Source organism: Felis catus, chromosome E3 (genome assembly GCF_018350175.1).
Source record: "Felis catus isolate Fca126 chromosome E3, F.catus_Fca126_mat1.0, whole genome shotgun sequence".
In the NCBI taxonomy this organism is placed as follows: Eukaryota; Metazoa; Chordata; class Mammalia; order Carnivora; family Felidae; genus Felis; species Felis catus.
Genome location: NC_058383.1, coordinates 29,591,177 through 29,662,735, shown reverse-complemented (window position 1 = coordinate 29,662,735; position 71,559 = coordinate 29,591,177). Strand labels below are relative to the sequence as shown.

The window sequence follows — 71,559 nt, the reverse complement described above, 5'->3', positions numbered from 1 at the left end:
TTTCTGTCTCTATGGATTTGCCTGTTCTAGATACTTAAGAGAAATGGAATCATACACCATGTGTCCTTTTGTGCCTGCCGTACTTCCCTTATCATAATGCTTTCAGGGATCACCCATGTTGTAGCAAGTACCAGAACTTTCTTCTCTGACCCCCCACTTTATTGAGATATAATCGGTATACAGTATCATGTAAGTTTAAGGTGAACAATGTGTTGATTTGCTATGCTTGTACATCACAAAATGGCTATCACCAGACTGTTAACCTAACAAGCCATCATATCACATAATTACTGTCTCTTTTGTCTTTTCAATGTTTGTTTATTTTTGAGAGAGAGAGAGAGACAGACAAATAGAGAACAAGTAGGGGAGAGGCAGAGGGAGAGAGAGAGAGACAGGGGAAGAGATGATCTGAAGTAGACTCTGTTGACAGTAGAGAGCCTGATGTGGGGCTCAAATTCAGATTCAAATTAAGATCTACTCTTTTAGCAACATTCAACTATATAATACAGTATTTATTTTTTTAATGTTTATTTATTTTTGAGTGACAGAGAGAGACAGAGCATGAACGAGGGAGGGGAAGAGAGAGAGGGAGACACAGAATCCAAAGCAGGCTCCAGGCTCTGAGCTGCCAGTCCAGAGCCCGACACAGGGTCCAAACCCACAAACTATGTGATCATGACCAGAGCTGAAGTCGGATACTTAACCCACTGAGCCACCCAGGCTCCCCTATAATACAGTATGTATTAACTGTAATCACCATGTTAGATGTCAGATGCCCAGAACTTATTCATTTTATAACTGGAAGTTTGTGCTCTGTGGCCAGCCTCTCCCCATTTTCCCTTCCTCCTAGCCCCTGATAACCAGAAATCTATTCTTGATTTCTAGGACCTTGGCCTTTTAAGATTCCACATGTAAGTGAGATAGAAAAGTATTTGTCTCTCTAGGTCTGACTTGTCTTACTTAGCATGATGCCCTCAAGGTTCATCCATGTTGTCACCAATGGCAGGAATGCCTTCCTTTATAAGGAATATATAACGATATGTAGAATATATAAATAACATCTTAAATATACATCATAATATATATAAACAAATGTATCCAAATTTATATCTATCTATCTATCTATCTATCTATATATATATATATTCTGAGATATATATATACATATGTGTATATATATGTATATATGAGTGTGTGTGTGTGTGTATATATATATATATATATATATATATATATATATATCTGTATATACCTCTTTCCCATTTTCTTTACCCACTATTCACCAGTGGACATTTAGATTGTTTCCATGTCTTGGCGGTTGTGAATAATGCTCTAGTATACATGGGGGTGGGGGGCAGATATCGCCTTGAGACCCTGTTCTCATTTTCTTTAGGTGTATATCCACAAGAGGGATCATTGGATCATATAGTAGTTCTATTTTTAATTTTTTGAGGAACCTCCATACTGTTTCTTATAGTGGCGATACCAGTCTGCATTCCCACCAACAGTGCAAGAGGGTTCCCTTTTCTCCACACCGTCACCAACACCAGTTCTTTCCATTTCTTTAATTTATTTTTTTATTTACATCCAAGTTAGTTAGCATATAGTGCAACAATGATTTCAGGAGTAGATTCCTTAATGTCCCTTACACATTGAGCCCATCCCCCCCCCCCACCACCCCTCCAGTAACCCTCTGTTTGTTCTCCACATTTAAGAGTCTCTTATGTTTTGTCCCCTTCAAGTTTTTATATTATTTTTGCTTCCCTTCCCTTGTGTTCATCTGTTCTGTGTCTTTAAGTCTTCATATGAGTAAAGTCATATGATATTTGTCTTTCTCTGACTGACTAATTTCACTTAGCAAAATACCCTCTAGTTCCATCCACGTAGTTGCAAATGGCAAGATTTCATTCTTTTTGATTGCCAAGTAACACTCCATTGTATAGATATACCACATCTTCTTTATCCATTCATCCATCGATGGACATTTGGGCTCCTCCCATACTTTGGCTATTGTTGAAAGTGCTGCTATAAACATTGGGGTGCATGTGTCCCTTCCAAACAGCACACCTATAGCCCGTGGATAAATGCCTAGTAGTGAAATGGCTGGGTAGTAAGGTAGTTCTGTTTTTAATTTTTTGAAGAAACTCCACACTGTTTTCCAGAGTGGCTGCACCAGTTTGCATTCCCACCAGCATTACAAGAGATCCTCATTTCTCCGCACCCTCACCAACATCTATTGTTGCCTGAGTTATTAATGTTAGCCATTCTGCCAGGTGTGAGGTGGAATCTCATGGTGGTTTTGATTTGTATTTCCTGGATGATGAGTGATGTGCAGCATTTTTTCATGTGTCAGTTGGCCATCTGGATGTCTTCTTTGGAGAAGTGTCTACGCATGTCTTTTGCCCATTTCTTCACTGGATTCTTTGTTTTTTGGGTGTTGACTTTGAAAAGTTCTTTATAGATTTTGGATACTAACCCTTTATCTGATATGTCACTTGCAAATATCTTCTCACATTCTGTCAGTTGCCTTTTAGTTTTGTTGATTGTTTCCTTCACTTTGCAGAAGATTTTTATTTTTATGAGGTCCCAATAGTTCATTTTTGCTTTTGTTTCCCTTGTCTCCAGAGACATGTTGAGTAAGAAATTGCTGTGGCCAAGGTCAAAGAGATTTTTCCTGCTTTCTCCTTGAGGATTTTGATGGTTTAGGTCTTTCATCCCTTGTGAGTTTATTTTTGTGTATGGTGTAAGAAAGTGGTTCAGGTTTATTTGCTTCATGTGGCTGTCCAATTTTCCTAGCACCACTTGCTGAAATGACTGTCTTTATTCCATTTGGGTATTCTTTCCTGCTTTGTCAAAGATTAGTTGACCATACGTTTGTGGGTCCATTTCTGGGTTCTCTATTCTGTTCCATTGATCTGAGTGTCTGTTTTTGTGCCAGTACCATACCATCTTGATGATGACAGCTTTGTAATACAGCTTGAAGTCTGAGATTGTGATGCCTCCAGCTTTGGTTTTCTTTTTCAAGATTGCTTTGGCTATTCGGGGTATTTTGTGGTTCCATACGAATTTAGGGTTGCTTGTTCTAGGTCTGTGAAGAATGCTGGTGTTATTCTGATAGGGATTGCCTTGAATATGTAGATTGCTTTGGTAGTATTGACAATTTAATAATATTTGTTTTTCTTATCCAGGAGCATGGAATATTTTTTTTTCTTTTTTGTGTGTCTTCTTCAATTTCTTTCATAACCTTTCTATAGTTTTCAGTGTATAGATTTTTCACCTCTTTGGTTAGATTTATTCCTAGGTATTTTATGGGTTTTGGTGCAATCGTAAATGGGATCGATTCCTTGATTTCTCTTTCTGTTGCTTCATTATTGGTGTATAGGAATGCAATCAATTTCTCTGTATTGATTTTATATCCTGCCACTTTGCTGAATTCATGCATCGGTTCTAGCAGTTTTTTTGGTGGAATCTTTTGGGTTTTCCGTGTAGAGTATCATGTCATTTGCGAAGAGTGAGATGACCTCCTCCTGGTCAATTTGGATGCCTTTTATGTCTTTGTGTTGTTCGATTGCTGAGGCTAAGACGTACAATAATATGTTGAAAAACAGTGGCAAGAGTGGACATCCCTGTCTTGTTCCTGACCGTAGGGGGAAAGCTCTGTTTTTCTCCATTGAGGATGATATTAGCATTGGGTCTTTCATACATGGCTTTTATGATCTCGAGGTATGATCCTTCTATCCCTACTTTCTTGAGGGTTTTTATCAAGAAAGGATGTTGTATGTTGTCTAATGCTTTCTCTGCATCTATTGAGAGGATCATGTTGTTCCTGTCCTTTCTTTCATGGATGTGATGAAACACATTGATTGTTTTGAAGATATTGAACCAGGTCTGCATCCCAGGTATAAATCCCATTTGGTCGTGGTGAATAACTTTTTTCATGCATTGTTGGATCTGATTGGCTGATATCTTGTTGAGGATTTTTGCATTCATGTTCATCAGGGAAATTGGTCTATAGTTCTCCTTTTTAGTGGGCTCTTTGTCTGATTTTGGAATAAAGGTAATGATGGCTTCATACAATGAGTTTGGAACAGCTATTTTTTGGAACAGCTTCAAGAGTATAGGTGTTAACTCCTCCTTAAATGTTTGGTAGAATTCCCCTGGAAAGCCATCTGGCCCTGGACTCTTGTTTTTTGGAAGATTTTTGGTTACTAATTCGATTTCTTTACTGGTTATGGATCTGTTCAAATTTTCTATTTCTTCCTGTTTCAGTTTTGGTAGTGTGTATGTTTCTAGGAATCTGTCCATTTCTTCCAAATTGCCCATTTTATTGGTGTATAATTGCTCATAATATTCTCTTACTATTGTTTTCATTTCTGCTGTGTTTGTTGTGATCTCTCCTCTTTCATTCTTGATTTTATTTATTTGGGTCCTTTCCTTTTTCTTCTTGATCAAACTGGCTAAGGGGTTATCAATTTTGTTAATTCTTACAAAGAACCAGCTTCTGGTTTCATTGATCTGTTCTACTGGGTTGTTGTTTTTTTTTTTTCTTTTCTTTTTTTTTTTTTTTTTTTTTTTGGTTTCGATAGCATTAATTTCTGCTCTAATCTTTATTGTTTCTGTCTTCTGCTGGTTTTATGTTTTATGTGCTGTTCTTTTTCAGCTCTTTAACGTGTAGTATTAGGTTGTGTATCTGAGATGTTTCTTCCTTCTTTAGGAAGTCCTGGATTGTTATATACTTTCCTCTTATGACCACCTTTGCTGCATCCCAGAGGTCTTGGACTGTGGTGTTATCATTTTCATTGGCTTCCATATACTTTTTAATTTCCTTTTTAACTTCTTGGTTAAGCCATTCACTTTTTAGTAGGATGTTCTTTAGTCTCCACATGTTTATTACCTTTCCAAATTTTTTCATGTGGTTGATTTTGAGTTTCATAGTATTGTGGTCCAAAAATATGCATGGTATGATCTCTATCTTTTTGTATTTACTTAGGACTGATTTGTGTCCCAGTATGTAATCTATTCTGGAGAACGTTCCATGTGCATTGGAGAAGAATGCGTATTCTGCTGCTTTAGGATGAAATGTCCTGAATATATCTGTTAAGTCTATCTGGTCCAGTGTGTCATTCAAAGCCATTGTTTCCTTGTTGATTTTGTGATTAAATGATCTGTCCATTGTTGTAAGTGGAGTGTTCAAGTCCCCTACTATTATGGTATTATTATCAATGAGTTTCTTTATGTTTGTGATTCATTGATTTATGTATTTGGGTTCTTTCACATTTGGAGTATAAATGTTTATGATTGTTAGGTCCTCTTGGTGGACAGACCCCTTAATTATGAGATAATTCCCTTCTCCATCTCTTGTTACAGTCTTTATTTTGAAGTCTAGATTGGCTACTTGGGCTTTCTTTTTGGCTACTTGGCTACTTGGGCTTTCTTTTGTCGAACATTAGCACGATAGATTGTTCTCCATCCCCTTCCTTTCAATCTGAAGGTGTCTTTAGGTCTAAAGTGGGTCTCTTGTAAACAGCATAGAGATGGATCTTGTTTTCTTATCCATTCTGTTTTCCTATGTCTTTTGATTGAAGCCTTTAGTCCATTGATGTTTAGACTGGTACTGAAAGATATGAGCTTATTGTTATTATGTTGCTTGTAGAGGTCGAGTTTCTGGTGGTTCTCTGGTCCTTTCTAGTCTTTGTTACTTGGGATTTTTTTGTTTGTTTGTTTTCTCCCCCTCAGAGAGTCTCCATTAAAATTTCTTGCAGGGCTGGTTTAGTGGTCACAGACTCCTTTAATTTTTGTTTTTCTGGGAAACTTTTGCTCTCTCCTTCTATTTTGAATGACAGCCTTGCTGTATAAAGAATTCTTGGCTGCATAATTTTCCAATTCAGCACATTGGATATATCCTGCCTCTCCTTTCTGGCTTGCCAAGTTTCTGTGGATAGGTCTGCTGCAAACCTGATCTGTCTTCCCTTGTAGGTTAAGGACTTTTTTTCCCTTGCTGGATTCATGATTCTTTCCTTGCCTGAGTATTTTGTAAATTTGACTATGATATGCCTTGTTGATGGTCAGTTTTTGTTGAATCCAATGGGACTCCTCTGTGCTTCCTGGATTTTGATGTCTGTGTCTTTCTCCAGGTTAGGAACGTTTTCCACTGATATGCTCACATAACCCTTCTACCCCTTTTCTCTCTCTTCATCTTCTGGGACCCCTATGATTCTGATGTTGTTCCTCCTTAATGAGTACTGATTTCTCTAATTCTTAAATCGTGCTCTTTCACCTTAGTCTCCCTCTTTTTTCTGCTTCATTATTCTCCATAAGTTTGTCTTCTATATCACTGATTTGCTTCTCTGCCTCATCCATCCTTGCCACTGTGGCAACCATTCGAGATGGCAGCTCAGTTATAGTATTTTTTATTTTGTCCTGACTAGTTTTTACTTCTTTTATCTCTGTAGAAAGTGATTCTAATCTATTTTCAACCCCAGCTAGTATTCTTTTCATTGTGATTCTAAATTCTGGTTCAGACATCTTGTTTGTATCTGTGTTGGTTAAGAACTGGGATGTCATTTCTTCCTCCTCTTTCTTTTGGTGTGAATTCCTTCATTTCATCATTTTGAAGTAAGAAAAGGAATTGATAAGTAAAAAAAATTAACATTAAAAAATTAAAAACAACACACACACACACACACACATACAAATCAAATACATGATGCTAGATCCTAGGTGTGTTTTGGTCTGGTTGTTGAAAGGAGCTTAATAGTTGAGAGAAAAAATGGGGGGGGGGGGGAGGAAAATGTTTGAAAATTTGAAAAAATGAATACAATGAATTAGAATAAAATGAAATGATGGAAGTAAAATAGAATTCAAAAATTTTACAAAGAAGTAAAAAATATAGTAGAAAAAATTAAAGAAGAAGATTTTTAATAAAAATTGAAAATAAAAATAATTTTTCTCTTTCTGTATTCAAGAAAAGGAAACTAAAAAGAAAGAAAATAAATTGAATAGATGGACCCGCAAACAGACTGAAATACGATTGAAATTACATCGGTTTCCCCTTGAAGTCAAACTATGAAGTGCTTTATAATCCATCAACTAGGCAGGCGGAGAGACTTGTATTTCTGAAGAGCAAGGTTGGCCCAGTTGGGCGGGGCTTGGTGTAATGACTTTGTTCCCACTAGATGGCGCTGCTCAGCTTACTGGAGGGGATTGTTGTGGCGCTTGCAGGTGTGTATGCGCAAGCGTGGGAGCCAGGAAAATGGCGTCACCCAACTGCCCCAGTCTCTAATATTGAAACTCTGTGCTCTCCCCAACCAGCAATTGTGCACCCATCCTTTGTCTCTGGCTTCAACTGCTCCCGCTTCTACACTGTCCATGCAAGCAGTCAGGTTGCCAGGTGGCACCTCCCTCCTGAGTTTTATCTCTGATGCGGCTGTGTTTCCTGACCCCTCACTTCGGGGGAACTGCGGCTTGGACCTGCTCTGATCCTCTGCAGGAGGGTCTCCCTGAGCAATGGCCGGTGGCAGCCACAGCCAGGAACCTTTACAGGACCGCTGCTGCTGCCAACGCCCAGAGACCGCGGCCGGGTGCCAGCCTGCCCCAGAGAAAGTTCACACGATTGTGTAGCAGCAACGTTTCAGGGATCATGGAAAATCACAACACGTATCTGGCCCCAGGCTTCGCCCTTAACAACCTTGTTCCAGCACCAGCGAATGTGGTTGTTCTCTGGGGTCTGCTGTGGACCATCTGGCCACAGCCTCGACCAGATGTCCTCCTAGCAGGGAAACTGCCTCTCCCCATGTGACTGGAGGATAACCGGCCTTCACTCTGCACCTGGGATCCGCCCTTCCCACCAGAGCACCACCAGGTATGGAGGCGAGGAGATTCAGACTCTGCCCTCCCCTGTTTCTAGAGTCTTAATGGGAATTCAACCCTCTCCTTTCTCCTTTCTCCCTTTTTAGTTTAGTCCCTGTGGCTGTTTCCACTTTTCCACTTTCTCTCCAGCTGCTTTTGGTGGTGGGTGGGTGCTTTTTCTGAACTCTCTCCTGTCTCCATCCTCTGTCTGCAAGCAGAAACAGCTCCCTGCCCTTCGGGGCTTCTCTCTCCCCCATTTCACCTCTCCCTGCTGCATACTGCTGAGTTCTGTGATTCAGGTTGTGCAGATTGTTGTGTTAATACTCAGATCAGTGTTCTAGGTGTGCAGGATGGTTTAGTGTTGATCTGGCTGTATTTCATGGATGCAAGACACAAAAAAACTTCCATCCCGTTCCACCATCTTGGCTCCTCCCTGTATGATCTGTTTTTATTATTATTAATTATTAGTAGTAGTAGTAGTACCTTGCAGATGTGAAGTTGTAAATTTAATTGTGGTCTTGATTTGCATTTCCCTATTGACTAATGATATTAAACATGTTTTCATGTGCTTTTTTGCCATTTGGTTATCTTCTCAAGAGAAATGTCTATTCAAATTTTTTCCCTATTTTTTTAATTAGGTTCTTTGGAGAGACACATTCTTGATGACGTCTTTGAGCCCTAGATCCAACTATGAGACTTTGGGGTCTTACTCTTTTCAGTTACGGGAATCAATAGATTCAGTTTTCTGTGCAAGTCCTTTTTCATGTGTCTCTTGTCACTCACAACTAAAAACTACTCCTGAGAAATAGGCTAAGTCCACGGAACAAACCTGGATTCAGATCCGCTACTTGCATCCCCGAATAGCAACTCCTGAAATAAATTGCTCTTAGAGTTATGTTTATTTCTGCCAGAACTTTTTTTGTAATCAATGACCCAATTTTAAAAAGTAGAGAGTGCCTTTTAGGAAGATGAAAATCATCTGTATGATACTATAATAATACATATATGCCATTATACTTTTGTCCAAACTCATGAAATATACAACAGGAAGTGTGAACCCTGAGGTAAAGTGTGGACATTGGATGATTATGATGTGTCCATGTAGGTTCATTTACTGAAAAATGTACCACTCTGGTGAATGATGTTGATAATGAGGGAGGCTATGCATGTGTGGGGGCAGGGGAGAATCTCTGTGCCTTCCTCTTAATTTTGTTGTAAAGTTAAAACTGCCCTAAAAAAAAAAAGTCTCTCTCTCTCTCTCTCTCTCTCTCTCTCTCTCTTTGATTAGAGTTTTAATGAAAAGCCAATCAGCTAGGATGGACCAGGAAGTTTCCTGTAGGTATATCAAGACTTCTCTGGTATAGCAGAGCCCTACCTCTCCCATTTCATTCATGGACTTTTCCTGCATGGCCCCTGCAGGATTTTAAGTTTGCAATTCCTGACTTAACAGATGTGTGGATTTAGCTGGATCTCTTACCCTCACTTTTCTTAATGGGTAAAGTAAGACTGATTAATAATATATACTTTGAAAGTTCATGTGCGACTTAGGTACCAAATAATAAAAGTTATTATTGCTGCTTTTAAATTATCATCGTCACTGATGATAGTCATTGTGGCAGATTCTTAGGGTGACCCCATCTTCCCCACCTCCTCGTGTTCTTGCCCTTGTGTGCTCTCTTCCCTTTCAGTATAGGCATGACCTGTGACTTGTTCCTAATCAATAGAATATAGCAAAGGTAACAGGCTACACATGATTATATTACATAAGCTTGTAGCACCTGTCTTGCAAGAGTCTCTCCCACCTTTGTTGGCCTCCAGGAAGCCAACGTATGCTGGGAAGCTCCAGGTTGAAAGGAGCTACCAGTGGCCTCTAGAAACTGAAAACACGAAACTAAAACTTTTAGTCCCATACCATGGAACTGAGTTCTTCCAACAACGTGCATGCTTGGAAAGAGATCCTTCCCCAGTCTAACCTCAGATGAAACCACAGCCCCAGCTGATACTTTGAATGCAGCCCCACAGAAGACCCAGTTGTGCTGTGTCCAGACACCTGGGCACAGAGAAACTGTGAGATAATAAATGTCAGTTGTTTTAAGTTCCTAAGCTTAAGGAGTATGGTTCACCCATACTCCTTAAGGTAGTATGGCTATGCAGCCAAAGATAAGTCATACACTGAGTATTAATTTCCTACTTATTAATACATAAATATTAAGCAATAATACATTAAGTATTAATGCACATTAGATAGCAGGAAGATTATGGAAGAGATGGTCTAGATAAGAAGGAAGAGAAAAGTAGGAGAGCCTGGGTGGCTCAGTTGGTTAAGAAGGAAGAGAAAAGTGACTTGCATCCGGTTCCCAATGATCCCACAGCAACAACCAGCCACACAGACAAAAACCACAAAATGTTTTGTGTCCCCATTTTCCAAGGATGATTTGCCCCCTTTCTGCTTTCCCTGAACAAACACTGCTTTTGACTTGCTTTTGACTGTCAAAGAGAAGTTTCATGCAAATGAGACAGCCCCCTGGAAAGAATGAATGATCCCAGGGTAGGATCCCAAAGAAGAAATCTTATTCAGTGGATCCTAACCAAGGTGCTTATGAAACCAATATTTCAAGGACTAATTTTTAATAAAACGCCCAGGTGAGACTTGATAAAAGCATCTCTAGAGAAAAGAGAGGGAGAGTCCCAATCTTGCAGCCACTGTCCAACTGTATGTGAAGCCATAAGTGGAGAGATTAATGGCTCCTCACAGCCATAAATACATTTTTTTCTCTTTGATGAGTCCTGGGGGACAGGAATCTGGTTATAATTGGATGTGTTGCAATATTGCTTTTTCATTTACAATTACAGTACTGAGAAAATGAAAAGGAATAGCGTGAGACTTGAGTGTGCTGGTGATTAAAAATCGTGCTCACAATATGCCATCAAGGCAGCCCTTCCTACAGTGCTGGCTCTCTCCTTCATTGGCACCTGCTCTGCAGGGGAGATGGGTGCCCTGTGACGAGGCAGGCACTGGGAAATTGGGGCTACCATACTTCCTTCTGCTGCCCTCACAAAGACAGGCAGCTTTCTTCAGCTTCTACCCTTGTATTCTGCCCATCTCAAACACATTATGACATCATCACCCAAGTTCAGGATTCCAGAGAAAAATGAGGGTCTCATTTCTCCCTCCTCATCTCTGTCACGTCCCCTCTCAGTTTCCCACAATGACGGTCATGGCTGTGCTTTCCGGAGCTTTGTTTTCCATAACATCCTCTCTGAATGCATTTACAAATCAGAGAGAGGATGTTTCAGGAAACTATAGAGGGAAAACTCCTCGCACTGGGTGCCCAGTGCATCGCAGGTGCTTCATAAGTGCATTGCAGGTGCCAAATAATGAATAACTTAGTAAGTTAATTAATAACTTCATAAGTTCCTTCATTCCTTCATTTTGCTTTCGCACCACTCCCCTCCTGCCAACCGTGGCCTCACTCACGTTCTCACTGAAATGCTTAGAAACTGGTCCCCTGCCCTCATCCAGCTCTTGTCAGTGCGAAGTGTGGTCCCTAGACCAGCAGCATCAGCATCACCTGAAGACCTGTTGTAAATGCAAGCTGTCAGGCTCCAGGCCAGAGCTACGGAATCTGACACGTCAAAGGTGACAATTTGCATTCTGCATTTTGTTGTTTTAATGTTTATTTATTTTTGAGAGAATGAGAGAGAGTGCAAGTGGGGAAGGGGCAGGGAAGAGAAGCAGACAGAGGATCTGAAGCGGGCTCTGCGATGACAGCACAGAGCCCGATGCGGGGCTTGAACCCGCCAACCGTGAGCTCATGACCTGAGCGGAAGTCCAACACTCAACCAACTGAGCCACCCAGGCGCCCCTAGCAATCTGAGTTTTAACAAGCCCCCCGGGGGATCTGGAGGCAGGCTCAAACACCTTAAGTACCAATCTAATCCCTTTTAATGCATGATGGATCATCCACATCGATATCCTTTACCACAAACTCCAGATTCACTGGAATTATTTTTGGAAAAACAAAACAAAACAAAACAGAAGACCATTTGCCAGAGCTTAGAAATCCATTCGAGAAATTTCTCTTGCTCTGCACAGGTTGTAAGAGGACTTCACTTGAAAATCACATATGGCTTGCTGATGAATTACTCTTTAGCTCCACTCTGTGGATCTTTTGTGTTTTGTACGTACCTGCTTGCAGAGAGGTGCTGGTCAATGTTTAACAACTGGCTTTCTGGGTGCAAGATGCCTTTGCCAATCTCCGGGGTGAAAACACTCCCACCATGGCCCACGTCAGGCTCCCAACATGATATCACCAAGCACAGAGTCGAGAAAAGACACATACAAGGGTTCCCACAAGCATGCACCTGCTATGCCCGCTGCCTGCTTGCCAACAAAAGACTGCATTTCTCGGGGTACAGAATCCGTCTTCCGCTTCTTTGGCATTGCCCCCAAGGGTTCTGCTTGGCCAAAGGGGAATGTGTCCGCCTCCACCCTTAGGATGGTGGGACGCTTGACTCTCTCGCCAACGATTCTGTGTCCCTTCTGTTCACACTAGCTGTGTGGGAGGAAGACTTGCTAACTGGAGGTGGCAGCTTGAGACAGTTGGTGGGGCACATTTTACTAGTTGGCCGGCTATTGGGATAAAGGTAGGAACCAGCTAGATCTTTCCTCTTTTCCTTCTGTGCCTGTGCATGGTGGCCCCTTGCCCACTTCCTATTTTGTGTCCCATGTCGTGATGCCAGAAGACAAAGCAGCCCCTGGTTCCTCCTCCAGGGGCTGCGGGGGTCTGTGGCCCCAGAGTGGCTCACACACCCAGCCATTACCAACCCTGGGGGTAGGGTCCAGGAAGCCCTCTTGGACTTTCACCCCCAGACACATGCACAAAGAAGTCCAGTTCTCTGGGGGCGGGGGAAGGAAGGCACCAAGCCATGTGCCCACCGATAATGCAGCCGCACTTCATTTTCCCTTTTTACCACCGTCCTTGTGGAGGAGGGGAGCAACCTTGGCCATGAACCCTGAAGCCCTAACCCCTAGCTCACTGCTCTGAAAACAGCAGGTACTTAGTTCTTTCTGGAGTAGGAAGGGCCTGGGTTTAGTAGACAATAGGTGCTCCATAAATGAGACATTTTGTAAGTCTTGTTTCATGGCATCTTCGGCCAAAGACTTGGCCCCTAGAGACCCCTGCCAACGGTTTCCCCAGGAGGCAAGGCCCTACAGGAGAAGCTGGACCCCACGGTGGTCAGCTCAGTACCATGCGGTAGTTGTGACAAGGCTCCCTCCACACCAAGCCAGGCCCACTCACGCCAAGCTGTCATCTACCCAGTCTTCTGCAGGCAGGAGGCCATTCCCTCTCCCATGTGGCAGACCTTCAGGACTGACGGCCAAGTGTATGTTCTCTCCCTCCCTGTTTAATGGCTCCACCAATCAAGGGATGTGGCTTAGCATTTGTTTCAGAGAACCTGACATTCAAAGATGGGGGTTGGGGGGACCAGGAGCATAGCAGGTACCTTAATGGTGATGTGGCTGCTGTCCCAGCCTTAGTCCTGGCAACCAAAATAGATTCTGGTGTTTCCACTTAATGTGAACACAAGTCCTCTAGGGATCACGTTAAAATGCAGATTCTGGAGCTCCTGGGTGGCCCAGTCTGTTGAGCGTCTGACTTTGGCTCAGGTCATGATTTCATGGTTCGTGGGTTTGAGCCCTGCATGGGGCTCTGTACTGACGGCTTGGAGCCTGGAGCCTGCTTCGGATTCTGCATCTCCCTCCCTCTCTGCCCTCCCCCACTTGCGCTCTCTGTGTGTGTCTCTCTCTCAAAAATAAATGAACATTAAAAAAAAACTTTTAATGTGCTATGCAAATGCCATCCTTCTCAGACTCCACTCTCATGACCATAACACAATCCAGTCATAAATCATGGTTATGGTGATTTTTGAATTTAATTTCGAATTTTCTTTTATGTTATAATCAGGCTTAGAAGGAAAGGCAAAAACAATATATCACGCTCTTGTGTTTTATTGGTTAGGGTTTAAATACATTTGTTCATTTGACTACTCACTGATTGCATTTTTAAACATAACGTATTTTAATGCGATTTTTCTCTACTGCACACAAAATGCTTCAAGGCCATAAAATTCTGTGATGAATAGTAACTCCTCTTAGAAACCAAGGCATCAGCGATTCCTTTGAAGAATTTCTTCAAATTGACTCTTCAAAAATGCTGTAATGTGGTTGTGTCTACGTGACATCAAAAACATCTGAAGCAAACTGTTTTGTCTACACAGAGCCAAGTCTTGAGATATTTACATACATTTGAAGACACAGAGGAAAAAGAATCCTGGCAAAGAGCTGATTTTCGCTTCACGTCTTGCTCACAGCAAGTAAAGAAGGAGCCCGTAACAAATGATGCTTAATTAATTACAGTAAAAACTCACGTCTGACTTAAGCATTACTGGCAACCCCATTAACCCAAATCCTGTGGATTCCCATACCAGCCGGAAAGCCTTCCAATCGCAGAGAGGATGGAATGAAAACACAACTAAATCACGTCTTCAGAGGAATGCCAGCAAAAAGCAGGAGTTAAAACATCCAAAGATAAATAGGAAACCGGCGAAAGCCACGAAGCATCCAAACATCCTGGTGAAATTACAGTCCATTTCAATCTCATTAGCGGCAGCCACCAGTGGAACGCAGAGCAGAGCTAGAAATAACTGGGAGGCATGTGCTACATCAGAGACGATGATTCTGTCCCGTTTAAGGTACAACTTGGCTAATTCACGGGCGCCTGCCGTGGCTCAGTTGGTTCAACATCCACGTCTTGGTTTCAGCTCGGGTCATGATCCCAGGGTTGTGGGATGGAGCCCCGCCTCCCCTGGGCTCCACGCTGAGTGATTCTCTCCCTCTCTGTCTCCGACCCTCCTTGCTCGTGTGCTCTCCCTCTCAAAAGTAGTAAACAAATAGAGGCGCCCGGGTGGCTCAGTCAGTTAAGGGTCCAACTTCAGCTCAGATCATGACCTCGGGGTTCATGGGTTCCAGCCCGACATCAGCTCTGTGCTGACAGCTCAGAGCCTGGAGCCTGCGTCGGATTCTGTGTCCCCCTCACTCTCTCTGCCCCTCCCCTGCTCGTGCTCTGTCTCTGTCTCCAAAATAAACGTTAAAAATAATAATACATACATAAACATTTTTTTAAAAACTTGGCTAATGCTTTCTCATTTTGCCCCAGATTTAAAAAGTGAAACTCATTATTTGAGAGGTCAGGGATCCTCTCTAAGCGAACCTTGGGTGTGTCAGGCAAACCATTGCCACAATAACGCTGCAGAGCAAACCCCTCCCCTCCCCTCCCCTCCCCTTCCGTCCCCCAATCTCAGTGGCTTACTCTCATGGCCCTGCAGTTGGGATGTGCTCTGACTGATCCCAGCCGCAATTGACTGCATGTCTCTGCTTCAGACTGTAGGTTCAGTTCAGCTTGGCTCTCAGGGGTCAAAACTGAAGGGCCAGTGGTTTCATGGCCACTAGGACGCAAGAGGACAGGTCCCACAACCCAGCCACATTGCAAGCCTCTGCTCACACCCCATGCCCCAACAACCCATTGGCCAGAGCGAATGATACGGCTGAACCCCAAGCCAAAAACGGGCCAGAGTGAAGAATTGGGGCCGATAACGTAAGCTACGACACCAGATACACCAGTGTTTCTCAATCTTGTACTCATTGTCACCCGTCAACACCCCCCCCCCCCACCAGACAGCCTATAGACTTAGGCACTCTGTAGAGAATGCATGAGAAGCACTTGACAGGAAGTGCTAGAAGCTAAGTCCACTTATCCCTCTCCGCCGAACGTAATTTGAGCTCGCGTCCCCTGCTCTGCGGAAGAAGGAACCCGGCCACAGGTTGGATACCTACAATGGGTTCTTCATTACACTTTAGCCCCAGTTTGCTGTACAGGTGTCTCTACCCAAGTGCCTCGGTGGCCTGCTTCTCCCACTGACGCGCACAACTTCTCCTTAAGGAAATCATCTCATTTTATGCCTGAAAGCCTCTCCAATGCAGCCTGAATGTTATTACCAGTTCACCCGCATTTGCACGGCCTCTCAAACAACTAGCAAATCACAGAGCCCTGATCCTGCAGCTGCCACCAGGATCCTGGCCACAACGCCAAGTGTCACCTCCTATCAGGGTAACGACACCCTGCGGCTATCTTCAGAGCGCACTACGAACGCCTACTGCTGATCTGACTAGCATAATGTTAGAGTTTAATTCCCGCCTAATAAAAAAAAACCTGTAGTTTTTTCATATTAATTACAACCATGGTTAATGTGCCTACAGGCACATCACACTCCTGAATAGCAAAAGATGTCTCTTACCAGTTAAGAACCACACTCAGCGGCTCGTGCAAATCCCTAAATGATACAAGAGGCTTAAACAAATTCAAGGTTTATTTATTTTTTCCATACACAAAAGAAGTCCACAGATAGACTGAGGCTAGAAGTAGAGGTACATCACGAAATCGAGCTTTTGCTTTCTTTCTCCCCTGGTATCCTTAGTAGATGGCTTCCTTCCTCGCTGTCACCTCATGGTCAAAAATGGCTGCTAGAGCTCCAGCTGTCACACCCATACACCAGGCAGAGAAAAAGAGGAAAGATAGAAGAGCAAAGACTGTGCTTGTCAGTGGATCCAACTGAGTTCATTTCTCTAAGTGCTATTGATGTTATTTCTAGAAGTCATCTGAAATTATCTCATGTACCATGAGAAATATGTGTGGCACACTTTGGCCCCAAGTACATGGGGTACGTTATGGTCACTCCGAAGTCTGTCTGCTCTGAAACCCTTCTCTTCCCCTTATTGCAAAGCCCTTCATTCTCCCCAAGGCCACCACCATGAAGCGTGCAGGTGTTGTACCGTGACCTTCTTTCCTGAAGAGCCGGGTCACTTGCAGAAGAAAACCTCAATATGAGAAGGTAATGTTTAAAGTCCTCACTGCTAGGGTTTTCCTTGGAGTTGCAAAAGGAAGCCATCTAAACACATGGACCCTTTGCAGGTGGCAAAATCCTTTAACTGACATCCTGAAGGAGTGCTCTTGATCTGGTTCGCCCCACCTCAGGTCTGTAATTCTCCCCTAAAATTTCTTCTGCAAATCTCTCCATTCAAATCTTTATTAACCCTCTGGGCAAGTCGAGAGGTGAGCCACTCTCCTCTTAAAGGGAAAGAACACCTTCCCTGGACACACCTCCCCCTTCCCAGATTATAAAGCCCTGAGGCTGTCCGTTTGCAGCTATAGAAGAGACTACTGGCTGCCTTCCCATTTGTACTTCTCTTCTACTCAAAGAACCTCAAATTTATTTCATGTGGCAATGTGACCAGCAGAAGGAGTGTTTCCTGACCTCTCTCACCGCTAGAGTTAGTCAGTATTATATAAGAATAAGTTGGTGGATGGAGTTTCCAGGGAAACTTAAAGAAGGGTTAATTGGGGTGCCTTCTCACCCAGGCTCAGTCAGTTAAGCATCTGATGTTGGCTCAGGTCATGATCTCATAGTTCATGAGTTCCAGCCCCACATCGAGGTCTGTCCTGACAGCTTGAGCCTGGAGCCTGCTTCAGATTCTGTCTCCCTCTCTCTCTCTGCCCCTCCTCAGCTTGTGTGCTCCCTCTCTCCCTCTCCCTCCCTCTTTCTTTCTCTCTCTATCAGAAATAAATAAATAAACTTAAAAAAAAAAAAAAAAGAAGGCTGATTCATCCAGGAGATTCCTGTTTCTTTTTCCCCCTTGCTTCCTACTTCTTGCTTGGAAAAGCTTATACGTTTGCAGGGTTCCAGCAGCCATTTTGAACCATGAGACACTTTGAGTATGAAGGCCTACATTTTACTGAAGCCAAATATATATATATGGAAGATAGGTCCTCACTGGCCATGAAGCCACACTATCAGTCCTAAACTCTTACTTCTGGACTTCCATGCACAAGAAAAATAAACATCTATCATATTTAAGCCACTGTTATTTAGGTTATCTTTTCTTTGCAGCTGCTGAACCTTCCCTTAACTGATACAGGGATCCCGGGCTTAAAGACTTCATTCTGACTGTGACTGAATTCTCTAGCTCAGTGACTCTCACACTTTGCATGCTTCAGTCTCACTGGAGGATTTATTAAAACAGATCGCTGGGCCCCACCCCCAGAGTTCCAGATTTGGCCATTCTGAGGACCTGCATTTCTAACAAGTCCCAGGTAATGCTGATCCCGATGTTCTGAGGACCACACTTGTAGGATATCTACGCTGGCTCGTTCCTAACTATTTGGATGATTTTCTTCCTAGAGACTGTGAAGAAAACAAGCGGCTGGGAACTGAGTCATTCTTGTTTCTCCCTTTTTGGCTTTTTGGCTCACGAATTCCTTTCCCAGACATAGCGAACTGTACCTTTTGCCTGATTTTTTTTTTCTTTTTTGGCAGTATGCCCCTCTATGTCTACCATTATGAGAACTGCTGCTAACTTGCTCACACGAACTTTGAGTCCTGGCAGAGATCCACGTAATTCATATAAATCTGCAACTTGTGAGCACTTCATCTTGTACACTTCCCATTTTCTCTTCATCTTTAAAAAAAAATTTTTTTTTAAGGTTTATTTGTTTTTGAGAGAGAGAGAGAGAGAGAGAGCATGAGTTGGGGAGGGGCAGAGAGCAGGTACACAGAATCTGAAGCAGGCTCCAGGCTCTGAGCTGTCAGCACAGAGCCCGATGCAGGGCTCAAACCCACAAACCGCGAGATCATGACCTGAGCTGAAGTCATATGCTTAACCGACTGAGCCACCCAGGCGCCCCTTGTCTTTATCTTTAATGCCACACTTTTCGTAGACAATCGTTCAAAATTGTGTGGCAAAAAAAAAAAAAAAAATGATTTGGGGTTTATGGCTTTCAGTTTTGTTCTTTTGTTTTGCATTTGAAGATAGTTGTATATATTTTTTCCTCTCACATATTATTTTGGTTCATTATCTGTACAGCATGTCAGTTCACCCCATAGCCAAACATGAATTTTTTGTTCAGAGTTCTTTTCACTGGACCCATACATTTTCCTCTTCTAGAGGATTCAAAGCAATGGTGATATAATACTGGGTAATTTTTTTTAATTAAAAAATTTTTTTTAATGTTTATTTATTTTTGAGAGTGATAGAGAGACAGACAGACAGAGTACAAGCAGGGGAAGGCAGAGAGATAGGGAGACACAGAACCTGAAGCAGGCTCCAGGCTGTGAGTTGTCCCACACAGAGCCCAAGGCAGGGCTTGAACCCACAAGCCATGAGATCATGACCTGGGCCAAAGTAGGAGGCTTAACTGACTGAGACACCCAAGTGCCCCACCGGACAATTTTTTTTACCCAGCAACATCCATTCTCCTGTATTTTGGTGATAATATCCTGGTTTCCGCTTGAAAATCACCTCTTCTGGTCCTCAGCCCTCCCCTCACAGTGGAACATGTCACCCATCCGCAGCCAGTCAGAGCCCATGGTCTTCTCCTTGTGGGCAGAATTGTGCCCCCTCCCCCCAATTTATATGTTGGAGTCCCAACGCCTAGGACTTCAGGATGTGACTACATTTGGAGATAGGGTCCTTAAAGAGGTCATTAATTTAAAATGAGGTCCTTGGGGCGCCTGGGTGGCGCAGTCGGTTAAGCGTCCGACTTCAGCCAGGTCACGATCTCGCGGTCCGTGAGTTCGAGCCCCGCATCGGGCTCTGGGCTGATGGCTCGGAGCCTGGAGCCTGTTTCTGATTCTGTGTCTCCCTCTCTCTCTGCCCCTCCCCCGTTCATGCTCTGTCTCTCTCTGTCCCAAAAATAAATAAAAAACTTTGAAAAAAAAATTAAAAAAAATAAATAAATAAAATGAGGTCCTTAGGATAGGACCTATTTTAATATGACTGGCATCCTTATAAAAAGAGAAGACAGCCATCTACAAGCCAAGGAGAGAGGCCTCAGAAGAAATCAATCTGCGGACACTTCAGACTTCTAGCTTCCAGAATCGTAGGACAATACATTTCTGCTTTTCATTCGGTCTGTGATTTTGTTATGGCAGCCAGAGAAAACTAATACATCCCTGGCCCTGGGGTCAGCAAACTTTTTCTGTAAATAGCCAGACAATAAACATTTAGACTTTGTGGGTCATATGGTCTCCATTACAACTACTCAACTCTGCCATTGTAGCATCATAGCAGCGGTAGGCAACATTCTAAACGAATGGTTGTGGGTGTGTTCCAATAAAACTTTATTAACAAAAATAGGCAGGCTGCCCTTGTAGTGTGATTTCCTGACTTCTGCCCCCAGATGATTGGTTTAGGAGTAAACATGTGACTGAGTCCTGGCCAAAAAGCACGATTCTATTCCTCTGACCAGAATGTTATGGCGACTCTCAGAACTTGCTCCAAACTAGTAGGAAAAGCACACTCTTTTTACTGGACCATAGTTAGGAGGATGTGAGAATGCAGCCACCGTTCAGACACAAACCTGCCATCTTTCATCTATTTTTACAGAGGCCAGAATTCAGTAAGTAGATGCACATAAATGCCTAAAGAACAAATAAGCAGTAATCAACAATTTAAAATCTTCTACATATCCAAATGGGCTTGGCTGCTAGCTTGAATCAAGTTAACAAGAGAAGTGTCCATTGCACCGTTTGAAAACAACAGAAAGCAACATATCCTGCTATATGGCACCTTATGTAACAAGAACTTTAAAAGACTAACAAGACCCAGGAGAAAAAGCCAGAGGGAAGATACTTATCCAGATTCTCTGAGAATTCCCAGAAACAAAGCAGCTTTAAAAACACATCTGGTCAGTAATAAAGGAGATTCAAGGATGGCTGAATTTTTTTTTTTTCCGTCAACTTACGTGACTTTAGTTTAGATCTTTAACAGAAGAATTCAACATAGCTTCCCTGTTATGGATCAGATAGAAGAAGATATCAGAGTTCTTAAAAATTGAAAATCGTATATTATTTTCTTTCCAGACTGATATTTATTTCTGTGTAGTAATTAACAAAATCAGATGCGAGCTTGCTTGTGTCCAACCGCTGATGGTGCTGGTGTGGGATAGTTAGCAGACCAAGTTAAGCTCTAGTAGTAAGCAAAACTCAAATCTCAGGGGCTTTATGCAAGTTTATTTCTTGTTCCTGCAAAGCCCTGAGTCTGGGCAGCTTTCTGGGGACGCCACCTTCCACGTGGTAACTACTTCCCATGGCACTTCCAACAGATGATTCACTATGGAGGGAGAAACAACACGGAGAATCACACACAGCCTTTAAACGCTTTCACCCTAGAGTGTCAGAGGACCCGCCTACTCTCAAGCCATTGGCCAGAATTAGTCACATGGCTTCCCCAACCACAGAAGCCTGGGAAATGTAGTCTTTTAGGTGTCCAGGAAGAGGGGGAGGATGGGAAACAGTGATTATCACAGTGTGATTCCTTCCAGAGGAGGAAAAAGGGCAACTTGCAAACCAATGAGGAGGAAGCACAGAGAAATAGGGATGCAGATAACTGGAGAAGAGACTACCATGGGGTGTTGCTCAGTTCCGTTGTTCTCAAGATGCACCTATGTACAAATGCCTGCCCGTGATGTTGTTCGCTGAGCTGTGGTAAAAGGAAAAAAAAAGAACATGTCATTATAGAGCTAAATTGGCAGTGTAATCCTTCAGTGTTGCTAAGATTGACAATAATAAATGGCCCTCCTACATTTTTTTTTTTTTGTTTTAAAATGTCATTTCTTTTTTGACTTGATGGTGATCATAGTTAGTAATTGCTTATCTAATGTCCTAACTTGGCAAAATAAAAGGTTGGCAGCCGCTCATAACTTTCACCATGTTTTAAAGTTACTGTGTCAGTCTGCAAAATGAAATTCTTGGAGCCAATGACCTAGTTAATGGCTTTGCCTAGAGCTTGCTTTAGCTGTGTAAGGAAATTTACTTTTTTGAGCACTCAATCTGCAGTGTTTAGCATTTTTCAAAGGAAGGTATCATTATCTCACATTTATAGATAAGGCAACAGAGACTCAGAATAAAGGGTTCCTGGTTATAATTTCTCAGTTGTCCCACTTTTCAGCCCTCTAATAAGTCCCTTTCTCCGCATTACTCTCTGTGGTTCTCCTTCTCTGATTGAACCCTTGCTGATACACACAAGGATCCTCTTCTCGGTGTCTACTTGTGGGGACTCTAACTTAAGACAAATCACTTAATAAATGGTGCCCTATGTGACTTACCAAGGCCACACTGTTAATTAAGGCCAACAGTGGACCTCAATCCAGATGTACATGACTGAGGTACACGTTCCATCCCTAAAGCCCACTGTCACTTTAGATACTGAACTACACCAAAGCAGTGAATTAAGAGGAACTTCTGGGTCACGTTCACCAAGTGCATGTGGGCAGAAATCCCTGCAGCTCTATTAGAATGATATTTAACTCAAGACCCGTTAGTGAAGCACCCCTCGCCTGCACACTGGCAACAAGAAGGAGAATCACGCAGTAGGGTGTCTGAGAGCAAAAACGGGCTAATTCTCAGCACAGGTGCTCTTGTGGAATATTGATAACTGTTCTGAAGACCAAATGGAGTATCTTTGGCTCTTTTTACCCCACCAGGTGTTTCTCACTCCCGGAGCCGAAAATGTATGTGCCTTCTAAGACTGCAAAAATAGGCATCTCTCACATTCCTCTATAGGAACATTTAGAAACAAACAACATTTGGAAAGCTCCATACATCTTATATGAAATATAAAGCTGTTCCACTGTAACTAGGGGCTTGCTCAGTCTGATGCATGAGCATAGATATTTGTATATTCATAAATTTCTGGTGCTAATGCACTTGAAATTCACTGTTCCTGAGAAAGGCAAGAAGAGGCAAGACAACTTTGAATAAGTTGGTGGGTTGTTTTTTTCTGAGATTTCTTCACTAAACAAATTTGTAAATATCCAACTTGCTTTTATTATTGTTAAACCCTAAATCTTATGAATTATATTAAAATATCAAACTTTGAACAGGGTTTTGGGAAAGGCTAAAATAAAACTTAATTTTTCTGATTTAATAAATATTACTAATAAAATGAGGCCATTTTATTTTTCATCTACATACATTTCTAACAATCCCTCTTATATCTATACTTTCTTGTCAGTACATAAAAATCAGTTCTATAGATCATGAGTTATTTTAAAGCTACTTTTATTCCAGGACTTCAAAGACATACAGAATGTACTTTTCTTTAAGTGCTCTGCAACTCAATATCCATGATACATCATCATAAAATATCAAAAATCTTATTATCCATCAGAAATATTTAGGTGGAATAGTTAATTAAATGGTGCAAAAACCTTAAAATTACGACTCACATTTGAGGCTATAAAAAGGTACTAAAGCATAAGGAAAGAGAACATTACCTTAAAGACTTAGAGGAAAAACAAAACTTAACGATCATCTTCTAAAAGACATGGACAGGGGCGCCTGGGTGGTGCAGTCGGTTAAGCGTCTGACTTCAGCCAGGTCACGATCTCGCGGTCCGTGAGTTCGAGCCCCGCGTCAGGCTCTGGGCTGATGGCTCAGAGCCTGGAGCCTGTTTCCGATTCTGTGTCTCCCTCTCTCTCTGCCCCTCCCCCGTTCATGCTGTGTCTCTCTCTGTCCCAAAAAATAAAAAAATAAACGTTGAAAAAAAAATAAAAAATAAATAAATAAAAGACATGGACATAATTTTTTTAAATATTGTTAAAATTGCAATTAATTTTATATTGATCAATTTAAAGGAAGATAGATAGATAGATAGATAGACAGATAGATAGAAAATCAAGAGTCCTCTATGAAACAAAAGTAGGAAGCCATAAGAGATGAAGGCAAAAATGCAGGGGGAAAAGCCAAATAAAATTTTAAAAGAATTTAAGGAAATCTAAACTCTAATAGGAGAATTAAAATCCACACTGGAGACAGTTTAAAACAGAAAGAACACTGTAGAAAACTGTGTTATAGGAAACTTAGAAAACCCTAAAGATTATAGAGTAGGGAAAAAGAGGCAATGAAAATCAATTTTTGAAGGATAAAGTACAAAAGCAGTAATCATAAAACAAAATATCAGATATAAGACTAAATGGGTTAACATGTACAATGAAATATTACTTGGCCATAAAAAAGGGTGAGCTATTGCCATGTGTGACAATATGGATGGGCCTCAAAGGCATTATGCTGAGTGAAATAAGTCAGAGAAAAACAAATACCATATAATTTCATTATATGTGGAATCTACAAGACAAAACAAATTAATTAACAAATAGAAAGCAGAATCAGACCTTTAAACACAAAGAACAAACTGATGGTTGCCAGAGGGAAGGGGGATAGAGGGATAGACAAAATGGGTGAAGAGGAGTTGGAGGCTTCCAATTATGGAATGATTAAGTCATGAAAATAAAAGGCATACCATAAGATATATAGTCAATGACATTGTAATAGTATGGTAACTACATGGATGGTAGTTGGTAATTACACTTGTGGTGAGCATAGTAATGTATAAACTTGTTGAATCATGTTGTACACCTGAAACTAATGTAACATTATGTCTCAGCAGTACTCAAATTAAAAAGAAAAAAAAGACCAAACATGCTGACATTGCCAATAAATATAAATGGGTTACACTTCCCTGTCAAATGGTTAGGAATTTCAAATAAGGTTTTAAAAGAAGTTTCTTTTTTTTTTTTTTAACATTTATTTATTTTTGAGACAGAGAGAGACAGAGCATGAACAGGGGAGGGGCAGAGAGAGAGACACACACAGAATCTGAAACAGGCTCCAGGCTCTGAGCGGTCAGCACAGAGCCCGATGCGGGGCTGGAACTCACAGACCGTGAGATCATGACCTGAGCAGAAGTCAGACGCTTAACCGACCAAGCCACCCAGGCGCCCCTAAAAGAAGTTTCAAATAAGGTTTATTAAAAATAAAACTCTAGGGGTACCTGGGTGGCTCAGTTGGTTAAGTGTCCAAGTTGGGCTCAGGTCGTGATCTCACAGTTCATGAGTTCTAGTCCCGTGTTGGGCTCTATGCTGACTGCTCGCAGCCTGGAGCCTGCTTCGGATTCTTTGTGTCCCTCTCCCTCAGCCCCTCCCCAACTTGTGGTCTGCCTGTCTCTCTCTCAAAAATAAATAAACATTTAAAAATAAATAAATAAACAAAAACTCTATTTTGCTTATAATGTATATACCAAAAAGGCAGATTAAAATAATAGAGGAAGATCTATCAGACAAATGCAAACTGAAAATGAAGCATAGATGAGAGATAAAGTAGGTGAAAATTCGACATATGTGCATGGGCATGGATAGGATGTGCTGGAGGCACCTTGAAGTGACTCCCAACAGCTGACTCTACACATCTCTTCTTACCTCTACATTTAGTGAGATTTTAGTACTTGTTTTTGTGGAGAGCTGGTTTACCAGCACACCACTGTGTATGCCCCTCTTTCCTTCACTCCTCTCCTCAATGTTCCCCAGCATTATGGATTTAATTTGTCATCTTAGATCTTGGTTATCATCATTAAAGTACTTTTATTTACTGTAATGGTTCATTGTATGTGTCAACTTTACCATCGGGTACCCAGATATTTCATCAAACATTATTGTGGGTGTTTCTGCAAGGGTAATTTTGGACAAGATTAACATCTTAATAGAGTAAAACATATTGCCATCCATAATGTCAGGACGACTTAAATAGAACAAAAAGAATGACCTTCCCATGAGTAAGAGAAAAGTCTCCAGCAGACTGCCTTTAGACCTCGTCTACATCATCCACTCTCCTGGATCTCCAGGCTGCCAGCCTTCGGACTGGAATTATACCATTGACTTTCCTGTATCTTTTTAGAATCTACACACACACACACACACACACACACACACCCCTCATTTGTTTCTTTTCTCAAAAGAACCCTAATTAATACATTTATACATTATATGCTTCACTTTATAGATTCTTTAAACATTTGCATTGTTTTATAGCTATATTAGGATTAATTTAGACTTTGTGTAAGCAGTTATTTTATACCTTGAGTTCCACATTCTTAATTTATATACTTTGATTGATTTTCCAGTTGTCTGGAGTATGATGGTAAATACTTTCAGGAAGTGTATGTTAAGATATACATCTTGGGTCACGTGGGTGGCTCAGTTGGTTTAGTGATGGACTTTGGCTCAGGGCATGATCTCGAGGTCCGTAAATTTGAGTCCCACATTGGGCTCTCTGTTCTCAGTACAGAGTCCTCTTCAGATCCTCTGTGTCCCTCTCTCTCTTTGCACCTCCTCTCCTGTGCTCTCTCTCTCTCTCTCTCTCTCAAAGATAAATAAATATTTTTAATAAAAAGATATACATCTTGATCATGTCTGAAATTGTCTGTTGCCTTCCCACATGAACAAGAGAGGAGCCAGATCCTTACCTTTGATCACTGGTTTTGCAGATAAGAAATATCTTAGCCTTATTTTTTTTTCCTAAGTAAGTAGTCTTTTATCCTGTCTGAATGCCCATCATATTTTTTTCCTTCTTAACATTCAAACATTTTGGGGTGCCAGGGTGGCTCTGTCAATGGAGTGTCTGACTCTTGATTTCACCTTAGGTCAAGATCCCAAGGTCATAAGATCTAGCCCTGCTCCATGGAGCCTGCTTAAGATTCTCTCTTTCCCTAGGGGCACCTGGATGGCTCAGTCAGTTAAGCATCCAACTTCAGCTCAAGTCACGATCTCACAGTTCCTGAGTTTGAGCCCCACGTCAGGCTCTGTGCTGACAGCTCAGAGCATGGAGCCTGCTTCGGATTCTGTGTCTCCCTCTCTCTCTGTTCCTCCCCCACTCACACTCCGTCCCTCTCTGTCTCTCAAAACTGAGTAAATGTTAAAAAAAAAAAAAAGATTCTCTCTCTCTCCACCTCAGCCCTTTCCCTGCTCATGTACATGCTCTCTCTCCCTCTCTCTCTCAAAAAAAATTCAAACATTTCATCAAAATAGCCTGTTTGATTGATTTGAAAATGAACATTTTATCACATGTTTACACCCTCTGGAATCAGGGTACAACTTACAGTCACTGTCTAACGTATGGCAGTATGATTCTGCAAACTCCTTCTATTTGACACGTGTGGAGAAGAATCAAGCATAAAACCCTCTTAGCCTTGATGCTGTGTGGGTTATACTCTTCGCTAGTCTATTTTCATAAGTTTGTTTTGGCCTGTGCTCAGTAAACCATAAATTTAACATTATTCAGCTAAAAAAAAAAGGCATCTCTACTATTCCTTTGAATGATTCCGTCTCTATGTGCTGTTTGCTCCTTCTGAAATTCTTCTCATTCTTCTCCCTCTAGTCTGCATTTCTTTGATCTTTCCTTAAGTCTGTGTTCATGTCTTTGTCCTCTCCCTTTGGGTTTTGGGAGACATTTTTAAACACGTCTCGCACTGCTCTGATTCCATTTTCCACAACAGACAATTGTGTTCTGTATAGCAATTGTGTCCACTGCAGATTGTCATTTATCCAGTATGGATTTTCTCTCCATACAATCCTTCCAGTCTCCACCTCTTTCCTCTTTAATATCACCCGCAAATGTAATGTTTCCAAATGTAATGCTCCAAAGAATTGTGTTAAAATATACTTTAGAAATATCCTAAAATATAAGACATATCCTAAAGTTTCTTGCAACACCGCTAGTTCGCAAGGCGATTTTTGTTCTTTTTTTTTTTTTTTTAATTTTTAAATGTTTACTTATTTTTGAGAGGGAGAGTGAGTACAAGTGGGGGAGGGGCACAGAGAGAGGGGGACAGAGAGAGGGGGACAGAGGGTCCGAAGCAGGGGCTCGAGCCCACAGACGGTGAGATCATGACCTGAGCAGAAATCGGACACTTAACCGCCTGAGCCACCCAGGCTCCCCCAGCGAGTCTTGTTCTGATTCCTGAGTTTGATCCTACGATTTTGAGATCTCTCTACTTTCATACGTCAGTTGGTTTCCTATGTGCTTGCACATCTGGAGACATGAGCAGTGATGCCAAAGCCATCGTGCCTGGCCCTGGTAGTGTGTCTGTCAGGCTCAGAGTTTGAGTGGAAACATGATTCACTCCTGCCCTCGTTCAATTTGCAACAGGCTTTCTCTTACTTCTTTCCTCCCCGCACCCTGTAAGGGAAACTCTTCCCAGGGAATTCAACTGTCCGATCGTGCTCCACGGGAGAGGAAACCAGTTCCTTTACTGGCCTTGTCTACTCTGTCCCAGACATGTGTTGTCCCTCTTCCTCCTGTTAATGGGTGTTGTCCCCTCTCATCTCCCAACAAGCCACTTTGCAGGAGTTCAGTCAACACATCTGATTGAATTGTGTGTTTCTTCTTGAAGAATTTGATACATTAATACACGCCTATTCCCTAGACCTTCATCCGTCATTATTCCTACCAAGACAAAGTATACCCCAGAGGGACGTTTTGTTTCTCCTGAAATGATGTGAGATAATTAAGATGCTATTAACTAGTCTGGAATCATTTCGGAGTCTTTTAAATTCCGTTATCTAATGAGATGAGGGACTCACTCCGATATTATGGGAAGGTAATTTATTTCCTTCATCAAAATAAACAAGCAATTGCTCGCATCCCAAAAAGATAGTAAACATTAACTATATTCAAGAATAGGATATGAAAAGATGACAAAGGCTACATGATCTATTACTGATCCCATCAAGGTAGAAATCTGCGTTAATGCTGGTCAGTTAGAACCAAAACAACAAAGCATACTAATTGTCACAGGCACACACATCAAGATTAACTTTTTGCAATTGTATTCACATGTACTCTATGTGCTACCTTTTGGCAAAGCACCAACTCACTGGTCTATATTACATATAGATCGATACAAATACAATACACAAACACTCATAGAATCTAGAATGCATCTATATTTTAACTAAATTGAATCTATACATTTATTCTTCAGTTCCTTCCCTTGGATTTATTGCTAACTCAAAATAAATTCACTCACAAAGTTAATATTCAATTTCCGTTTATTTCATTACAATCTTCATTCTTTGGGGCCATAGTAATTTTGCTGGGGAAAGAAGTAAGAAAAAGTTTCATCCAAATAAATTTTCTTTATTTAATTTTAATAATATAATTTAATATGTAACTGGTGTTTAGACTAAAATGGGTGGTGAATAAAAAGACTGGAAGAGAAATATGGGTTTTCTCAGAGTCTTGACATTCTGATATGAAATATAGTTATTTAAAGCTGCAGCTCACACTTAAAAAATTACCTACACACTGACTTTTGACATCCATGGTTACCAAATTGTTCTGCTCTTGTCAGCATCTACTTCATTCAAAAATACCCTTCCCTGGGGCGCCTGGGGGGCTCAGTCCACTCAGGTCACGATCTCACGGTTCGTGGGTTTGAGCCCCATGTCAGGCTCTGTGCTGACAGCTTAGAGCCTGGAGCCTGATTCAGATTCTGTGTCTCCCTCTCTCTCTGCCCCTCCCCTGCTCGCGCGCTCTCTCTGCCTCTCAAAAATAAATAAATGTAAAATAAAAATTTTTTAAATAAAAATTAAAAAGAAATCCTTCGCCCAATATTTGCCAAGCTATGACCATGTGTCAGGTTAACTCGGTTAACGCTCAAAATAGTCCCATGATTTACTTTTCATTCCTGTATTCCCATTTTACAAGTGGAAAGACTGAGGCTCAAGAAACTTGCCCACAGCCATGAAGTTGGTACGATGCAGAAACTGGATTCCAAGACATGGCTTCCTGTTTCCAGACCCCCTGCTTTTGCCAGCCAGGACCATTGGGCTGAACCACCTTGACATGGAGAGTCTTTTGGTTACCATGGTTACCCCCCACAGGTACACTGCTTTCCAAATGTGCTGTTGGCTAATTAACTAAAATACTTGTGGGAATCAAGAATGGATTAATACTAGGAAATCGAGAATTCAACATAGTTCTTCAACAGATCAAAGGAAAACATCATGATTGTACCAAGACATGCTGAAAACTGTTTGATAAAATCCAACATCCATTCCAGGTTTGAAATAAACTCCTAAAAAGGAGAAATGATATGTATGAAAACGACCTCAGACCGGAAGAAGCGTATTAAAGTAGAAATGAACAGCTCCACTAAAGCCAGAGGCAAGGCATGACCAGTATTAGATTTTCCTCTGCAGCAACCTCTTGGCCAAAGTCCCAGAGCTCTGGATGCTGGTAACATACGGGTGGATTCTTCTCCCAAGAAACAAACGTGGCCAAGAGGAAATATCTGGAGAATGTGGAGCATGGAGATCCCTCGATGAAGCCAATTAGTCCGCCAGCCCGGCCCAGGCACATGATGATAGCCAAGAAACCACTGTGGGGATTTGCCAACAGCCAAATATGTCCATTCTAATTACACGTGGCTAGCCCCAAGAAGTGACAGGCTTCTTCTGAGAGCAAGTCTTAGAGGTTAGGACAAAGAACCTTTGGCCCTCAATGCTTCCAGCAGGTGGGGAATTAATGTTTCTGTTTTCTTTTTTAATGTTTATTTTTCTTGTAATTTATAATTTACAGATTTAATTCTGCATACATGCCTACCCCAATGACAAACTCCTATAGGAAAGTGACATGGTTTATTAAAGATTGTCACAGGTCACTACAAGCAATGTGGTCCAATAATCGGACCCATATTTAGCATCTTCTACCTATGCTTCTTCCCCCATCTGTGCTTCTATGAGACTGTAGGTGGAACCACATTTGGAGAAAACACGGAAAGTCTATGTGTAAGTCCCCTCATGAACAAGATGCCAGGGAAACGGCCCCGCCACCACCACCCCTACTTTCCATTCCCCACACATGACACTAACTCCAAGTCAGGCAAATGGATTACAACAGCATCATCAATGCCTACTGACAAAGACGAACAGCTCTTAGATCATTATTATTCACAAGGTCAAAGCTCTTTGTCAGCGCCATGGTCAGGGCTTGCGTAGCCACCCGGACCCCAAGCTCTGAAGGGTCCCAGGCTTGGTTGAACGCTCTGCTGTTGCCATCTTGAAATTCCCATTACTTTTTTAACAAGATGCCCTGAATTTTCATTTGCACTGGACCCCACAAACTATGTAGCCAGTCCTCTGTACCTTGTCAGAATACATTCTAAGAGGGAGAAGATGGTAAGGGAAAAGGAATGTCTCTAAAATTAAAGAAAAACCTGGGTCATCTGGGTAGCTCTGTTGGTTAAGCGGCCAACTTCAGCTCAGGTCATGATCTCTCTGCTGGTGAGTTCAAGCCCTGCGTCGGGCTCTGTGCTGACAGCTCAGAGCCTGGAACCTGCTTCACATTCTGTGTCTCCCTCTCTCTCTGCCCCTCCCCTGCTCATGCTCTGTCTCTCCCTGCCTCTCAAAAATGAATAAATGTTAAAAAAATAAAAATTAAAAAAAAATAAATAAAAGTAAGAAAAACACACTTCACAAAATTTGCCTGACTCACATATTCTTTTCTCCATGGGAGAGTTTCCTCAGGGTTCCTCATAAATTCCTACAAAAAGCTAATTGCCTAATCCATAAGAACCACTATCATTTCTTGATGTCCTTGCAAAGAAGGGCAGGTAATTGGTTTTCAGGTTCAGATTCATTGTTACTTTTTTTTTTCCTTTTCTGTTTTCAAACAGTAAAAATATTTTTATTTTAATTAGAGTCATCAAAAGTCCTTATTTCTGAGAAAAGAGATTAGTTTAATGATTAAATTCCCTGTGCCTCTATGAGTAATAATTAGTTAACCAAATACAAGTCTTCTCTCGGTGGAATAATGACACAGTGTTAGTACACAGGTGACTTCATTTTCAGACAATTAATGTAAGTGACACACACCAGTGGGTCTCCCAAGGACCTCAGGTCCCCGGCAAAGCTCTGTAGGTATTGCAATGGTTTCCTCCCTCCTACGCGTACCATCCATTGCCCGCAGACAGAATCGTAACAGGCCTCTCAAGGTCATATACTAAAAATTTGCACATGCTCGTAGACGCTCTCCGGTTTAATATACCACAGATCTATTTGAAACTGTTGCTGAATTCATAGTAGCTTTTTAAAAATGTGGCTGCAGGGCACCTGGGTGGCTCAGTTGGTTAAGTGTTCAACTTTGGCTCAAGTCATGATCTTGCAGTTCATGAGTTTGAGTCCCGCCTCAGGCTCTGTGTGGACAGCTCAGAGCCTGGAGCCTGCTTCGAATTCTGTTTCCCTTGCTCTCTGCCCCTCCCTCACTCATGCTCTGTCTCTGTATCTGTCTCTTTCTCTCAAAAATAAATAACATTAGGGGCGCCTGGGTGGCGCAGTCGGTTGAGCGTCCGACTTCAGCCAGGTCACGATCTCGCGGTCTGTGAGTTCGAGCCCCGCGTCAGGCTTTGGGCTGATGGCTCAGAGCCTGGAGCCTGTTTCCGATTCTGTGTCTCCCTCTCTCTCTCTGCCCCTCCCCTGTTCATGCTCTGTCTCTCTCTGTCCCAAAAATAAATAAAAAACGTTGAAAAAATTTTAAATAAAAAAATAAATAACATTAAAAAAAGAAATGTTTTTACTTTTTTTAAATGTTTATTCTTGAGAGAGAGGGAGACACAGAACCTGAAGCAGGCTCCAGGCTCTGAGCCATCAGCACAGAGCCCAACGCGGGGCTCAAACTCATGAACCATGAGATCGTGACCTGAGCCGAAGTGGGATGCTTAACCGACTGAGTCACCCAGGTGCCCCAAGAAATTTTTTTAAAGTGTGGTTGCCACCCACAGACACAAATCTACTACTGTCATCATGGAGGGATTGATCCAAGAGTATTCTGAGTTTATGTTAAAGGGATGTACAAGTATAGAAAGGATGTGGACCATATGAGTCACGTGTTCAAGTCAAAGTGACTCAGGATGGCGTTCATGGCCTGCCCGTGTTAGGCATCTAAGGAGGCAGTAGGGGGAGCGGGGGTGTCCACAGTTTTCAAAGTCAAGTAGAATTTGCTCCTGCTCCCACTTGGGGGCCGTGGACAAGCTCCTTACCCTCCTACGTCCTCTTCTCCTTACGTGAAAAATAAGGAAAATAATAGTAGCTACCTTAGGATCTTAGTGGACACCACCTCATTGTGCCCCAGGACACCTTGAACTCAAAGGAGAATCATGGCAGTAGAAGAAGCCCCCAGCCCCGAATAAGAGATAGGAAAGAGCTGAACAGAGCGAGGTAGAGCCGGGATGGTGGTTAGTAATGTGCCCCGCCCCAGCCACGGTGTCTGCATCTTGCAGGCCCACAATAGACGTGACTTGGTTGTTGTCGCCATGGTTAGGTCACTTGCCCACCTGTCTCTAGCTGAGTAGCTGTCCTAACTTGCACGATCATTAAAAGCACACTCTAGCTCAGGATGTCTTTCTGTTCATTACCGGGTAAGACGTTATCTAATTTTTAAGACATTAGCTAAGCCTCTAGGTTTTCCTAATTGCTTTCCCCATGAAATTTTAATACAGCAGATGCATTGCAATTCTATGTGTTGTGAGTAATTTCAAGCGTCGTCTCAGCTGGGCCGTGAGTTGTAAGCCCAACCCCTAGTAAACAGACTTGGGGGGGAGATGTTATAGGCTCCGGATGGAAGGTTCTTAGCCAAGCGAGACTGTGGCTCGTGACCTGAGAGACCTCGCCTCTCAGTTCCGCCCTTCCAGATGGTGGACTGGACACCTTCCCTGAGAGGCAGTCCCAGGACATTGGGCCCCACCTAGAAACCTCCTTGCTTGCTCTTCACTCCCAACACCGCTATCTTCCATCACGTTCTCAACCTGCAACCTCTTGATCCCCTACGTAAAACTCTTGATATTCTCTTTTCCTTTCATAATCATCTTTAAAACATTTTGAAACTGGACCCCAAAGGTTAGCAACTTTCCCTTTGTTAGAGGGCAGGGATGATCCAGGCACCAAATGTTCCTCAGCATTAAGAGGGAAGGTTTGGTTTTAATCCTTAGGAATACATGCGCTTCAGGTCCTAGAATGGGTTAGAGTGTTTTAAAGCAGTTGTCACTGGGGCACCTGGGTGGCTCAGTCAGTTAAGCATCCGACTCTTGATTTGGGCTCAGGTCAAGATCTCACGGATCATGAGTTCAAGCCCGAGCGGGATCTGAGCTGACAGCCCAGAGCCTCCTTCAGATTCTCTCTCTCCCTCTTCTCTCTCTCTGCCCCTCCCTCTCTCTCTCTCTCTCTCTCTCTCTCAAAATAAATAAATAAACATATAAAAAATAAAACGGTTGTCATTAAGTTTTTAAATTAAAATTGGTTGAATGTTCACGTCCTGCTATTTTCTTCATCTCAGTTAACTTCTCTACCCATCACATGAGGTAGTTCCTATTATCAGCCCCCATTTTAAAGATGAGGCAACTCAGAGAGGTTAAGTAACTTGCATGAGGTCACGCAGCTAGCAGGTACCTAAGCTGAGTTTTCAGCCCAGGTCTTCCTGACTTAGAGCCTGAACCCTTAAACCACCACAAGCAAACTCTAAGAGACTCAAAGGTACTCTGGCCCTAGGACAGGGTTAAACTCAGGAAACATTCGCTTTTTATCCAGTTTCTGGACTTAGCAGACATTCCGCATAGGTATGAGCAAGGCTGAGGTCGCTAAGAGAAATCACAGTCGTGGTCGACCTAAGGTTAACTGAGATATGCTGGGTTCTATCTCAGGGCAGAGGGAAAAAAATGATGCTTACTCTCATTCCCAGCCCAATGCCAAAGGCCAAAGGCCAACTACCTGCCCTGTGTCCTCACGGGCAAAAAAGAACTAGAACTTACAAAGTGACCTGGAGGGGAGATGCGACCAGAACATCCTAAGAAATAAGAAAAAGGTTAGGAGAACTGTGGCGACAGAGGCACGGGAAAAGAAGAGTCCCATCACCTTATGTTGAAAACGTTTGCCCACTGGAAAGACTAAAATTTTAGTCGAGACAGAATCTGTGAGAATTTATGTCTGCCTCCCCAGATGCCAACTTTTTTTTTTTAATTTTTTTTTTCTTAATGTTCATTTATTTTTGAGACAGAGAGAGAACATGAACGGGGGACGGTCAGAGACAGAGAGGGAGACACAGAATCTGAAACAGGCTCCAGGCTCCGAGCTGTCAGCACAGAGCCCGACGTGGGGCTCGAACTCACGGACCGCGAGATCGTGACCTGAGCTGAAGTTGGCCGCTTAACCGACTGAGCCACCCAGGCGCCCCTGCCAACTTTTGACATTAAGTGTTGCCCACCACCCACATATTAAATCTCGAATTCACAAGAGGATCATCTTTAGCGCTGATGAAGTATGTATATAGCACCTGGGAATTGGTTTGGGCTTCATTTTTATTATACAAGCAATACATGTTCATGGTAAGCAAGACCAACATCATGGAAGGGAATCAACGGAAAAGTAAAGGTCTTACTGCGATGCCAGCCACTCATTTCGCCTCCCCAGGAACAATCGCTTTTGCTAAGAGATTTAATTCCAGAGCTTTTCTAAGCAGTCACGGGAAAGCATTGGTTTTTTGCTAATGTTTTTAGACAAATGGGACCGTACTAGACATTATTGTCTTGTAACTGCTTTTTTTCAGCATATAATAACATGCACGAGATAGCTTGCCACATACACCTTTTAATAGCCATATGATATTCCGCTCAGTAGAGACGTATGAAGAGATTTTAACTAGCCTCCTTCTTTGGACATTTAGGAGCAGTATCTGAGAAATAATGATAGCTCACAAAATGATCTGATGAATAAACATTTTTGTACACAAGCTCCCGCTCGAATACGATAAATTCTATGGGGGCAAAAATTTCACCTGCTTTGTTTACTGATGAACCTCCAGCATTTGGTTCGCTGCCTGACATGTAGCAGGTGCCCAGTAAGTGTTTATTGAGTGAATATATCTTCGTGTGTATATGTATCTATACAAGTGTTCAAATTTTATGTGTATGTTGACCACTGACCCTCCAAAATTATTGCTTCACTATTCTCTACTCTGTTTTGTTCTGTTTGGTTTTGGTCTGCTGGGGATATCTTAAGAGCTCAGTGTCATGGAAATAGTGAGTGACTGTGTATGTTTCCCATTGCTGCTGTAAGTAGCTGCCATGAATTTCGTGGCTGGAAACAACATAAATTCATTAACTTCTAGTTCTGAAGGGCAGAAGTGTATAGTATAGGTTAGCAAGGCTGCATGCTCCTTAAGAAGGTTTTAGGATAGGATTCATTTCCTTGCCTTTTCTGGCTTTTAAAGCTTGCATTCCTTGGCTCATGGTCTCTTCCACATCATTCCAACACCTGCTTTCACTGTCACATCCTTTTCTCCGATTCTGACCCTCCTGCCTCCCTCCTTCCCTTCCCTGGATGCTTGTAATTTACACTGGCCCCACCTGGATAATCCCAGATAATCTTCTCGTTTTGAAATCACATCTGCAGAGTCCCGTTTGCCACAGAAGGTAACATATTTGCAGGTCCCAGGGATTAGGACTTGGACATCTTTCGGGAGCCATTATTCTGCACACCACAGCATGGGAATCAGGTTTGAACTTCAGCACTGCCTCTTCTGCATGCACACCCTAAATACGTGGTGCGTTCCTGCTTGCCACGTCCTGAACTAAATCTAAGCAATACACTAACTAACTCCGTGGTCTTGGCCAAGTTGTATAACTTCCCTGAAGCTCCATCTGTCACTTTCAGAATTGGAGAGATTAATATTTGTTTCACAGGAAATTCTGCCTGTCGAAAATTGCAGGCAAACCTTCCCATTCAGGAAATTATTACACGTTGTTTTAATCTTGACAAAATGTAAGTAAAATCCTGGTTAAGCCGTAACGAGATAGAGAAACAGATCCTCTTGCATCTGCTGATGTGAATGTAGATTGGTACAGGCTTTCTAGAGGGCAATGTGGCACTATGAATGTAACGAAAAGCCTTATGTTGGTTCTCTTTATCCCACTAATTATCCATTCTAAGTATATCTTAGGAGCATGGTTGAATTCATGTGCAAAAATGTTCAGTGAAATATTATTTACAATAGGGCGTGATGGTGGAAACAAACTAAATGTCCATTAATCAGGGCTTAGATAAATAAGTGTGGGATATCCTCATTACAGAAATATTATCAGCCATGTAAAAGGATTTTGTAGAATACTAAATAGTATGCTCGAGGTTTGTCAAATATCAGTGACAAACTTGGAAACCCGCCTCACTTACTATCTCACATCGGTAAAAGAATTGTGCGTGAGAAGGGGGAAAAAAAACTGAAAATACACATTTCATGGTATTACAGTGACTATTTCTGGGTAATGGAATAACGGTTGATTTTCATTTTCTAATAATTAAGTTGGGGGGAAAGGAATGTCCACATAGACCAATTCCTTTGGTTGGATTATCAGGCGGTCCTTGTGTGGAACAAAAACTTCCGAAGGTGTCCCTCTAGTGGAAGAAAGGATGCGGCGGCTGGGGGGACACCCGGGCGCGACTTTTTAAGAAACAGATTATTATTGCATTCAAGACATTTCGAGACAAACAAGGGCCTGAAAGTAGTAAACTATTCTGCTCATTAAAAAAAAAAAAAAAAAATGTTTACAGGGAGACAGAGGCCAACCGCAAAAGTAAAACTGAAACCTCACCGTGGCAAAGAGGGCCACTAATTCTAGGCGCGCTTGGACAACTGACAGCTTTTTCATTACCGAGGTTGGGGAACTAAACTCCTTGGGTTTAATTCTCCTCTCCTTGCTTTGGGGTAGCTTAGGTTCTAGTTGCAGATCCAGGCCGCCCCACCCTCCGATCGAAGGGACAAGGCAAGACGCAGTCCCTAAAGGCCGTGGGCTGGAGTCTGAGGTCTGGAGCGGACACCTGTCGGGAGCGCGCAAGCACCAAGTTGCTGGGGAACGCTACGAATCTTCGGCTCCACTCGGCTCCTCTTCGGCTAAGTTCGGTCAGCTCTCCTCGCGGCTTCGGCTCCTCCTCGGCTGAGTTCGGCTGGCTCTCGACCTGTCGGGCTCGGCTCCCTTCGGCTTCCTTCGACCGACGTTGGTCTCCCGCTCGGCTCTGTTCGGCTGAGCTCGACTCCCGCTCGGTTCTGTTCGCCTGAGCTCGGCTCCCGCTCGGCTCTCTTCGGCTGAGCTCGGCTCCCGCTCGGCTCTCTTCGGCTGAGCTCGGCTCCCGCTCGGCTCTCTTCGGCTGGGCTCGGCTCCCGCTCAGCTCTGTTCGGCTGGGCTCGGCTCCCGCTCAGCTCTGTTCGCCTGAGCTCGGCTCCCGCTCGGCTCTCTTCGGCTAAGCTCGGCTCCCGCTCGGCTCTCTTCGGCTGAGCTCGGCCGCGGCCCCGGAAGGGCGCCCATGGAGCCGGTACCGCCGGCTCGGCCGACCGCTATGGCGCCGCTGCTGGAGTATGAGCGGCAGCTGGTGCTGGAACTACTGGACGCGGACGGGCTGGTAGTGTGCGCCCGCGGGCTCGGCGCGGATCGGCTCCTCTACCACTTCCTCCGGCTGCACTGCCACCCCGCGTGCCTGGTGCTGGTGCTCAACACGCAGCCGGCCGAGGAGGTGCGGCTGCCGGCGCGGGGGTGAGGGTGTCCCCGAGAGAGTTGGGGGCTTCCCGAGCGGATGCAGGCCCGGAGCGGGCCCGAGGCCTCTGAGGGCGCCGGCGGTCCCTAGCGCCGGGGGAGGGCGTTGAATGGGGGTCCGTGAGGCAGATGCAGGGCCCTGACACCGGCGCGAGGACGTAGGGTGGGAGGGGTCCCTTGGAGGATGCACGTCCCTGACACGGGCGCGGGGACACTGAGAAGGATGAGAGGGGTCCTTGAGGCGGTCGCGGGTTCCTGACGCGGGTGGGAGGACACGGGAGTGGGAGGAGTCTCGAGGCCGACGCAAGTCCCTGACACCGGCGCGGGGACACCGAGGGTGCGAGGGGTCCCGAGCAGGGTGCAAGTCTCTGACACTGGTGGAAGAGCTTGGAACGGGGGTCTCTGAGACAGCTGCAGGTCCCTGCCGAGGGTGCAAGGACGCAGAGGGACGGAGGGGCTCGGAGAGGGGGAGGGGAGTCACCGCCGGAGGCGAGGGGCAGAGAGAAGGATTGGAGGTCCCGGAAGAGGACGCGATGGCTAAAGAAGGCTGCGGAGAGAGGCAGCCTTGAGGACGATGAGAGAGGCCCCAGGCTGGGTACCATGGGGCGTGTTGGGTCAGAAGAGCGGGATCTGGAAAAGGGAACAGTGACGGGGATGGGGGAGTCTCAGAGGGTAATTGCAGGATGTGAAAGGAGAGACTGAAACTGGGGAGAGCCCTGTAGGGAAGAGGAGGGTCTGAGGGGGTTGACCCAGGCTGGGGGGAGGGGGCGGAGGGTCAGAAGGGAAGGGAGCTGGAAGCTGAGGACCTGGCGGTTAAGGAATGGAGGGCACTGAGGACAGAAGACGGATACACCTGTGCCAAAACGGGGCGTTTGCTCTTGAGAGGTGGCACAGCCTGGTCTGACAAGTCTGCTGCGCCCCTAGGTAGAGCGGGTGGCCAGGAGGCAGGTGGCCGCTGAGAAGAATGCCCATAGACTCGGTGAGGGCAGGGATACTGTCTGATTTGTCTAGGGATCCCCAGTACCTGGCACAACCCAGGGCCCCCCAGGAGAGGAAGGGTTGCCCTGAAGACACAAAGGGCCAAGCTCCCACTGACCTGAAGCCCCGCTGGGGCGGATGGGGACAGAGCCACCAGTCTAAAACTCGGCTTGGGAAGAGGATTCCTTGCGATCTCCTCGCACCCTGTGCTTGCCTGCAAACCTGGCTTTGATGGCAAGTATTTTCTAGCTAGCCGAAGTCTTTTAACTGAGGGTTTTAAAGTCTTTGTTATTGTTGTTAAATGCTCATAACTCAAGTGCAGTGATGCCTCAGCACAAACCCAAAAACCCAACAAAAATAAAAGCCTGGTTGCATGTGCATGATTGGTTGATCACCCAAAGCAGTAACTTGGTTTGTATATTCCTCAAGTTCCCTGTCTCTCTTTTTAAATACAAAGACCTTGCCGCCTAGTAAAAACTGCCCTGTATTAAACAGACTGCTAATCAAACTTGATTTGATGTAGGAGTATTTTATCAGTCAGCTGAAGACTGAAGGAGTGGAACACCTCCCTCGTCGTGTAACAAATGAAATCACAAGTAACAGTCGCTACGAGGTCTACACCCAAGGAGGTGTGATATTTGCAACAAGTCGAATACTTGTGGTCGACTTCTTGACTAATAGAATACCTTCAGATTTAATCACTGGTAAGAATTTGACACCTTGTCATTATTTGTATAATGATACAAACTAGCACTTTTTTGTGCCTGTCTCCACTGCTAAAGTCTAAACTAGAACTTCCTTGGGGGCAGCACTGGGTGTTTTGACTCAGCATTGTACTCCCAGGGGTTAGCACAATACCGGACACGTTTTAGATGCTTAAAAAGTACTTGTAGCCTGAATAAGTAAGAATGACTTTTCCTTGCTCTCTAAGCTCCCATCTGGTTAATACTTCATAATTGGCTGGCATTTGCTTTTCGAACCTAATCAGCCTTGAAATGTTTATAGATATTCTTTGTATATTTCCTAAAATATTTGGTTTTCTCTTTAAAGAGTTTTTCTCCCCCCCCGCCCCCCGTGATTTGAAATTAAACCGAGTCGTTGCTTAATTATTTTGAGAAATAATGGCTTCATTTTAGCTAGAATTAATATAGAAAAGGAATTCGTTCTCATTATTATTCGTCTGTTTGGCGACCTTTTCTGATCTCCCCCAAAGCTCATTTGAGGACCCTACCTCTCTGTCCTCGGGTTATCCTGTGCGTCTCCCCAGTCATAGCACTAAAGAACAACCCATTATATTTGCCAGTTTATTTTTCTGTCTCACTCTTAGATAACAAGCTTCATAAGCACAAGGAACAATTTGTTCATCGCAGGCTAAGAACCTGATACGCAGGGTATTAAACACGTATTTGTTGGATGAACGTTGTGTGAATAAGCTGTGATCTTCCGTAAACTTCTGGAGGGCAGAGCGACTGTGACATTCATAATGGTATATCCCACTATTGCCCTGACCCAGAAGACCCTCAGGAAGCATTTAGTGAATCAATGTATGAACGAATGTTTTATGTGGCTCATGGTACACTGATTGAAGAAAAGTGTTTTTATACTTTTATAACATTTTATAACATTTATAACTGTAATAAGCTGGGGCACAGGTGGTGAGGTCGGACTCACCTGGCTTTGAATGGGGATGCCACCACTCACAAGGAAGTTATGTAATTTTGGTGAGCCTCAGTTGTCTTTTCTCATTTTTTTTTTAATTTTAGTTAGTTAACATATACAGGGCAATATTATTTCAGGAGTAGAATTCAGTGATTGATCACTTACATACAACCCCCAGTGCTCATCACAAGTGCCCTCCTTAGTACCCATCCCCCATCTAGCCCATCCCCCACCCCCCTCCCTCCGTCAACCCTCAGTTCCCTGTGGATAAGAATGGCTTGTCTCTCTCTCTTCTCTCCGCCCACTTCCCACGTGTTCATCTGTTTCGTTTCTTGAATTTCCACACATGAGTGGAATCCTATGGTATTTGTCTTCCTCTGATTGACTTAGCATAATACACTCTAGCTCCATCCACATCATTGCAAATGGGAAGGGGTCATTCTTTTCGATGACTAAGTAATATTCCATCGTATAGATAGGTACACCACATCTTCTGTATCCATTCACCAGTTGATGGGCACTTGGGCTCTTTCCATAATTTGGCTACTGTTGATAATGCTGCTGTAAACATCCGGTGCACGTACCCTTTCCAATCTGTATTTTTGTATCCTTTGGGTAAATACCTAATAGTACAATATCTGGATTGTAGGGTCGTTTTATTTTTAGTTTCTTGAGGAACCTCCATACTGTTTTCCAGAGTGGCTGCACCAGTTTGCATTCCCACCAGCAGTGCAAAAGAGATCCTCTTTCTCCGCATCCTCACCAACACCTGCTGTTTCTTGTGTTGTTAATCTTAGCCACTCTGACAGGTATGAGGTATTATCTCATCATGGTTTTGATTTCTATTTCCCTGATGATGAGTGATGTTGAGCATCTTTTCATGTGTCTATTGGCCATCTGGATGTCTTCTTTGGAAAAGTATCTATTCGTGTCTTCAGCCCATTTCTTCACTGGGTTATTTACTTTTTGGGTGTTGAGTTTGAGAAGTTCTTTGTAGATTTTGGATGCCAACCTTTTATCAGATACGTCTTTTGTGAATATCTTCTCCCATTCTGTAGGCTGCCTTTTAGTTTTGTTGACTGTTTCCTTTGCTGTGCAGAAGCTTTTTATCTTGATGAGGTCCCAGTAGTTCATTTTTGCTTTTGTTTCCTTTGCCTCCAGCAACATATCTAGTAAGAAGTTGCTCCGGCCAAGGTCAGAGAGGTTGCTGCCTGTGTTCTCTAGGATTTTGATGGTGTCTTGTCTCACATTTAGATCTTTGATCCATTTTGAGTTTATTTTTGTGTATGGTGTAGGAAAGTGGTCTGGTTCATCCTTCTGCTTGTCGCTGGCCAGTTTTCCCAGCACCACTTGTTAAAGAGACTTTTTTCCATTTTTCCTTCCTGCTTTGTCGAAAAGGAGTTGGCCATATAGTTGTGGGTTCATTTCTTAAATTGAGAAAAAGAGCACCTCCTAGAGTTATCTTAAGGATTAAGTGAGTAAAAATAAACGGCTCAGTATAGTGCGTGGTACATACTAAATGATAAATAATAGCAAAGAAAAAAAAAGTATTGGCTTTTCATAACCAGAAATTCTGATGCATCGTAAAGTCTTTCACTGTTTGCTGCTTTCTTCTCAGCTTAGTTTTATATTGCTTTGTTTTTTAAGTGGATACAATGGGGGCAGTGTACCGGAACTACCACTAGATGTCAGTATTGCTCTGACTTTTAGTAACCGTTCAACCTACTTAGGCAGAGAGCGGGATGAATCAAAGAAACCTCCAAATTATAGCTTATAGGTAGTTCCTAATTAAAAGCGCAAAATTCCTGGCCCATATCTGATCAGCAGCCAATAATGAAGGTGGCGATGCTGCTGCCGCCGCTTCGCTGCATGGAAGGTGAATCAATGCCAGACAAGAACCCCACCCGATTCTGCTCCCCAAGGAATCATTCCACCCCCCCCACCCCCCCCCCCCCACCCCCCGCTCCCGCCAGGCTGGCAATGACACTTTGACCACAACTCTGACAGACCAAACAGCAGTCCTTGAGACATGTAACCCTCCGGAAAGTTCTGAATGTCCCCGGCCCTAACCTGCCCCCCCACCTCCACCACTGCCATTGCTACTCGTGGTATCCGCCACCATACCCCACCCAAGGGTCCCTGCCAAACGCAACTCCCCGGTGCAGAGAGAACTGTGTAGATAGTGACCCTGGCTGTACTGGCAGGAGACAGGACAGGAGGCTTTCATTGCTAAAACGGCTCCTGACATCCCCAAATAGAACTCAGAACACGCTTTCCACGGGACGCTTAAAAAAACCCTCCCATGTTACATGTTAGGTTCGTGCGCCCAGTGCTATAATCCAGTTTTCTGTTCACTCAACAAACATTTAGTGTCCTAAGGGTCCTTTGTTTGGCAGGGATGTGGTAGGTCCTGGAGACAGATGAACGAGAGACTGGTGAACTCTTGAGGTAGGCTCCCTCTGGGTTTGACCCCGCCTCCCCTGTGTACCAAAGTTGTGACCCCTGGCACGTTTCTTAATGTCATCAGGACTCCGTTTACTCACCCATAAATGGGAGACTGTAACAGTGCCTTCCTCTTAGGCTTAGCACACGGGTGAAATGAGATCATGTTTGTAAAATTCTTAGCATGCTCAGCACACAGTCAAGCATTCTCTGATGACTGCTCGTTGTGATGTCCTTGTCCTCGAGCGGTGTCGTGGAGGAGGCAGGTGGAAAGCAGTACTCGCAGTACAGGATGAGATAACGAACTGTTGTGGGAGCATCAGAATGAAATGGAAGGAGGCTTTGGTGAGACCGCAGTTGCCCCCAGAAGTACACCTGCTGTGTTTTCTTGTTGCTGGTTTTTCAAATGGTGTGTCAGGGGTGGTGGGGAGTCCTCAGGGGGTGTCACTTAGGAGAAACCAGGCTTTGTCTTCAGGCACACATGGTTTGGGACCTTCAGCCTCCCATTGCTTGGCGGATGACCTTGATCAACCTGTTTGCCTCTCCTGATCTCATAATAATACCTACATCCTAGAATTCTGAGGATTAAATGAATAACAGTCTGCAAAAGTACCTGACCCCAGTGCCCGGGATCGAGTATTCTCTTCTTCCATCTGGGTTCCAAAAGAATGACAGCCTTTTGGAACACAACATTTTCTTTCTTTTTTCTTTTTTTAATGTTTGTTTATTTATTTATTTTGCGAGAAGGGAGAACATGTGTGCACACCTGCACGAGCGGGGGAGGGGTAGAGAGGGAGAAGAGAGAGAATCCTAAGCAGGCTCTGGGCAGGATCTCACGGGGCTCGATCTCACGAACCGAAACCGTGAGATCATGACCTGAGCTGAGATCACGAGTCAGACGCTTACCCAACTGAGCCACCAGGTGAGCTGGAGCAGAACATTGTCTTAAATTGAGGCCCATCTTTCCTTTAGAAGCCCACCTTTATCACTTCAACCTTATATAATATCTCAGTGTAGGCCAGCAAAGTGTAGCCCAGTAAAGTACTTGGAAAAGCCCAGCGTCTTAAGTCCAGGATCTTTTCTGAGTTGTAAATTTGTTATGTACGTGTATTGCAGTTATTGAAAACCCTTTGTCTGTAAATTCCTGAATAACACTTACTGATTTTTAGCACATCTGAAAAATAGTGTGCTTAGCTAGAATTAGAATAGATGGTAGCTCTCTCCACCTCAGTCCAAAATTTAAACGCCAAAAGAGCAGAATCTGAATTGAGCCTCCTGAACTACTAAAAGGGGTCATAAATCACTATTAATGTCATTTCCCAGGTGCTAGGAGTCATGGGAACGGGTACAAAAACACATAAGCACATTTATGACAAATTTTTATGTAAGGTAATTGGCTTGATGTCGGTCTCAAAGACTAAGAATCATCACAGAATAATTGAGTTTTTGATTCAGAAATGACATCCGTGCACTCTTATGTCATACGTCTTCCTAATTTCTCGCTAATCACACTGCATCAAAATGGCATATATGTGTCATGTTTCATGGATGTATTATACACACAAAAGAAAGGTTATCTGGTCAGTGCTCTCATTTTATAAATAAGGAAACGTATAATAATTTCCTTGTTTTTGTGATCTCAGAAGTGTCCTAATCACAGCACCCCCAAACCCAGATGTAGTAAATATATTCATTAAAGGTCTTTATTTTAATGGACTAGTTTATCTCTCAGTTGAATATCCTCTGATTCCAAAAATTGAATTATTCTAGTAGGTGGTACAGATGTTACCCAGACTTGTGAAATGGCCCTCTTTTCTGTAGTCCACATCTGGTTCACATATGAAAGGAGAGTCAGCGAGGCACTTTGCTTTCAGAAACTCTTCCTCCGCCGTGCCAGACACACCCCACCCCAGGGCCTTTGCTCTTACTGTCCCCTCATCCTGGACCGGTCTTGGTGCACGTGGTTACACGGCTCACCTCCTCTTTTCCATCTAGCCTTGGCCCAGATAGAGCCTCAACGAGGCGACCCTGCCTAAAGTTGCCCCCCATCACCTCTCACACACACTCCCTCTCCTCCTCCTCGGATTCCTTTTTTCCTCCCCAGCCCTTATCGCTGTACAACTTACTAAATCGTCTCTTTGTTTATATTGTGTATCGTAAGTACCGCAAGGACACAGATTGCCATCTGTGTGTTCACTGCTGTATCTCCGGCCCAGACGAGCACACCGCCTGTGCTCAAGAGAAATGTGGTAAAATCAGTGAATGAAAACGAGCATGAACTTCCTTGTCTGTTCTGTAATCTAAATTATTATCTCCTCCCAGGCATCTTAGTGTATAGAGCGCACAGGATAATCGAGTCTTGTCAAGAAGCATTCATCTTGCGTCTGTTTCGCCAGAAAAACAAGCGTGGTTTTATTAAAGCTTTCACAGACAATGCTGTCGCCTTTGACACTGGTTTTTGTCACGTGGAAAGAGTGATGCGAAATCTTTTCGTAGGGAAGCTGTATCTGTGGCCAAGGTAAATAGCCTTATGTGACAGATTTCTGTGAGAGAATCCACTACGACTTAAGCGTGCACTTGAAAGTGATGTAAAATTTATAGGAATTGCACTTGACATACGATAGCCGGGTCCATACCAAGTGCATCAAATAGAAACATATGGTTACCTCATTTGTGATTATTTTAAAAGGAGACACAGATTTGATATTTCCTTTGCTGGTAGCCCATCACATCCATCCAAGGGCAGCCACTTTATTGCCTCTTCTACGTTTAGCGAAACACCCAGGGAATCTAGAGCCTAAGGTATATAACAGGTTTAGGAGAACTAAACTCCCTCTGAAAATTACCCGTCGGGGAATAAGGCACAAAGATTGTTTTATTAATTTTGTTTAACGTTTATTTGTTTTTGAGAGACGGAGCACGAGCAGGGAAGGGGCAGAGAGGGGGAGACACAGAATCCGAAGCAGGCTCCAGGCTCCGAGCGGTCAACACAGAGCCTGACGCGGAGCTCGAACTCATGAACCGTGAGATCATGACCTGAGCGGAAGTCGGACGCTTAACTGACTGAGCCACTCAGGGGCCCCAAAGCGAAAAGATTTTTGAAGAATTCCTGTAAATGTCTAGGAAAACCCAGAAGGTTCCAATGTCCAAACATCTCGCACCTATGCTGATACGTATTTTGGTTACACTACATGGCATTTGAGAATAATTGCCAGGGTCTTTTGCCTTTCTTGATTATGCTGTCTCAAGGATAGGCAAGCTTTTTCTGTGAAGGGCCTGATAGTAAATATTTTGGGCTTTGCAGGCCATGTGGTTTGTAACAATGCTTCCAGTCTGCTGTTACATCAGGAAAGCAGCCATAGACAATACATAAACACTGGGCACGGCTGTGTTCCAATAACACTATTTCTAAAAACAGGCAATGAAAAAAAAAACAACAAAAACGGGGCACCTGGGTGGCTTCACTCGGTTGAGCATCTGACTTTGGCTCAGGTCATGATCTCATGGTTCATGGTTTCCAGCCCCACGTCGGGCTCTGCTGATGGCTCAGAGCCTGGAGCCTGCCTCGGATTCTGTGTCTCCCCCTCTCTCTGCCCCTCCCCTGCTTGTGCTCTGTCTCTCTCTCCCTCTCTCTCAAAAATAAATAAACATTAAAAAAAAAAAAAAAAAACACCAGGCACTGGTTTGGGCCCAGACCATATTTTTGCTGACCCCCTGCCTTATTCAACGAATTCATCCTTTTGTTGAGATTAAAAGTACTTCTGAAAACATTGTCATTTTGCTGTCTGTTTGGTTTGTGTCTTAGTTGCATTTCCAAAAACCCTGTGAGAGCAAAAACTGAGAGCCGTGTTATTTCTGGTCTCGGAGAAAACGTTTGGAAACGATTTGTCTCTTCAGGTTCCATGTAGCAGTAAACTCATTCTTAGAACAGCACAAACCTGAAGTTGTAGAAATTCACGTTTCTATGACGCCTGCCATGCTCGCCATACAGACTGCCATCCTGGACATCCTAAATGCGTGTCTGAAAGAACTGAAATGCCACAACCCATCGCTCGAAGTTGAAGATTTGTCTTTAGAAAATGCTATTGGAAAACCGTTTGACAAGGTACTCTGCCTCTTTTCCTTGTAAGCGCAGTGTGTTAGGTTACAGCTTTAAAGAATCCAAGTTCTTTTGCTAATTGCAGTGTCCTCAATAGGATATTGCTGTTATTTTTTTAAATGTTTTTTTATATGCATTTTTGAGAAAGACAGAGAGACAGAGTGTGAGCAGGGGAGGGGCACAGAGGGAGGGAGACACAGAACCCGAAGCAGGCTCCAGGCTCTGAGCTGTCAGCAAAGAGCCCAGTGCGGGGCTCGAACTCACAAACCGCGAGATCATGACCTGAGCCGAAGTCGGACGCTTAACTGACTGAGCCGCCCAGGCGCCCCAGAAATTGTTGTTATTTTAAAACTAATCTGGAGGTGATTTAAGTACAACCTGTTCGGTTTACTGGAGAGTAATAACTTGTACTAGGATACATGGATTGACCTGTAAGCACAACTCTTTATTTTTGCAGTTATACAGTGATTGTCTTGTATTTCAAGTATAATTAAGAGAAGGAAAAATAACCTTTTTGCTCTGAAATGACAGCATTTGGATATCTACAGATAGAAGAGTTTTACTTGAGAATGCTTTCATAATTTATGATCTTCTGTTTGGAATAAAAATAATTGGGACGAGTTTTCATTACTGAGGAATGTGAACCTTGCTGTGTCCTAAAATTACGTTTTCAGTTGAGAAAATGTTAAGACTTTTAGTTCAAGGAACTTTTATTCTAACTGACGTTTTCTATTGTAGATGAATATTAATACAGATGCGTAAATGTCTAAAATTGAATTGTAGATCCAGAAAACGCTGACTTTTAAAAAAATTCCAGGCAGCTTTTTTTTTTTTTTTTCTATATTTTGGTGGAACAAGTTCCTGTCTTTTAAGCTCTGAATGCATCTGTGTGTCACTGGAAATAATTCACAGTGATTATTTAAAAGGAAAAATTTAACTCCTCATATCTCTGATTCTTCCAGAAAGTGCTTCTATTGAAATAATGATACATAAAACTAATTACATTATGTTTTGTTCCTCTGTTCTTACAGTTTAGTGCATGTGAAGCCACAAAGAAAAACCACAAAAAAACCCTTCCCATTCTTTTAATAGGATGTGTGCGTCCTTATTAAAAAACAAAATATAACATGATAGGTTTTGTACTAAGTTTCTGTTTCTCATTCCCTGGTAAAGGTCAAAGTATTATTTTGGGTATTCAGCAACCAGATGTAAATGCAGACATGACTCTCATCTTGTTAGAAAATTAACATTTTAAAATTTTTTTTATTTTTTATTTATTTAATTTTTTTAAACATTTATTTATTTATTTATTTATTTATTTATTTATTTATTTATTTATTTAGAGAGACAGAGAAAGACAGAGCATGAGCAGGGGAGGGGCAGAGAGAGAGGGAGACACAGAATCCGAAGCAGGCTCCAGGCTCCAAGCTGTCAGCACAGAGACTGACTCGGGGCTCAAACCCACGAACCGTGAGATCATGACCCAAGCCGAAGTGGGATGCTTAACCAACTGAACCACCCAGGCGCCCCAGAAAATTAACATTTGTTTAAGAGAGAGAGCGAGGGGTGCCTGGGTGGCTCAGTTGGTTGAGCGTCCGACTTTGGCTCAGGTCATGATCTCATGGTTCATGGGTTCGAGCCCCGTGTGGGTCTCTGTGCTGACAGCTCAGAGCCTGGAGCCTGCTTCTGATTCTGTGTCTCCCTCTCTCTCCGCCCCTAACCCGCTTGTGTTCTGTCTCTGTCTCTCTCAAAAATAAATAAACATTAAAAAAAGAATAGGAGAGAGAGTGAGAGCATGAATGAGAGAGAGGGGTGGGGTGGGGCGGCGGGGGGGTGGGGGGGTGGGGAAGGGGCAATCCTAAGCAGGTTCCACACCGAGCATGGCTTGATCCCACAACCCTGGAGTCATGACCCAAGCAGAGATCAATAGCCGGATGCTCAACTGCCTGAGCTGCCCAGGTGCCCGGAAAATTTAACTTTTGTAGATTATTTTACAAAGCAGGCATGCAGTTATATGTCCCAGTTTGCCTAGGATAGTTCTAGGATCTGTCTGTTGTCCCGGAGTGATTATTAATAATATAATTTCATTTTCATAAGAGCCCCAGATTGGACAGTAAACTATATGGTCACCCAGATACTCCTTCTGAGTATGAATTTGTTGGGTAAGGTGCCGTGTAGTGATACTCCTTCCATAGCATGCTACAGGTATTATCCTTTTTAGTTAAGAAATAGTTTGTGGGGCGCCTGGGTAGTTCAGTCGATTAAGAGTCCGACTTCAGCTCAGGTCATGATTTCGCCGTTCGTAGATTCGAGCCCTGCGTCGGTCTCTGTGCTGACATCTCAGAGCCTGGAGACTTCTTCAGATTCTGTGTCTCCCTCTTTCTCTGCCCCTCCCCTGCTTGCACTCTATCTCTCTCAAAAATAAATAAACAGTAAAAAAAAAAAAAAAAAAAGAATCGGTTTGTGAAGGACGTGTATATACGTAGCAGTAGATACGTAGATACCTACATAGTACATGCCAAAGCTAGCCTTCATTTTAGGCAACACTTTAGGATCCCAGAAAATATTCAAATGTAGTCCCTTGTTAATTTAACAAATTCTTTTCCATCCATGAATCACACTGGGGGGGGGGGGACCCAAGCAAATCACTTACACCACAAAGTTAAGGTACGTCGTTATTTAATTTGATATCATGTAGTTTCCCTGGTATGTGCCCTCTGTTCCCTGTTCAGCTGGATCCCACATCTTTATGTATCCAGGATAGGGTCACAGCCAAACTGGGCAGACACTGGGCAGGTCTAAGCTGTAAGCTTTGATGTTTCATGAAAACAAATGATTGGGGACACCTGGGTGGCTCAGTTAAGCGTCTGAATTTGGCTCAGGTCATGAGCTCATGGTTGATGAGTTCAGGCCCCACATCAGGCTCAGCACTGACAGTGTGGAGCCTGTGTGAAATTCCATTTCTCCCACTCTGCCTCTCCCCTGCTCCCACGCTCGCTCGCTCTCTCTCTCAATAATAAATAAAAAAATAATAGCTATATCGAATATATTTTTAGCATACTAAACTGTGTTCTTGTTTTAGACGATCCGCCATTATCTGGATCCCTTGTGGCACCAGCTTGGAGCCAAGACTAAGTCCTTGGTTCAGGATTTGAAGATATTACGAACTTTGCTGCAGTATCTCTCCCAGTATGATTGTATCACATTCCTTAATCTTCTGGAATCTCTGAGAGCAACAGAGAAGGCTTTTGGTCAGAATTCAGGTGGGAGATAAAAATACTAATATTATTATGGGAGCTGATTTGAATAAAGTGTCGGATTTTGTTGGGGAATCAGATGTGGGGAGTGCTATATTCAACTACACGGTATACTAAGCTTTCAAATTACGTTTTATGTTCATAGCATAAGGATGTAGGTTTTATTGATAGCTAATGTTTCCGCCTACTGAACTTCTGTTCTGTATAATAATAAATATTCATATCCATTCCGGGCAATTTTATTTCTAGAAAAGACTCTGTATATTACAGGCAGTCCCCAACTTAGAAATAGGTTGTGTTCTGGAAGTTTAGTTGTTAAGAACTTCAAATTCATTTTCTCCTAAGAAACAGCAAGGGAGTTTAGGGTTTCATCAGCTAGAGTGCTGAAGACTGAAGAGATTTGTAGAGAAACATACTTGAACAGTTGACTACCGTCTTGTTTTTCTACCAGCCACATCTGCCCCACTAATGTGACCTCTGTCACTGTTTGACTAGACCGTTGATTTTCAAAATGGGGTCCGTTGTCCTCTGAGGCCAAGGTTTACTATCATTAGTAATTTTTTTAACTTTTAAAAATTATTTTGTTTTATTTGAGAGAGAGAGAGCAAGCAGGCGGGAAAAAGGGGCAGAGGGAGAGAGAGAGGGAGGGAGGGAGGGAGAGGGAGGGAGGGAGAAAGGATATTAAGCAGGCTTCATGTTCAGCACGGAGCCTGATGCAGGGCTCAGGCCCACAACCTCAAGATCATGACCTGAACAGAAAGAAGGAGTCAGACACTCCACCAACTGAGCCCCCCAAGCGCCCCTACAATTAATAGTTTTTATTGCTTCATCAGGGACATTAAGTAATAAGCTACGAATGCACAGCAGTGAAGAACACATTGACCACTAGTACTCTTTGGTTCCACTGCCTTGATGACGCTCAGGCACCCAGCAGTGTTACCCCCCAATGCTTTTGCACCATTACCAGAAATGTCACCACAGTGGGAAAAAAACCAAATAAGGAATTATTACTCATCTGAGAATAGTTTTGAGGTCCAGACTCCCTGAAAACATTTTGGTGGCCCCCAGAGGTCAGTAGGCCACACTTTGAAAGCCCACTGGCCTAATCAAACAGTGATTGAGGCCTCAGTAAGGGAGAAGGTACGGTTCAGAGAACACGATGGCAGGCAGTTGTATAGATAGGGCATGTGACCATCAGAGAGTCTTTAAAATTCATCCCAAATTGAAGGCCTTTTTCTTTTTTTAACTTTTCATATTAGGTTGGCTCTTTCTTGACTCCAGCACCTCGATGTTTGTTAATGCTCGAGCAAGGGTTTATCATCTTCCAGATGCCAAAATGAACAAAAAAGGCAAAGTGTCTGAAAAAACGGAAATTGAACAAGTGCAAGGTATCCTTTAGGCTTCATCTTTAACTGTGTCTCTTATTTAAGTATTTGGTGTGAAAATTCTTACCAAGTCAATGTGTAATCCTCAGTCTCCTTCAGCTGTGTGAAGAATGCGTGCCTGTATGTTAAAGGCATGTTATGTGTAACGTAAGTTGAAAGTATCCAGCGTGGCAAGTCCTAGAATCCGTTGTTAGAGGATTCCGGATAACAACTGCCAAATATCAGTCAGGAGTGTTCTTACTGCTATATAAGAACTATTGATTGATACTTTTTTTTTTTTCACTTCAGAATAATAACTACTTTTGGCACTTACAGTCTTAACAGAATATTTAACATTCCTTTTAGCTGTACAAAAATAAATATACCAGAATGAGGCGAGAATGGGTTTATTCCAATACTTATCTAGTGGGTATGACAAATATCATTGGTTTTTTAAAGCATGGGATAGGATTGATGCTGACTTTCTGCCTAGTTCAAAGGTCTAGTTCAAAACTTAAATACATTAGTGATGCGTTTGGGTACTTACAGAAATGTTTGATTGTGGTCTCCTTGTATTCCATTTTCAGGAATGTGAAAGTCATGAGGATTAGAAATAATAAATACTCTTCCTATGTACTAATTCTTTCATTTTATGTAGCAGCTTATATATAGTATCACGGTTGACAACTAATATAGAATCATCTGAAATTCATGACGTACATGTAACTTTCTCTCAAGGCACTATGAAACCTCTCTTTCCTTTAAATTAAAGTTCATTTATTTATTTTGAGAGAGAGCATGTGTGCAAGCCAGAGAGAGGCAGAGAAAGAGGGAGAGAGAGAATCCCAGGCAGCCTCCATGCTGTAAGCACAGAACCTGATGTGAGCTCAAACCCATGATCTGTGAGATCATGACCTGAGCCGAAACCAAGAGCGGACGTTCAACCGACTGAGCCACTCAGGCGCCCCACTATGAAACCTCTGTTAATGTCGGTTTCAAATATCTTCTATTTAGACCTTAAAGAGACCTTTTTCAAGAAAGTAGTTTCTATCTGGCATCAGGAAGGAAGCTCAAAAGAACAAGCTTTTGGAATGACGCTTGTGTTGTCTGTGTTGTGTTGTTTTGAAAGCCTGTGGAACACTTTACAGGTGAATACTACCCTGGAGAATGAGGTTATCCTTTTATTCCCATACAGAAACAAAAAAGGAATTGGTGCTAGAAAGCAACCCGAAGTGGGAAGCTCTGACCGAAGTACTGAAAGAAATTGAGGCGGAAAATAAGGAGAGTGAAGCCCTTGGGGGTCCAGGTAGGAAAAAAAGAGAAGAGGACGTTTGCTTTCAAAATGGAGCAAATGAGTCTTCGTTATTAGTCCTTTAAAAGTAACTTACTGTTATTGGCGCGCCTGGGTGGCTCAGTCGGTTAAGCGTCCGACTTCAGCTCAGGTCATGATCTCGAGGTCCGTGAGTTTGAGCCCCGCGTCGGGCTCTGGGCTGATGGCCCAGAGCCTGGAGCCTGCTTCAGATTCTGTGTCTCCCTCTCTCTCTGCCCCTCCCCCGTTCATGCTCTGTCTCTCTCTGTCTCAAAAATAAACGTTAAAAAAAAAATTAAAAAAAAAAAAGTAACTTACTGTTATTTTGTTTATCAGACGTAAAAGAATAAGTGCCAGATAAACACAGAAATCCTAGTGGCAGCCTCCTTTCTGTTCGTTTGATGTGATTTTCTCCTGGTTGAATCCTTGCATACTTGTAGAAAGCAGGCTGTCTTGCTGGGCTGGTTGACTTCTCAGGACTTCTATTTAAAGATGCAGCTAATCTCCACATACACATTCACCACGATTTCAATCTAGAATCCCCCGAGGAGAAAGCTAATGGGCTTATTTTATATTCTCAGCAAGTGTCTTTCCAAAGACGTCTCAACTGTTCTATGGATCAACACTGACGTGGCCCTGAAAAAAAAAATTCCAGATTTTAGGGCCCCTCTCTTCAAGCATGAGTATACTAGTAGATTAGCATCGTAGACCAAACCCGCTAAAAAATTTTTTTAATAAAACCAGATATTTACTTTTTTTTTTTTTAATGTTTATTTATTTTTGAGAGAGAGACAGAGGCAGAGCACAAGCAGGGGAGGGACAGAGAGGGGGGAGACACAGAATCTGAAACAGGCTCCAGGCTCCGAGCTGTCAGCACAGAGCCTGACATGGGGCTCGAGCCCACAAACCGTGAGATCATGACTGAGCCAAAGTCAGACACTTAACCGACTGAGCCCCCCAGGCGCCCCAAAACCAGATGTTTAAAAAAACTAGATTTTTCTTTAGTCTATTGAGACTTTGAACTCCTATGAATCAGTAAAGGCAAGCACATAATTCTTATATGAGTAAATACGCTGGTGATACTATCTGAGAACGTATGGTACTTTGATTTAAGACTCCAAGTCATGCCTGCTCCCTTAGGAAAATTGAAAAGGACCAAGAAAAAAGAGAAAGGAAAAAAATTATGTCTAGAAGCCACACTGGTGTATTTCCTCCAGGTTTTCTTTTCTGTATTTTCTGTTTCACATTGTTAAGGTCACAGTGCAATGTAATTTCTGGATATATAATTAGCAAGTCAAATGATAACGTTCTTGAGACATATTACCACATTTGACTTACATGAAATTTTTATGAGTTTTCATTTCTTCTAGCAATGTAAGAGCTCATCTCTTTTTCACTTAGCAGTGACTGGAGATCCTATATTTGTGTGTGTGTATACATACATATGTGTAACAATTTTATTAATTTCGAGAAAAATGTTCATTTGAAATTTGGTATTTGCTAAGCTCATTGTTTTCTTAATATAAAAAACGTTTTTTAATGTTTATTTATTTTTGAGAGAGAGAGACAGAGCACAAGCATGAAAGGGTCAGAGAGAGGGAGACACAGAACCGGAAGCAGGCTCCAGGCTCTGAACTGTCAGCACAGAGCCCGATGTGGGGCTCGAACTCATGAGATATAAGATCATGACCTGAACTGAAGTCGGACTTGTAACCGACTGAGCCACCCAGACGCCCCAAGCTCAATGTTTTCTTAATGCTTTTTCCTCTTTGGTGAATTGTCTTTCTTTTCCTTGGCCAAATTAGGGTATGTCCTCGGTTTGTATTGGCTTTTTATATATTAAAGATACTATCATTTTTGATAGTTGTTTTGTAAAGTCGTTTTTCTGTCTTTAGCTTTCTTAATGCACAGTTTTTTTCTTATGTAGAGTCCCTCTCAGATTATAGATATCAGTCTTGTCTGAGATATCTTCCACTGTTTTTAAGCCTAGAAAATCATCTCCATCCACAGAGATGGAGAGTAGTTGCCTTTTTTTTTTAATGATTTAATATTTAACATTTGACTCAGTAATCCATTTGGAATTTATTTTGGCATATAAAATCCTCTGGAAAATTATTAATTAAAAAGAGCTTCTGTAAAGCCTCCATTATACCACGGCTAGGCTTTCCTAAGACTAAATGTTTCTGGCTTCAACTTTACTCAAAAGATTTCACTAATCCTGTCAGAGAAGGAAAGCATTTGATAAGCATCTGAGACCCTTTTTAAACAAATTGTAAATGCGCCAAGGGGTAAGATGTGTCTTCTTTGTCAGGGGAGGAGGCGAGCAGGCGGACAGAGAATGGGGGTGTGGTGGCGGTGGGGGGACACGTGAGGTAATGGTAACATTACGCTGTTTGGTAATTTTAGGTCAGGTACTGATTTGTGCAAGTGATGAGCGAACGTGTTCCCAGCTGAGAGAGTATATCACGATCGGAGCAGAGGCCTTCTTGTTGAGGCTCTACAGGAAGACCTTTGAGAGGGACAGCAAAGCCGAGGACGTGTGGGTGCAATTTAGAAATGAGGACAGTGCAAAGAGAATGGCGAAATCTCACAAAAGGCCTAAAGACCCCCACAGCAAACAGAGGGCTGCCCCCAAAGAAAGGACTCTCAAGAAGAAGAAGCGGCGGTTAACTTTAACACAGATGATAGGAAAGCCTGAAGAACCGGAAGAGGAAGGGGATGCCAAGGAAGGCTGTCCTGGAGACACGGGCAGTAGCCCAGACAGTTCCTTAGAAGAAATCAAGCACGAGGAATTTGACTTAAACTTGTCCTCCGATGCCGCTTATGGAATACTGAAAGACCCGCTCACCATCATCCACCCTCTCTTGGGCTGCAGTGACCCCTACGCTCTGACAAGGGTGCTGCACGAGGTGGAACCGAGATATGTGGTTCTGTACGACGCGGAGCTAACGTTTGTTCGCCAGCTTGAGATTTACCGGGCGAGTAGGCCCGGGAAGCCTCTGAGGCAAGTTATAAAGAACATGAGCTCTTTCCTCTCTCTTTTTTGATGCATATATATATATATATATCTTTGTTATTGAAGTATAGCTTGACCTGTTCGATTAGTTTCAGGCGTACAACACAGTGATTGGGCAATTATATACGTTCTAAAATGCTCACCATGATAAGTGTGTTACGATATCATCGCCTATATTCCCAATGCTGTACTTTTCATCCCGCGGCTTATTTATTTTATAAGTTTATACCTCTTCATCCCCGTCGCCCATTCTGCCCATTCTCCCCACACCCCCTCTGGCAACCATCACTGTGTTCGCTGTCTGAGTCTCTCTCTCTGTTGTTGTTTGTTCATTTGTTTTGTTTCTTTTTAGATTCCACTTATAAGTGAAATCATATGGTATTTGTCTTTCTCTGTCTGGCTTATTTCGCCTAGCACACTGCCCTTGAGGTCCATCCACGTTGTGGCAGTGGCAAGATTTCATTCTTTTTCGTGGCCAAGTAATATTCCATCCGTTGAACTGTTTCAGAAAGGCTCCAATCTCACAGTTCTTCAGGCTTTAACACAGACACTGCACCAGCTACACATGGATTGTCTTTAACATTCTGTTGTCATGATGGGTGGGTGGAGTTTATGAAACCTTCTTTTGCTTTCTGACCAATCTAGGAAGTTTGCATATGAAGCGTGTCAGATGTCTAGCAGCACAACAAATCTAGGGAATGATTTGTATTCCCATTACTTACTGCCCTGCTGTTCCATACTGTGTGCCTTATGCATTGGTTGTAGCTTCTGGGGTGCTGGATCTGAACAAGGCCAGAAAATCTATAATATCATAACCTCCACCAAAAATTACTGTAGTTATGACTCACCTCCGTAATTTCGATCTTCTGAAAGGTCATCCTTATAAATTTGAAGTGACTCTAAGTTACATCCACATAAAACGAAAGTGTTTGGGGAATTATTGTACCAAGTTTTCTTGAGTTTCAAGAATTAGCTAAAAAAATCTAGAGAAATATCAGATTGAGAAAATGATGCCTCTCAAAGAATATAGTGTTCTGGCCCTCCAATTATCTGAAGGAAATAAACAGCAAAATTAATATCCTGAACTCAGTCTGAACCAAAAACAGAGCCAAAAGAAACCTTCCTAGCGGCTTAACTGACACAACCTTTCCGAGCAGAGATGAATGGAGCAGGTGGGTCAGAAATAACACAGGATGAAGAGATTGGACGAAGCTGGTCAAATAATTATAGGCTGGTAGATTTTTCATACTTTGCTATTGATCACCTGTGTAGATAGCTTGTTCGCTGTAAAGTTGTCTGTTGCCTGAGAATGGAACAGTGTGATATTTGAAAACAAAATGTGAGAATTGGAAGGGACCTTGGCGTTCCACTGCTGTCTCCATCAGTGGGAAACTGAGGCCCAGAAGTGATGAGTTACTTGCCCGTGGCCATGTCGCACTTCTGGGGGACAGCTGAGGTCTCTGGACTCATTGTCCAAAGTTTTTTTTTTTTTGTATGTTTTTTTGTTTTTGAGCGGTCTACACTTCAAAGAAAGATAACCTAGGAGTATGACATCTGGAAGAAAAGTTGAGGGCTGAAAACCTCCAGTAAAAGGTGAAGAAGGAGGACAGACAAGGTGCTTAATTCAGCCTCTTAGCAACAAACAAGATAGGAAAGCTGCCCTTCCTAAGAGAAAATAATATATCGAATTACTCTCTTGAGGCTGATAGCATCCATATGTCTTCCATGCCCATGTGTTTATATAAAACGTGCACTGACTCGGTTCTGTTAAGACATGGGTAAAAAAGAACCGAGAAGGAAGATAAAGGTCATATAGATTTCATGTGTTTATTTCTCGCTGGCATGAACTTTCACAAGCTGCGTTTTATAACTAGCAGCCAGCTTTTCAAATTATCGTTTGGCAGAGGGGTAAAGAGAAAAGTGACAAAAGAGAAGCCGCCGAGATTCTGTGTTTTCTGATTTGTTTATACTTCTGAGGCAAGACTTACTCTCTCCCTCTAGTTATATTTCAGTATTTACCTAAACTCTGTTCCTCCTTTCTGTGAAGGGGGCAAAAAAATGTGGTAATGAGACTTTTAACAGGTGGGGGTTTAGGCAGCTTCATTTTTAGGTGTGTGATTAATGGAACCTTTTATTCTTGGTCAAATATTTATTATTGCAGCCCTCTAGGTTGCTGATTTCAAATGCTGTGCTATGCTCTTTTAGGGATTAAAAATTATGTTTTTACAGCCTAAAAGAGTTCTGTTTTAACTGGCAGGGTTTACTTTCTTATATACGGAGGCTCAACAGAGGAACAGCGCTATCTCACTGCTTTGCGGAAAGAAAAGGAAGCTTTTGAAAAACTCATAAGGTAATAATACAAGGAAACTTTCAAGGTCTAGGGGCTTCTCTGAGTGGAGGCATAGCATAATCGCCCTCAGGAGGGATGGAGAGGGGGAGACCCTGGGAGGATCGCGTCAAGATAAACCTGTGGTCCGCTTCATCCCTGGGGTACGTGCACCTTTCTTCTTTCTCCCCCGTCTCGGGTTGCCTTTCGATGGTTTGACAGAATATTGGAAACGTGGAGAGATCTGCTTCTCTGCTTGTAAAGACATGCGACGCAAAACACCAAAAATACAGCTCCACCGACTACTTTCCTAAGAAATAACGTTCTTAAATTTCCCATACCCCCATGCACGAGATTTCTCCTTTGCCTTGGAGTGATGATTTAGTTCCTCCTTGTAAAATTTCCATGGTCTGGGGTGGGTGACTGCCTTCCCTTTGGCCGGGAAATGCTTTTACAACCCAGTCACTTCAGATCACCAGCGGTAGAATCACCCCAGGAAGACATTTTTTTTGACGGTGTGACGTTTACCCAAACATTCGTGTATGAGTTTTAGGACGAGTGTCTGGCAGCGTGCCGAATCCAAATCGAAAATGCTCTTCTGTGTAACATAAGGCAGATGTTCTAAGTGAGGTACGCACAAACCGGTCAGCTACCTTTTACCCCCCTAGGTCCTGGGGAAATCTGATAACCTCGCACCAGGGGATGCTGTCCAGGAGGTGGCAGCTTGGTGAGGGAAGATGGGCCACATGATCTCTGAGGGGCCTCAAAAGCCAGGGCAGGGGCTGGATGGGGCATCCTCGAGCTGAGCTAGAGAAAAGGCTAGAGTGGAGGAGACCGTGGCTTGGACTGACCAATCGTCCAAGCCTCAGACATTGGCAGTGTATCAGTGGCAACGAGAGGGCGGAAATCATTGTCACTGGCTGTCAGCCCACCAGGGCTCCCCACAGAATTTCACAATGGACAGCCTTCCTCTAACACTGGCTGTGGGCTCTCAGTATACACGTAAAATGTCCCCATACCCCACTTCCTCCGGGGCATGCTTTCTTGGAAACGGGTGCTTACTGAATCCGTGCCTCTGGGTCCCTGTGGAGGGGCTCAGCTCGTTCCATGGGCAGTACCCTTCCCCCCCGCCAAATCCTCTGTGAGTACGATGTGCCTTGGCCGTGGATTCTTCCAGCTTCTGGCCAGTCCTTTCAGCCTATGAAAGTATTTTCTATTAACAGGCTCTGTGGTATGGTTTATATGCGTGTACTTATGTTTTTTGGCAAAATATTTCAGAAAGTGTGATAACCAACCAGGTATTCAACAGGCTGCCTCTTCCTGTCCAGAGCTTTTAGCGTTTCTTCTGTGCCTTCTAGACCCTCTCTCCCCCACGACTCAAAACCGCCAACAGACACGTACCGGGCATCTCTGAGGTGCCAAGCCCTGTGCCACTAGGAGCATGCTGTAGTCACAGCAGTGCCGGAAGTCCCTGCGCTGCTCGAGCTCATCCTCTGGTGGAAAAGACGAGTGTTAAGTGACGATGAATATTACACTAAGTGGACCTGTATGGAGCCCGGCCACAGTGGTGAAAGAACAGGGTGTGGTAGTGGGTGCCAGAGAGACCAGGCCCGGTGTGGGGACAACGGGTGGCTTCGTTGGAGAGGTGACGCATAAGCCGACGCGTGAAGAATGTGCCCCAGGTGCTAAGTCGACAGGGCGGAGAGGAGTGTGCGTGAAGGCGCCGAGATGCAGGAAGCCCTGGTGAGGATCGAGAACGTGACTGTGGAGGCAGTGAGACAGCACCGAAGCGTTCTAAGTGGGAAGTCTATTTTTAGAGGCGCTCTCTGGCATCAAACTGGGGAAGGGATGGAACAGGGAAGCGAGTCAGGAGAAAAGGTGGTAGCCAAGATTAGGCTGACGAGGAGAAGGGAACAGATTTCAGAGATTTGCAGATGCAACCGGAGCTGGTGCTACTAGATGTGGGTCGGTACCTCCTCACTGTTCCTTCGCTCTTCTTAAAACATCCTCTGCCCAAGCGTGCTCTGGTTGATGGCCACCAAGTCCCAAATGAGCACTTAGAGCTAAGACCATTCAGATTAGGTTACTGGCGTTCGTGTGAAGGTCCGCGAGACCCTCCTCAGATTCGGGGATCGACCCGAAGGACCCACGAGAGCCAGAAAACACTGGTATACTCCCAGCCATGGTTTATTACAGCAAAAGGATACAGATTAAAATTAGCAGAGGGTAAGAACCCATGCGGCACAGTCCAGGAAAAACCAGGCGGAAGCCCCCAGGTGTCCTCTCCCCGTGGAGTCACACAGATGTGCTTCATCCTCCCAGCTGCGGTGAGTGACAGCACGTGCTAAGGGTTGTCAACGGGGAAGCTGACCAGAGCCTTGGGGCCCCGAGTTTTTACCGGGGGTCAGTCACGTGAGCACAGAGTACCCATCGTGATTGTAGTTCTCCAGCCCCCCAGAGCAAAAGCAGGTATTTACGCCACATCAAGTTAGCATAAAGCATCTGATCAGACCGGGGCCAGGTGGCCCCAGGCCTCTGGCGTGCAAAACCCTTGATGAGGCAGACGATTGCAAGGGTTCAGAGCTCAACTCCCAGAAGCTGGTCAAGGGCCAGTCCTCGGGAGACTGGGCCTTTCCTGCAGCGGCGTAGCCGAAGGAGCCTGGTGGGATGTGGGGGGGGAGAAGGCCTGAGCGGGTGAGGTTTTGTGCTCCAGGCTGCCTCTTGTCGAACACATCAGGGAACCTCATCTAGAAAAGAGTCCTTTTAGTAGATTGTAGCAAGCTGCCGGGGACCCCGGGCCATTCGTATTTTGGAGCGAGCCTCCACATCAAAGGGCTCGGTGATAAGCTGTGGGTAAGCCTGGCACGTCCTAGAAACCAGCCGGCAGAATCTGGAATACGGACTGTCCCCTGCCTTTCCGTCTACATGATCATTTCCATATCAGAGTTTAATGTAATTTTATCTGTGGTCCACCCTAATCTCCTAACTCAATGGTGGTTGTCTACTTATTAGAAGTTAGATCTTCCCATATTACACGGCAATCAGGAAGTTACACCATCTAGACTCTCAAGATATTTACTTTCCCAGAAAACTTGGGGAATTTGAGAAGTGTTTGTTTTGAAAAGGAAAATATATATGAGGTGTGGTGCTGAAAGAGCATTTGCACTGAGCCCGTACTGAGAAATTTAATGTGAGAAAAAGACAATGTGCTTTTGCCAGGACCTCCGTGGGTGATGTCGTAAGAATAAAAGCAGTGCTACTATTTAAAACAACCAGAAAGGAATGAATCCCGCAAACTGGCAGTGAACAGATGGCTTGTCTGGGCAAGATCAGTGGGTTACCGATGACAGGAGAAAAAAAAAAATGGCACTCCTAAGTATTGATAATAAAACGCTCCCCGGGTAGAAAGATTGGCCGTAACGTTCCGAGTAGACATAGTTTGGAGAGGTCACTGCTTTGCAAAGGCGGGGGTGAGGTTATTTGAATAGCTCGTGATCCCAAAGTGAGTTAGCATGAAGGCCAGAATGCGTGCCCGTTGGAAGAGACTTACGGTTCAGCACCTCCTCCCTACATCATCACGTTATACAAGCTATTCAAATATCATTAAAGATGCTGAAGTAAAAATAAGGAACCTCAGTACTTTAGATTAAGTGGGAAGAGGGGTCTGCACTTGTAATTATTTTCTCTCTGTCATATGGAACTTGGGTAATCATGCTAAATGTTGAAGGCGAAGGAGTGAATGTTTATAATTATGGCAGATTTCTGTTCATTTGAGGGAGACTTCTGATTTTCCTCCCAATCCAGGCTTCATTTCAGGAGCTTATCTTTTCTCAGATTCCATTTGCTGTTATGCTGTACAGCATTTCACGGTAAACTGGCTGTTTTATTCATTGAAACCCTCGTGGAATCCTTTGAAGGCAAATCTCCAGTGTTTCAGCATTATCATGGATAATTAAGGGGTGAACTTACCACATTATAAGAAAAGTAGAATTATAATAACAACTAACCTTTTATAATGCTTTTTATATGCCAAGCGCTATTCTGAGTACTTTACATGTATTGGATAATCCTCCTGACGTGCCTCTTTTAGGGTAGGTTTTATTATTGTCCCCATTTTACAGATGAAATTGAGGCACCACAGAGCCATTAAACTACTTGCCTGAGACCACACAGCCAGTGAGTGGTTTCAGATGCCACAAAATACGGGTTCGTACGCTAACCCACTATGCCGCTCACAGACTACAAATTAATCAGAAAATTGGGATGCCCCCATGTGTGATATGTAGCGTAACCAGTAAAGTAAGTGGAAATAAAGAAAAAAAAATCCCTAATATTAATCCCAAATGTTAAAGAAAAAGAAGTCAACGAGCACTTATTTTTCTGAATAGATTGCTCTTTGTCCTCAACTAGAGTCTAGTGGGTGTCACGGATCCGTAATGAGTGGCTGTTGGGGCCACGGCCACTGCCAAGCCGATTTCAGCAGGGCCACGGTGGACACTGATTTTGAGAAAAATAGGAAAAATGGAACTGATACTGTGGCCGCCCCCTTGGGCCGTTTAGCTATAAAACGTTGTACTAATAATAACTTTGTATATTGTTTCAAAGGGTATATATAGGATTTAAAATCGTAATTTCTGTTCTTTGGTGGTATCTCGTAGTGGCTAAAACATCACTTATCCAGAGTTGGTCGCAAAATTGGTCCATCTGGTTTTATTTCCTTTAACTGGAAAATCTTTGTTGCTTCAGCCCTTCCTGAAATTATTAGTGAGTACTAAAATATCCCCCTTCTGTTTCACCTTACGCCGCGCTCTGTGGCCACCGTTGGTCAGTGCCGCTGTTGTTTCACCCTCGCTCTGTTTTCTCGACTCCATTTCTACGAGGGAGGAGACCCGGCTTTGTGCATCCTTTCTGCCGTTCCCGGCACCAGTCAGACACACAACGCTTGCTGGCTCATGAATTGACTATAACCAACTTCATTGGTTCTGAAAAATACGACTGTGGCAAACCTGGTCCGCTCTTTCTTTGGTCATTGAGGATTGTAGTTCCCGACCACAAACCTTAGTTATGATAGTTCGGTCCTGTCCGTCGACCAGCTGTGAGATACTGAGCTACCTCGAAGACAGGATTTGTTGTGTAACCATATTTAAATCCGAAGCACCTAGCACAGCAGGGAGGAGCACTCCGGAAAGGTTTTTCAGCAAATGCACGAGTGAATGAATCTGTGCTGCTCTGTTGTCTCACCTGAGACGTCGATCTTTGTGTTGAATCTCTGTTGGAAATTTGTATTACTCTGGATTGTCTTGTAAAATTCCAAGTATTTAATGGGGCTCCCACCTGTTTTTTTAAAATCAAAGTTGTTATCATCTGTGCTTTCATTTTCTTAATCACTGATTTTTAACATTTCTACCTGTGATTTACTCTGAAAGTATTGGAATATAAGTGGCTTGCATTATTTTTAACGCTCAGAAACGCATTAGCACATTTTTATAAAAAATCTCCATCTCTCTGTGGCGTTTTTGCATGCTTATTTCATGTGTCAAAGTGCTTGAAGGACGCACAGAATGGAAACTAAACAACAGATTTTGTGACTCCGGAAGATCAGAAGTAGCACCCAACCAAGAAACTCTTTTCTCCTTCCTTTGCCCGTCGTTCATCCGTGTGTATTTACTGTGCTTGCTGGTCTAACATATTTCTTGTGTTCTCTTTGCCACTATAGTCACGCAGGTCGTTTTCTTATAATGTATGGAAATTTAAAATCTGGAATTTTGAAATTAGTTGAAACAAATGTTTAAAATATCTTCCGCCCCAGGGAGAAGGCTAGCATGGTTGTGCCTGAAGGGAGGGAAGGGAGAGATGAGGGGAACCTGGACCTGGTGAGAGGCTCCGCGTCCACAGGCTCGCCCACCGACACGAGGAAAGCAGGTGAGTCCTGCCCTTTGCTGGGCACCCCCGTCGCCTGTAAAGGAGGCTGTGGGTTTCCAGAGGTTCTCCGCAGAGGTGAGGTTTTTCTCAGCAACCTCGTACAGGTGGCTGCCTGCTCCCATACCTGGTGCCCGCGCTGACATTCGCTAACCATGTGTCCCTCCCGGGCCGTTGGCTGCTCATCTGTAAAATAAGGGGGCTGTGCTCCGGGAGCCCCAACCTCGGAACCCGTCACGCCCCGGCATTGCTCGCAAATGTGATTGGCTGAGATACAGAACTCAAGGAACCTGTACAAGTGGCAATTAGGTTCTTACCTTCACCCAGAGAAGCCGGTTTACCTCACAGGTAGGCAGGAGCCGTGCGGGGCACGTCCCCACTTCTCTTCCTGTGTCCACGTGTTGCTTCTTGGCACGTCTCCAGATCCCGGGTGTGTGGCGCCCTCATTGCGGTCTGCGCTGTGGCATGCCAGCAAAAGCTGCTGAATTCCGAGTGCGGTGTGACCCAGGAATAACCCTGTCCCCCTCCCCAAGTCCCCGTTTCCCCCTGGCGGTGGCTGCTGCCAGCCAGGTGGCATGAGGAAAGCAATATGACTGAGTTGACTTAGCGTCCAGAGCGGGATCGGTCAGAGCAGCAGGGCTCCAGACGTCAGGGTCCTCGGGAATAACCTCAGAGGCTTGTTAAAGCTGCGGATCCACAGGCCCCCCCTCCATGGAAATTCTGACTCAGTGAGTCTGGAATGGGATCGGCCTCTCAGGGCCTCCTGATAGGAGTGATCCCGGGACCCTACTTTGGGAAACCTGGCCTCAGAGCATCTATGTCTTTTTTGAAGAAGATTGTCGTTGACTCAGATAGGCTGCTGACATTTCATGCAGAACTACCGAACATCAGCCATACGAAGGAAGTGAGATTTGAGCACTTAGATGCCACGCAGAACGCTGTTTACAGAAGTCCGTCCTTCTGAGTTCAGTCCTCCAGGCCCTCCAGCTGCCATAACAACTCGCCACAAATCCAGTGGCTTGAAACAGTATACATTTTTTTGAATGTTTATTTATTTTCGAGAGAGAGAGAGAGCGCACAAGTGGGGGCGTGTTGCAGAGAGAGAGGGAGACACAGAATCGGAAGCAGGGTCCAGGCTGAGACACAGAATCGGAAGCAGGGTCCAGGCTCTGAGCCGTCAGCACAGAGCCCAATGTGGGGCTCAAACCCCTAAACTGTGAGATCATGACCTGTGCCGAAGTCAGACGCTTAACTGACTGAGCCACCCAGGTGCCCCGAAACATATATATTTATTATCTTACGATTATTTTCTTCAAATTCTGGAGTCCAAATGGGTTTCACTGGGCTAAAACCAAGGTATAAGCCAGCTGTGCCCCTCCCACAGGCTCCAGGGGAGACCTCATCTCCTTGCCTTTTCCACCTTCTAGAGGCACCTGTGCTCCTTGGCTCCTGGCCCTTCCTCCACCTTCAAAGACAGCGCCTCTGACCCTGACCTTCCTGCTTCCCTGTTTCACTTGTAAGGACCCTTGAGGTGGGCCTGGGTAATCCAGAATAATCTCCCAATCTTGAGATCCTTAATTTAGTCACATTTGCAAAGTCCCCTTTGTCACGTAAAGTAATATATTTACACATTCCTGGGATTAGGATGCGGGCATCTTAAAGGGGCCACCATTCTGCCTACAGCAGCCCCTGGTCCTTCTGGGTGTAGTCCTTCAGCCAGCATCCTTAGCACCCACCTGCGATCTCATTAGAAACACGGTGTCTTGGGCCCTACCCCAGACCCTCTGAACACAGAACTGCCTTTAACTTGCTCCCAGGCTGTTCTGTGCACGTTCAAGTGTGAGAAGTTCTGGTCTACCGGCTTACGGTTTTTCCCACCTTCTTCCATTTTCCCACCTCCGGACTCACTGGTACAAGCACTAACAGCTCCAAAGGTTCTCACAGCAGCTTATAAGGCAGTTTACTCAGCGAGCCTTTTTAGGCATCTAGTATGTGCCGGACTCTGACTCTGCCGTGGGAATCAGGAGTAGAGTGGGGCCGTGTGCAACCATCAGGGGCCGTTCTTAGAGGGGCAGAGAGAAGGCAACAGTGAACGCTGGTGTTCGGGAGTCATTTGTGACTTTTCCTTTTAACTCTGTTCAGTTTAAGAGAAAATCGCCTTTAGTGACTCTGTAAACAGACCTTTCTGAAAATAGAGAAAAAGGAGGAATAAGCATGGGTTATTATATGACAGCGGATCCGAGGTTAGCAGCAGCAACCCAGATTTTAAACTTTAGTTGTTCTGCTTCGTCCTTGAGAGTTCTTCCTCAGTGACATCACTTACCGTGCCACCTTTTGTTAACAGGTGGCCAGGAGCAGAACGGTACACAGCAAAGTATAGTTGTGGATATGCGTGAGTTCCGCAGCGAACTCCCATCCCTGATCCACCGTCGGGGCATTGACATTGAACCGGTGACGCTGGAGGTCGGAGACTACATTCTGACTCCAGAAATGTGCGTGGAGCGCAAGAGCATCAGTGATTTGATTGGCTCTTTAAACAACGGCCGCCTCTACGGCCAGTGTATCTCCATGTCCCGCTACTACAAGCGCCCAGTGCTCCTGATCGAGTTCGACCCCAGCAAGCCCTTCTCGCTCACTTCCCGAGGTGCCTTCCACCAGGAGATCTCCGGCAATGACGTCAGTTCCAAGCTCACCCTCCTCACGCTTCACTTCCCCAGACTCCGGCTTCTCTGGTGCCCCTCCCCCCACGCCACCGCCGAGCTGTTCGAGGAGCTGAAACAGAACAAGCCGCAGCCCGACGCGGCCACGGCCATGGCCGTCACGGCGGATTCGGAAACCCTCCCGGAGTCAGAAAAGTATAATCCGGGTCCCCAGGACTTCTTGTTGAAAATGCCAGGGGTAAATGCCAAAAACTGTCGCGCCTTGATGCACCACGTCAAGAACATCGCAGAGCTGGCGAGCCTGTCGCAAGACAAGCTGGCGGGTATTTTGGGCAACGCCTCGAACGCGAAGCAGCTCTATGACTTCATCCACACCCCTTATGCCGAGTTTGTGTGTAAAGGCAAAATGAGAAAGTGAACGAGGGCGGCCGTTTTCTTATCCCGTGACTGTGATTTCCAGCCACCCTGTCCCGGAATGAACAGACCGAGATGAATCACGAGCTCAGAATTCCGCTCTCTTCAGCACCTAACGACCGCGCAGTCCGCTTCTGGGGTCAGCGGAACACAAGCCCAGATGCCCCTCTGGACTTTGTGTTTAGGCACTGATTTTAACCTTCCCGTGCCGGCCCGCCTCCCTCCCTGCGCCGTCAGGGCCAGAGGCAGCGTGTCCCGCTCTTCGGTCAGGAGTCAGAATCAGGCGAGGCGTCTTGTGGGGGCTTATAGGAGGCCGCTCTTGACGCAAGCGGCAATTTAGGTTTCCCACGCAGGCCGCTAAGACACACTATCATGTCCCTGCCCTCTTTGTTCAGGACGGGCCCCGGGACGCCGAGAAGGAACCTTGTCTGCCATTCCTTGCCAGTTCTCACGCTCTTTTCCGCAAATGCGCGCTTCCCCCTTTAAGAAAAACCCACGGGGACTTCCTCGTACTGACGTAAGACGTAAGATGGCGCCCCGTGAAACTAGCTGGTTCCTCATCCCCCGAATGTGTGTGACGCGTACCAGAACTCGATTGTGCAAAGCCAGCAGCTTTTAAACGTGAGATGAATTGTTCCCTGTTTCCAGAATTTGATGGTGAAGGAGCGCTGAGGATGCGCCGTTGTGCAGGCATCTCACCTCCTGAGTCTCCGAGATCTCTAAGCCCAAAGGGCTCGTTAGAGTCTCTTAAGACTTCCTCTTCCCCCCCCCCCCCCAAGCCTCTCCCCACACGCCTGAGACCACCAGCGCCAGATCCTCTCCACACGCAGCGTCAGCCCACCCTCTGCTCCCCGCTTCGTGTCCCTGGGCCAGCGTGCTCGCGGGTGTCTGTGTGAGGACTCAGGGACAAGCAAACGGGTGGCCCCCCGAGTCTTTCAGATTGGGTTTTCCTTCTTGGAGTGGAGATAAAAGAAGTGCAAGTAAATGGAAGATCAGCGCATAGAATATCTAAGAATTCTAGAGAAATTTACACACTTAAAAATTCACAAAGCCATCTCCTTCTCAAACCTTCCGATTGAGTTAGGTTAGCTTTTTACGGAGGTGCACATACAGGACATTCATAGCATCTTTGTGCAGTTTTTAAACTTTTCTATTTCAGCTTTACTAAGGTATTATTCACACATCTAGTAACCAGTAGTAAATTTTCTACCTCAAGAGCTGATGCGGATGTAGACAGCAGTGCCGCCAGCCACGCCACACAGTTTCGCGTTTTCCGCGTCGGCCATGTTTTCGTTTGTCACAGTGTTTGAACTCAGAGTGGACGCGGGAGCACAGAACAGAGAGTGGTCTTAGCCTCCACAGATGTTCTTTCCACCGGCCTTTCCACTCATATTGACGTCTTGATCCCTCCATATGTTAACACTTGTTGATAAGGTTAAAGCAGATGTGGATTTCCAACTCTCTGCCAGGGTAGAACAAGAATGAATTGAGAGATATCAAGGAACCGTGTCCTTACCCGGAACTGTGTACAGTGATCTGAGGAATGGAGAAGACGACAGGAAACAAAAATTAGTTTAAGGTAGAATAAATAGTTGGGCTACTCATTTTTTTCCCCCAGAGTTAAAAATACACCCTTGAGGGGCACCTGGGTGGCTCATTTGGTTAAGCGATCGACTTTGACTCAGGTCATGATCTCGGGGTCCTTGAGTTCAAGCCCCGGGTCCGGCTCTGGGCTGACACCTAACAGCCTGGAGCCTACTTCATATTCTGTGGCTCCCTCACTCTCTGCCCCTCCCCTGCTCACACTGTGTCTGTCTTTCTGTCTCTCTCAAAAATTAATGAACATTAAAATAAATATACACCCTTGAGAATAGAACACAAAATGTTGAGAACATTTTGTATTTCTTTAAGAGTCCAGTCAGAGTTAAAAGTACATTAAAATAGACATCCCGCCCCAAATGGAAATGGCTATTAACAATTTTTCTTCACCCAGTTCTAGCTCTTCTGCTTGTGGCAGATGAAATTGCTATTTTTGTTTTCTTCTTGTGTAATCCCACCTGCCGTATTTTGTTCTTCCATTACATAAAAGGCAAATCCGAACAGAGCACATTTTTTGATGTGGGTTTCCCTCCGATAGAAGTCTTCAGAAATAAGCCCTAGTCCTAAATCTACCATTTTAAACAGCCCTTGTTATCTAGTATCACATAGATAACAGTCTTAATTGTATTCAGGGCGCTGTTGTCTCCCTGCTCTGATTCTGTCATTTGCTGTTGGACCTACCGGACCCTTGAAGACAGGCAGGCGTGCTGCCTCACGTGTATTTAATTTATGGACGATGGTTTCTAATGAACTCGAACTTGCTCGTTGTAGACACAAGTCTCCCGCTGCCACTTCCCATTCCCACTAAGGAAATACATCTTAATGTGTGTCCAGTTGTGGGGAGCCTTCAGTACAACCATCGTGTATTCACTTTTATCACATTCTTTGACACATTTTTACAACCTGAGACTCTTGGCAAAGGACTAATGCATGAATTTGCAAAACTAACGTATCGCTTTATTTTCCAGCATCATATTGTTACCTTTGCCTTTTTTTTTTCCTTTCAAAATAGTAAAGATCTAGTTCACTTATGAACTCACGCTTAGCTTTTTTCCAAACCTTTTTTAAAAAACTGAGATCTGGGGCGCCTGGGTGGCGCAGTCGGTTGGGCGTCCGACTTCAGCCAGGTCACGATCTCGCGGTCCGTGAGTTCGGGCCCTGCGTCGGGCTCTGGGCTGATGGCTCGGAGCCTGGAGCCTGTTTCCGATTCTGTGTCTCCCTCTCTCTCTGCCCCTCCCCCGTTCATGCTCTGTCTCTCTCTGTCCCAAAAATAAATAAACGTTGAAAAAAAAAATTAAAAAAAAAAACTGAGATCAGCATTATACTGTTTTTTGAGCTTTTTTGCATAAAAAAAGCAGCACGTATGAAATAGGAGAGAGAGCACTTTCACTGAAAATAATTGTCCCATCCATGCACCCATCGGGACACAGAGGGTTAAGTCTAGATTTGGTTGTGTTGAGGTAACAGAATATAGAATTAATAAATGGCCTCCAGCAAGAAAGCCTACCCCGAAGTCAGTCCAAAGAAGTGGGTGGGGGCAGAGAGACAAGAGTGTTGTTAGTCTTTGCTTTTGTTTTTCAAGCATAATTTGATTTTCCTCTGGCTCAGAAAACTTCTTTAGGGAACTTCTCTTCTCTTTTGTGTTCAGTTTAGCCCAGAAACATCCTCCTAAAACCCAGCAGTTTAGGAAAGTTCTTTTTTCAGTCTTGAATACATTCAAATGTATCCAGACTTCAACACGAGTTGTCATTTTTCTTAATTATTTTGCTTTCTATTTTGGTTTATTGCTACTTCCTGCCCAATTCTGAACTTCAGTACTTAACCGTCTTTATCCACAGGTTTTTAGTGGGTTACACCCCTGCTGTTTTTTTTTTTTTAATTTAAGGTTATGTAAGCCAAAAGGGAGACTGATTCATATCAATTTGTAACAAGAGGCGTGTGTGTGTGTGTGTGTGTGTGTGTGTGTGTGTGTGTGTGTTTAATAAAATGTGTATTTATTCAGTGTTTTCCTCAGCATTCTGTGGGCAAAATAAAAATAACAATGTATAGTGAAAGGACATGTGTTCCCAGCGGGTCGTTTTTACCAACATGTTGGTAACTATAATCAGAAAGGAAGACAATATGTAACGTGCTTTCTTTTTTGTTG

The 71,559-nt window shown here is 43.9% G+C and overlaps 1 protein-coding gene and 2 long non-coding RNA genes across 3 annotated transcripts; 1 reads left to right on the top strand and 2 right to left on the bottom strand.

Annotated features, from left to right (window-relative positions):
- Positions 1-38,100: 38,100 nt before the first annotated feature.
- Positions 38,101-68,449, top strand: ERCC4 (ERCC excision repair 4, endonuclease catalytic subunit). The gene is made up of 11 exons (XM_003998848.5): positions 38,101-38,351; positions 39,873-40,053; positions 45,773-45,968; positions 47,348-47,555; positions 50,632-50,812; positions 52,066-52,194; positions 53,366-53,476; positions 55,886-56,483; positions 58,753-58,845; positions 64,631-64,743; positions 67,085-68,449. The coding sequence occupies exons 1-11, from the start codon at positions 38,145-38,147 to the stop codon at positions 67,816-67,818; spliced, it is 2,751 nt and encodes a 916-aa protein (XP_003998897.2). The 5' UTR covers positions 38,101-38,144; the 3' UTR covers positions 67,819-68,449.
- Positions 50,579-53,017, bottom strand: LOC123382503. Its single transcript, XR_006590956.1, has 2 exons — positions 52,259-53,017; positions 50,579-50,775 (listed from the first exon to the last, which is right to left on the bottom strand). It is a non-coding gene; the product is annotated as an uncharacterized LOC123382503 (long non-coding RNA).
- LOC123382504 lies at positions 66,538-67,192 on the bottom strand. The gene is made up of 2 exons (XR_006590957.1): positions 67,064-67,192; positions 66,538-66,925 (listed from the first exon to the last, which is right to left on the bottom strand). It is a non-coding gene; the product is annotated as an uncharacterized LOC123382504 (long non-coding RNA).
- Positions 68,450-71,559: the final 3,110 nt, after the last annotated feature.

What these genes read in the sequence shown, in the direction of transcription:
- ERCC4 (XM_003998848.5), top strand. Translation starts at nt 38,145, where the DNA reads ATGGAGCCGGTACCGCCGGCTCGGCCGACCGCTATGGCGCCGCTGCTG. An exon ending in AAGCTGTATCTGTGGCCAAG is followed by an intron (nt 45,969 to 47,347) that starts GTAAATAGCCTT and finishes TTGTCTCTTCAG; the next exon opens with GTTCCATGTAGCAGTAAACT. An exon ending in GGAAATTGAACAAGTGCAAG is followed by an intron (nt 52,195 to 53,365) that starts GTATCCTTTAGG and finishes ATTCCCATACAG; the next exon opens with AAACAAAAAAGGAATTGGTG.